This window comes from Cupressus sempervirens, chromosome 9, assembly GCF_028749045.1.
Source record: "Cupressus sempervirens isolate cs-2001-9-10 chromosome 9, ASM2874904v1, whole genome shotgun sequence".
NCBI lineage: Eukaryota > Viridiplantae > Streptophyta > Pinopsida > Cupressales > Cupressaceae > Cupressus > Cupressus sempervirens.
Window position 1 is genome coordinate 723,966,809 of NC_143126.1, and position 72,089 is coordinate 724,038,897.

At 33.3% G+C, this 72,089-nt stretch overlaps 1 protein-coding gene across 4 annotated transcripts; it reads left to right on the forward strand.

Moving 5' to 3' along the window:
• The first annotated feature begins 36,938 nt into the window (after window positions 1–36,938).
• Window positions 36,939–43,209, forward strand: LOC149540757 (coniferin beta-glucosidase-like). 4 transcript variants are annotated; one of them, XM_089801851.1, is made up of 14 exons: window positions 36,939–36,960; window positions 37,272–37,345; window positions 37,506–37,572; window positions 37,703–37,761; window positions 38,014–38,089; window positions 38,348–38,419; window positions 38,523–38,610; window positions 38,710–38,962; window positions 40,938–41,053; window positions 41,150–41,370; window positions 41,461–41,492; window positions 41,592–41,694; window positions 41,805–41,913; window positions 42,523–43,209. In XM_089801851.1, the coding sequence occupies exons 5-14, from the start codon at window positions 38,029–38,031 to the stop codon at window positions 42,773–42,775; spliced, it is 1,308 nt and encodes a 435-aa protein (XP_089657977.1). In that variant the 5' UTR covers window positions 36,939–36,960; window positions 37,272–37,345; window positions 37,506–37,572; window positions 37,703–37,761; window positions 38,014–38,028; the 3' UTR covers window positions 42,776–43,209. The 4 variants fall into 4 exon arrangements, with proteins under 4 accessions (XP_089657977.1, XP_089657974.1, XP_089657975.1 ...); XM_089801848.1 differs by lacking the exon at window positions 36,939–36,960 and having other exon boundaries at window positions 37,113–37,345; window positions 41,589–41,694; XM_089801849.1 differs by lacking the exon at window positions 36,939–36,960 and having other exon boundaries at window positions 37,114–37,345.
• Window positions 43,210–72,089: the final 28,880 nt, after the last annotated feature.

Genomic DNA, 72,089 nt, shown 5'->3' on the forward strand with positions numbered 1-72,089 from the left:
TTCAACTTGGTTATCTTTTCTACTTGAGTAGTTGTGTTACCCTTGAGGTAGAATTCCCATCAGGATTCCTTGCCTAGGATTGATTTTATGCTTTGATATTGGTATATGGATCATACATTATATTCCCTACATGATGGGAGTGGAAGCCTGACTAGGTGAACCTTCCATTGGGAGGTAGTGTCTTCTTACCATTTGGGTCTCCCTCAAATTTGTAGATGTTGGATGTTCACAAAAGTAGTTATATCATTATCATTCTTGTTCTTGTCTTATAGACTTCTATTCACATGTTGTATCTATGTATTTATGTACCTTCTATTTTGAGATCCTATGGGTTGGTGTTTTTATTTGATGTACTTGTATTTATTATTACATACCCTACAATATGTGCAGTGAATGTTGTTATCTAGATGTTCTTTATCATATCAATTGTATTTATGTATTTGTTATTCATTTATGATTGTAGACATTGTTATTAAGATCAAAACTAATAAATTAAAATATTCTTAAACGTGACACAATGTGAAGGAACCCTTGAAGAATGAAATATGTATTGTATTAGTTTATGTGTACTTGATGTGTTTTTGTATATTGCTTCTGCATGGTTACTTTAATATTGTTTAAACTTAAAATAACAAAGATCAGTAAATGTTGTAACATGTTAGGTTAATTTATCTTGGGTTCCCAAGAGGAGTGTTACACACCTAACCATCATAGTGTCAAGAGGAAAAAGGTGTACGACAAAGGAGACATAGATAGAAGTTGTGCAAACAACTACGAAGGTATTAGATACACAATCAACAATTACTACAAGGTCACCTCTTGAAACACTTTTCACAGGTTTTCCATGGGATGTTACCAAGATGTTTGATGGTAACATGGACATACATAAATACATTTAGTTAACAAAAATTTCTATTGGAAAGATAGAAGAGGAGACTGAAAGAAAGAGAAAAAATGATTTAGACACACTTGTAAAGATGACAAAGAAAATGAAGGCCACCATTTAAATGCATATCAATGAGTCTGATATAGAAAAGAGAGAAGAGAAAACTATGGAAGAATTTGATAATAAGTTCTCTACATTAGTGGAATTTGCAATAATGAAAGCACAAACACTCATGATGCAAAATTATTTAGCATTGAATGGAACAACATCACCAATAATTTATTATTTCTAAGTAGATGCTTGGAAGAAGGAAAGGATCTATAAGGGAAATGTGCTCTATCATTTTTTTTCACAAAAGGGATTCAAAAGGAAATTCAAGACAAGGAGACTGAATTAAAAAGCATTGTGGATGAATTGAAAAATGCAAATACATAGATTATGGACTTGAAACAAAAAATAAGAAATGCTCATGATGAGCTAAGACTGCTAGAGTTACAAAAGGTGATAATGATGAAGAAATTTTCATTGTTAAGGGATCACCTAACACTAAAAATTGATCAAGTCCATAGGGAGCTAAGAGAATACATGAATGCAAAATAATCTTATGGAATATTAGTTTACTCTGATCTTCATGTAGTTGAAGTTGCATCATATGGATTATGTGCATTGAACAATGTATCAGAGCTAAGAGAATATATGAATGCAAAAGAATCTTATGGAATATTAGTTTACTCTAATCTTAATGTAGTTGAAGTTGCATCATATGGATTATGTGCATTGAATAGTGTATCAGAGGTAGTTAAGGACACATGGGAGAAAGAATTCACCAATCTTAACTAGAAGTTTGGAGAGTGCATGTCACTTATTAATATGCAACAAGCTTGAAGAAATGAATGTGAAATTTTTTTGACATGTATATAGATTTTGACTCACCATTGCCATTGATGTCAAAGGGGGAGAGAATTGGATAGGAAAAGTGTTATGTGCAAGGAGTTATAAGAGGGATAAAGTATAGTATAAGATGGTATACATTTTTGAAGATGGTCCACAGTTTTTAAATTTTCACAAGGCTACAATTTTAAAGTTTTTGTAACTTGGCCAATTTTCCCATATGTTGTCACCAATGTCAAAGGAAGAGATTTTTGGAGATTTGGCTAAGAGGATGTATGAACATGATATAGAGTTTTCATTTATGGAAACATATGCCCACTATGAAGAAGGAAAAACTTGCTATAATGTTTTAGATACCTGCTTAGAAAATTGTCTAAGGGTTATTCTAGAAAACTATAAACAGATGAGGTTTTTTCTTTAGCATGGTTTACTGGAAGCACTTGTTACTATTCACAATTTAACAAAGGTAGTACATGATGTTTAGCACACATGGATAAAAACACTCAAGAAGATTTGATGTAGGAACAAAGATATGGGCATTTTTCCAAGTATAAATCATGACAAGCATAATAGAACAGATGACAAAATGTAACACCCCGTTAAGGGATCCAAAAGAATTAACCTAAATTTTCACTAAGTTTTCCAAAAAAAAAAATTGTAAACATGAAAGATAACTCACTCACATCCAACACATAGTAGCGGAAGTAATAACATGCAATCAACTATAAGCATATGAACAAATTACATTCCTTAAGGATCCCAAGATATTGAGTCACATTTAATCTAATCAATACTAAGTCTAACAATTACCAGATCCATATGAAAGAATAATTTTAAAATTCCAATGTCCATATTATACATTTGTTCCAAATTCCTCTTGGCAATTAAATTTGAAATGCTCAATCATCCATAGTACATATCACAGGGTATGAAAAGCTAAAAAGATTAAACATATGTAAAGATAAAGATACATCATCCTCATTGAATCTATGATACAAGTGCAATAAAATAAATGAAACCATATACCATACATGATACATCCATCCATCATAAAGATAAAAACATCCATCGTAAAGTATAACCATACATCACAAACACAACTAACTAAGTGCATTGTTCCTCCCAACCGTCAATAGCATCATTAGACCATCATGGGCCCTAGCCATCCTTCCATGTGTAACATCCCAAGTCACTGAAGAGATCATCGGTATTATCATAGTAGGAATGTCACTCCTAAACATACTACATCATATGCAAAAAGAAATCTAACATGCTACAACGTATGCATAAGAAATCTAATCATGCAAAATAAAGCATAAGATAAGTAAATAACATCATCTAACATATTCTAATCATCAATATAAGGATAAGTGTCCATCATCATAATCTAAGAACAGAATGAAGATAAGCGCCAAAAAAGAATGCTTTAGCCACGGTGTCTCAAACGGATCCCAAATGGTAAGAGTGAAAAAACACTACCACCCGACCATGTGGAACCTAAATGGCCCACTCCCACCGCACTGAGGAGATAGTCTCAAGTCCCAAACAAGATATCCAACCACATAACACAAATACTTTCTAAGTCCAGGAATCCTAAAAGTATGCTAACTCAAAGGTTCTAATACATAGATCGACATCTAGACCCAGAGGCACAACAATGACATGTAGGAAACCTACTATGTAAGTGGGAAAGTGTCATCACATGAATCATGCTAGAATTACCCTAGTAGTCTCTCAACAGACCCCAACCCCCTTGTGATCCCTATGCAGCCACTAGTATCCTCTCATACTAACGAGGCATACTACAGAATGCAAGGTCACAACCAAGCATTCTCTCTACTCCCATCCTAGTCTGTACTAACACTTGAGGCATGGGTGAGAACATACAATTATCTTATTAGGTTCATTTTAATCCCCATTTAGTGTAAATGTTTTCACTTATTAAATAACTTACAATGAGTTACCCTGGCAGCCACTTAGGGCCTCGGCCCCCTTTGCAAGCCACTTCTCGACACTGCAAGTAGATAACCTACCCTAGGCTCATGGAATCATAAATCACAAAATCACCTCAGTCCTCTACAAGTGACTGAAAAAATACCAAAAGATAATCCACAATAAGAACATCAAATATCCACAATATCAAAGATAATCACAATATCCATCGGTCCTCATCAAGCAACCGTATAAATCTCAATATCCATATCAATGATAAATCACCATATCCATTGGTTCTCAATGAGCAACCAAAAAGGCATCTCAAAGAAAATAATACTGATCGAAGACTCCAAAATGGTCGAGTCAAAACATGTCACAACATGACAACGTCAAGAAATAAATCAACACTTTAGTCCCATCATGGCGACTAGAAAGTAGTCCAAGGATAACTGATCGATGACTCAAAAATGGTTAATTCAAGTATCTCAAATACATACACCTCAACTTCACACAAGAAGACTGAAAAACATCAACAAATGATAAATACAAACATCTCATAGAGCATACCATCACATTACCATGGTTGGGTTTAGAAAGATCGAGACCAAATAACATCAACATGCCATCACATTAACATAACTCCCAAGCCTCTGGTAGACATCCTAACTGGTCAACACTCTAGGACCACCCAAACCCCAAACATGGATAGCATAAAGAACAAGATACAAACACATATTTTAGTTTGCTTTCGCAATCACATGGTTAAGCCAAATATTAGGTTTCAATTTTCGTTTTCAAGTGCATTTCAAGTGTATAAGATTCTTCATTTAATCTACAACTCAACCCATTTATTTTTTGAATAAAACAGAGAATTATCCCTCCATTATTTTAAAACAATTCTCTAAAATAATCATAAGATAACTATTTACTTATTTAAATCATTGAACTAGTTCCCATTGAATTTTAGATAAAATCATTCACATTATTCAAAACATTAGAATAATACTTATCAACTTTCGAATAATTAGTTTACAATTTCCTTTAAACACTTCAAGGACAATCATTTATTTAAGATAATCCTCATTGATTTTAAGTAAAATCAATCTCATTAATAATTCAATTATTTAAATTCCACTTATTAATATCTCTTTTCTTTTAATTTTTTCTCATTTAAAAATCCATTTACTTAAATTGACTAATAATTAATTACATGTCTTCTACTATTAACTAGTGCAGGAGCACTAGGGCTAAGGACAAAAGGCCTAGAGGAACTAGGGTCACTAAATAGATCCTAGAGGGATCAAAGGATGAACATGACCTTGAAGGGTCATTTGATTGTAATAAGTCCACAATGGTCACTTAATAATATTTTGTTTATGTTTTAAATGTTTTGATTGATCACTTTGTAAAAGGATCAATGATGTAGCCTTAATGGCATGTTGGGAGTTAGTGTACCTAAGGTTCACTTCAGGATTCTAAGGTAGATGAGTTATTTAAAGACCTTCAAAGGTCCAATTTATTTTAATATGGAAAGTAGAGCCATTATATGGTGTCAAATGTACTTGAAGTGCCTAAAAATGTAAATTGCCAAAAATTGGCAAAATGAAGCCTAGAAGGCTCGTAGAGGGTTTATGGGGTTTAAGAATGGTTTGAGGATTTAAAGTTGGGATAAAACTCTTGAAAATATTTTGGAATATTAATAAAATTCATAATGATTTAAGTCTATCAAAGTTGACAACCATGTTGTCAACTACGCAACAAAACATTCAACTAATTGTAAACAGTCATAACTGACTGTAACCGGTTTGAGGAAGTTGCAACTAGTTTGAAATGTATTATTAGCATTGATGAGCATGAGTTTTAGGAGGGGAGGAATGGTAGGGATTTTTTAGGGTGTTTTTGGTCAAAATGATGCAATGTAACAAAGTTTCATACAATACCAAATTAAATTCTCTGCAAAGTCCTAGCTTGCTGCTGTAAGGGCATAGTCTGCTTTTTGTATTGAAAAGACTTCTCATTTAGATAAAATCTTGAGTATAAATGTCTTATATCTATGTTGGTTTAGTTTTTAATTCATTCCATGCTTTGATAGATTATTTTTTTGAAGTTTAAGCACAAAGAACTCATGGTTATGGAAGAATGACTGTCATTGAATAAAACAGTCCCAATGCGGGGGCCATATCTCCCTAATGAATAGTTAGATCGGGCCAAATTTGAAATATGTTGGAGAGGGCCAAGTTGCACCAAATTTGACCAGAGAGATAGAATAAATTTGGTCATGGTAAAAAGTTATGAATGTTTGAGTTTGGGTCTATGTAAGGGACAGTGACAAGGGAGTTTGTGATGAATTTCCTTCATAAATAAAACTAGGGTTTCCTAATGTTTTCTTCACAACCAAATAAAAATTAACATACATATCTAGATTCCAATTTCAAGATTGAAAATTCATTCATGGACTATATTTAGACACATATAATAGACACAATGAAGACAAGAGAAAGAGTGCAAATGGAATATGTGAAAATCACGAGTGCACCTGGATACTGATGCTAATTTGCTATGCCTCAGAAGTCCATAGAAAAATCCCTTCCTTCTCCAACATTCACCATTCCTCCAAAAATCAAACCAACCAAAACCCCTAAGTGACTAGAAGTGCTTGTAGAATCATATGAGCATGTAGAAGCATATGAGCTTCTCGAATGCATTTAAGCTTGTCCATACACACTAGGAGAGCCTCTATATAAAGGCCTCTAAGATGCATCTAGAATGTGTCTAGAAAGAACTAGGAGATAAGCATGACAACTAAGCATGTAACTTCCACGACAAGAAGATAGACATGATGAGGTCTCTAGAATGTTGTAGACACCATGTGCTCAAATAATGTGCTAACTCCTAAGTGTAGACAACACGTGCATAATTAGAGTGCAAACTCTTGTGTTGTCAATATGACAACTCCCAAGAACTCGCATACTCCTATGTGAATACATATTAAAATAATGCACATTAATTTATTTAATATTCGCTTTATTTATTTTTATTAATTTATTAATTTTAAATCTCATGCACTCGTCATGTGGTCATGAAATTTTAATAAATTAATTTCTTTTCCATTTATAAATTTATTTTTGAAACTTAATTGATAAAATATATATTAATATTATTTAGCATTTATTAAAAATGAACTCTAAATATATTATTATTAAAATAAATATTGTCACGTTCCAAATTTAAACTTATAACTTTCATCTCCAAATTTAATTCTTTTATTTAATTAATTTCCCAATTAATTAAATAAAATAAATATTAAAATATCATATTAATTTTCCATTAAATTAAACCATTAATTAAATCTTTTAATTAGGCTTAATTAATAGAAAATACACTAAAGACTCAAAGTAAAATACAAAAACCCACCATAGCAAAACACATACAAAATCAAACCAAAAGGGTTAATATCACGAATTACGTCATTCAACGTATTCGAAGGGTACTCGACTTAGATAGTTGATCTAATTTTCAATTAGGACAAATGGTTTAAAGGGTTGGGATTTGGACTTGAGAATTTTATCTCCCCTCTCTTACCATTGAGATAATGTGATAGGGTATGCTCATCCTGGCAATTCAAGAAAGTTGATACTCGGTACCTGCAACCTACATAAAATCCATGCATGTACAAGCACAATATATATACTAAGCTAAACAGGCAATGGCAAGAAGTGGCGCATCATGTAGATCCTGACTACTAGGTGACTATGACTCCCTTCCTTAACCACATCAAAAATGCCATATAGAAAGAAAACAAACACGCACACCATACACATGCAAGTATGGGGTAAGTATCCATAAGAAAACACACACAAAATAAACCATCTATCTAATTATCATTAATAACTGAAATCACTTGAATAATCATCATGCATACATGAACTATAAAGTACCAGGTAATCTCATCATATAATAAATTGAATCCGAAACAATATCTAACAATCTCAAAATAATGTTACTAATAATCATCAACATAAAACTAGCCCTAAAAGAGTTCGACAATGATAACAAAAATGCGACCTAGGGGTAGGCACTACACAAAATAAAGCCATTTTGGTTAAGAGATTGTTTTGGTTTACCAAAACAATGACTTAGCAAGGTTAGGATGACATCCTAGATGTTAACCCTCACTTAGCAAAAACAAAATTCAAGTTTTCGAAAATGTTCAAGATATTGAAGGTCGACTAGTTACACAATTTGGTTTAAAAGAAGACATATTTTATTTTTTACAAGTGCAACATTATATTGTAATGATATAATGTTTGAATGGACACTTTGTATTATTAGTATTGATGGGAAATTGATGGCAGTACAATACAATGTGAATGTATAATCAATTTTGAGGACACAGCTATAAGGACATGTCAAATATTGAAGATATCAACACTGTGCAAAAGGTTTTTGTATCTACACCTTTTGTATATAGATTGTACTATTGTATATGCATATTTGGAGAGTGGTCTTTTCTTGATATGTCTATATTGTAATACCAACTCCCAATAGGTTTGAGGCTTTTAACAAAGCCTAGTCCTCTAACTAGGACATATACACTATATAGATGTAATAAAATTCTAACAAGGTCAATAAATTTCACAAGATACTTTTGATTAGTGGATCATTGTGTGGGTACCATCTCCACCAAGGTTTTCCTTTGGCAAGAGTTTTCCTAGTTGAAAAATAATGGTGTTATGTGTTGCATTGTGTTATGGTTATGTTTACTTTTTAGTTTGATCGTATATGCATGTATAAAGATTGTTAATGATATCCATAGTTGGGAAAACATTTTTGGGATAGTAATTCAACCGCTCTCTTAGTATTCCTTAATTCTAATAAAGGTATCTATGTTACTAAGGAGGTCCCAAAAATTACTCACCAATAATTTGCATATGATACACAATTATTGTGATGTGGATCCTAATAAGACTAAGAGGTTAATCTTTTAGTGATATTGAGTTGTAAGGGGTTGTTGATTGTAATCACTAGATAATAAGAATATTGGACTTGTTGGTTGGTGGACATAGCCCAAGGATTGGGTAAACCATGTTAAATCTTTGTGTCTTGTGCTCTCTTTTGTAGAATTTATTATTTTTTGATATTGGCTATATTTACATGTAATTTTTTTGTATGTCTTGTTAATCCTAACAAGTGGTATCAAAGTAAGGTTGTTCCTAGTTATACTCTAAAAGAAGGTCTCATAATGGAGTGAGAGTCTCATAGTTGAGTGAGAGTCTCATGGTTGAGTGGGAGAAATGGTAGAAAAGTGTAAGTTGAAGGTTAAGAATTTTAATGGGCAGAACTTTTAGTTATAGAAAATACAAATGGATGATTATCCTTATAAGAAGGATTTATAATAGGCATTACAAAGAAAACCCAAGAAACTAACTGTTATGATAGATGAGGATTGGGATATTTGGGACCAAAAAATAGTTGGAAGTATTTTTTTGTGCATGGCACAATTGGTGGCATTTAATATTACAAAAACTAAGATGATGAAAGATTTGATGCAAACCCAAGAAAAGTTGTATGAAAAGCCCCCCTCTTCAAACAAGATATTTCTCATGAAGCATTTATTTAATATGAAGATGATAGAAGGTGGATCAATGGTTGATCATTTAAACGAGTTTAACATAGTTACCATTCAATTATCTTCTATAAATGTTAATTTTGATGAAGGAATTAGTGCTCTCTTGATTTTTTATTCTTTGCCTAAAATTTGAAATGGATTGGTAAATTTCTAGATCTAATACCCTAAAATTTGATGATGTGATTGATTTAATTGCAAGTGAGGAAACTTGTAGGAAATGATCAAGTGGATATACATTAGGAAGTGTTTTAAATGCATAAATAAGAAGAAGATCAAATGAGAGAGGAAACAATACTTGAAATCACGAAAAATTAAGGGGAAAATCAAAAGGGAAGAAATTTCAATATAGAGGACCAAGAGATTGTCGGTATTGCAAGATACTGGGGAATAAGAAGAAAGATTGTTGGACTTGAAAGAATAGTCAAGGAGACAAACAAGAAGAGAGCAAGGAGGAAAATGTGGTAAATAACAAATCCAAATAGGATTACTTTCTTCTTTCTTTTAGAAATTGTTGATGATTCATGGGTTTTAGATTCAAAGGACTTATTTAATGTTAATCACCATAGAGGTAATTGTATTGATTATGTCCAAGGGGATTTTGGGCTTGTTTATTAGGGAGATAATAAACCCTAGTACATTTTTGGAAAGGAAAAAATTAAGATTAAGTTGCAGAATGGGAATCATTGGCTACTATAAGAGGTAAGACATGTTCTAAGTCTAAGTAGGAATTCAATGTTGGTAGGGAAGCTAGGTGATTAGGGTTGCACAATTACTTTTAATGATAAAAATTGTAAGGTTTCAAAAGGTTCCTTACTAGTAGAAAAAAGTGTGAAATTACACACCTTATATTTGTGTGCAGGTCATATTGTTCCTCTACTTTAATTGTTTCAAAGAAAAGTGAATGTTCAGAAATAGCTAATGTAGATGAGAAGGGGGAACAAATAGTTGATGTAGTTATGAATCAACACTATGGAACAACAGACTTGGGTACATGGGTGAGAAGGTGTGAAATTACTTCATTCAAAGAATTTTTTATCAGGTTTGAAATGTGTCAATATGGATTTCTATGAAAATTGTGTGTGTAGAAAATAAAAGAGAGTTAGTTTTGTAATGAGAAGGAAGGAAAACAAAAATAAGAAACTAGAGCTTGTGCATATAGATATATAGGGACCAACTCAAGTAAGACCCTTGGTGGATCTCATTATCATGTTATATTTATTGATGATGCAACTAAAAAAATATGAGTTTATTTCCTTAGATATAAATCTAATGTATTTTAAACTTTTAAGAAATGGAAATGCTTGGTTGAGAATGAGATTAGTACAAGATTAAAATGTCTTATATCTGATGATGGTGGTAAGTATTGCAACAATGCATTTGAAGATTATTGTTCCACTAATGGTATTCGTAGGAAAAAAAATTGTTCCAAGGACTCCACATGACAATAGAGTGGTCAAACACATGAACAAGACAATAATGGAGTGTGCAAGGAGCATGTGGCTACATGTTAGGCTTCCCTTAAACATGTGGATGAAGGCCATCAATACTATTCTATATTTGATCAAAAGAGGTCCCTCTACTCCTTTGGGCTTTTGTATTCCAGAGGAAGCATGGACTAATAAGAAGGTGAGTTGTTCTTTTCTCAGAACCTTTGGTTGTGAAACATTATATATATATATAGATTTTGAAAATAGAACTAACTTGAAAGCTAAGTCAAAAAAATGTGTATTTTTTGGATATGACATTGATGAATTTGGTTATAGGCTTTGGTATTTTGAAAATCATAAAATTGTAAGGAGGAGGGATGTCATATTCCATGAGAAAGTATTGTAGAAAGTTCTATTGTGATAGCATGAGAAGAAAGAAAATGATAATGTAGTATTGGATGATACTCCAAAAGATGATGTTTCAGTATTTCCTTATGCTCTAAAATAACAAAAAAAACAAAAAAAATGCTACAAATCCCAGTGCACATTAGACAAACAACAAGGCTAAGTAGACCTCCAAAAATATTTTCTCCCTCTTTGTATTTTATTTTATTAACAGATGTTATTGAGTGTGAATGTTATGATGAAGTTGTGTGGGTGGATACAAAGCTTTACTAGGAGTCTGCAAGGACAAAAGAAATGGAATCTTTGTTGAAAAATTAGATTCAGGATTTATGTAAGTTACCTGAAGGTAAAAGGGCTTTATAGATAAATGGGTTTACAAGTTGAAAGAAGAGGATGGAGGTCAGAAAAGATTTAAATCTAGGAAAGTTGTAAAAGGGTTTGCACACAAAAAGACATTGATTTTGAAGAGATATTTTATCTTGGTGTTAAAATGACTTCTATTTGCATTGTTTTAAGTATTGTAGCTACTGAAGATTTTCATTTGGAGTAGTTTGATGTTAAAACAACTTTTCTTCATGATGATTTGGATGAAGAAATATGGCACAACCAAATGGATTTGAGGTCAAAGGTAATGGGAATTTAGTCTACAAATTGAAGAAAATTATATATAGCTTGAAGCAAACACCTTGACAATGGTCTCTTAAATTCAACAGTTTTATGTATGAGTGTGGGTACACTAGGTTCCAATTAGATCATTGTGTTTATTTTTTAGAGGTTGTATAATGATAGCTACATTATTTTATGCTTATATGTTGATGATATACTTGTAACTAGGTCTAACATGGATCACATTAAGGAGTTTTAAAAATAATTAGTACATTCATTTGTTATGAAGGATTTGGGGTCAAAAAAAAAAAATCCTTGGTATGAAAAATTGTAGAGATAGGAAGAACAAAAAATTGGCATTATCTTAGGCTAATTATATTGATAAGGTATTGCAATGTTTCTCTATGAAGAATGTCAAAGTTGTCTATACACCTTAGCTCAGTGATTTATAAAAGACTAAGAAGATGAGTCCAAAGACACATGAAGAGGAGGATAAAATGTCCAAGGTACCTTACGCTCCAGCTATAGGAAGTTTAATGTATGCTATGGTATGTACTAGGCCATATATTACACGTGCAGTGGGAAGTTTTAGTAGGTATATGTTTCATCCTAGGATTGAGCATTGGAATGTAGTCAAATACATTTTTAGATATTTGAGAGGAACATCCAGTAAGTGCTTACATTTTGGGGGCTCAACTATTGATTTACAAGGTTGTGTTGACTCAGATTTGGCAAGGGATCTTGATACTGGGCAAAGTACTAAAGGTTATGTATTTCCTACTCTAGTCGGGCAACAGTAAGTTGGATTTCTCAGTTACAGAAGGTGAATTCTTTATTCATTGCATAGGTAGAGTATGCTTCTTCTACAGAGGCAACCAAGAAGATGATATGGCTTCATTTATTCATGGAAGAATTGGGAAACCCAAAGAGGGATAATTATTTATTTATAGACATCCAAAATGCCATCCATCTTGTAATAAATTATGCTCTACATTCAAAGAAAAAGCACTATAATTATGATATCATTTCATTCGATCAGTTTTGGATGATGAAGAGTTAAATTTGGATAAGATACATACAAATGATAATATAGCAGATATATTTACAAAGGTAGTGATAAGGGAGAACTTGAAATCCTCTTCATCTTTGGTTGGTCTTCTAGAGTAAATAAAATAAAAGAACAACTAAGTTTGGGGTGGTTTAATATTCTACTATGAGCTATAGGTTTATTGGTGCCATGACTAGTCTCTAAGTGGGAAGTTATTATTGTGGAGTCTGATCAATCTCCAAGTGGGAGATTGTTGTGATGTGGAATCTAATTAGACTCAGAGGTTAACTTTTCTCCACTTTATTCAGTGTGGTTTACCCCCACTTTTTCCTATGGGGTTTTGCTAGGGGTCAAGGGGAAACACCCCTTATGGGTTCCTAAGGCATCACCCTAGGTAGGGTCAAGGGGAAATGCTCCTTGCAAGGTCTTGGGATCAACAACTCTAGTCTCACTTCGTAATATAGGGCAGGGTCAAACAACAACACCCCAAAGCCAAAAATAAATTTATTATCATAAAAAGTGTTGAGAATTATATTTTTCTCTATTGGTCAGTTTATTCTAGCCCTAATTTTGTAGGCAAAAAAAAAGTTTGTATCAAATGGCTTAGGGTTAGGGATTTCATAATGTGTGATGAGATTGTAGCTTCTTGTGGCAATATTGAGATGTAAGAGATTTTTGATTATAATCATTGGATGATAAGAATATTAGACTCATTGTTTGGTGGGTGTAGCCTGTGTATTAGGAAAATCACGTTCAATTTGTGTCTTGTGTTCTCTTTTGTGTCATTTATTATTTTTTGATATTGGTTATATTTGCATGTAATTGTTATTTTCGTCTTGTTAATCCTAACAAATCTTATTAGGTGAGAGTATAGTGGAAGAAGCTAGAGATTTAAATAAATTATATAAACTTATATGGAAGCATCGAGACAAAGGGTCAATACAAATAAATCAAAGATCTTCATCAATTCATTAATGTCACAATAGAGAGAAAAATCTATGCGGTATTAGAAAGGGTTTGTCCCATGTAAATACCTTAGTATCCAACAAGGAAAAGGCATCAAAGAACATAAAAACTAGATTAAAAATAGAAATATGGAAAGGAAAATGGTTAACAAAATCAAATAGAGAAATATGATCAAAGCAGTATTATTAGTGATTCCAAATTATCACATGTCTTGCCTTCCACTACCCAATGGAGTTAAAAGGAAACTAGATAGTAAGCTTTAAAATGTTTTTGGTAAGGTACAACAGAAAAGAAGAAACAAGCTTTAATTAAATGGGATAAAATGTGCAGACCTAAAGAATATGGAGATCTAGGGATAAAGAACTAGAGTTGGCAAAATGCGTCTCTAAGAGCTAAACTCATATGGAGAACATATAAAGAACATAATAGTAATTGGGCCAACATTTTATATCACAAATACTTGAATAATATTAACTTGATATCTTTTTTTCAAACTTAAAAACCACCAAAAGGATCCATGATTTGGAACATTATGATGAGATGTCACCCTTTAATATGAAATGATCTTAGTTGGGATATTGGCCTGGGACATGATACTTTATTTTAGAAAGATTCATGGGATGGGATTCCTGCACCTAACAAGTCAAATCTTCTAAAAAACATTTTTAAAAACTATAAAAATCCTTTGGGGACAACTTGTTAGTGATTATAAAACTAAAATTAATGACAACCAGAATGGGGGTTGGCAATGGAAATCTCTCAAAAATACCACATTGTCAACTTAGGAAAAACATACATTTAATATATTCTTAAATAAAAGATGGGTCAATCACGAAGATAGACATGAAAAATTAATATGGGGAGACTCTAAGGATGGTAACTATAAGGTGAAAACATGATATGCAAAAACTATTAATTCCCAACAATGGGAAAAGATTGATATTCCCCTCAGTTTGTGTTGGGATCCAACATGACTACACAAGGCATAAATATTCCTTTGGGAAGCCTCTCAAAATAGAATTCTTATTGTAGATATAATTACTAGGATGATCTATCTATATGTACATTTTGTGAAAATGACTTAGAAATAGTTGATCATCAGTTATTTAATTACCCATATTCTAATGATAGTTGGTATTGGTAATGTCAACAAATTAATTGGGAAATGACTTTCACTAATATCATTTTGGGCTTCTTCAAAAGATGGCATAAACAGGGGAATTCAAAGGTCTACAATAATTTATGGAGAATATCTCCATCCATTCTTCTTTGGGAATTATGGAAGGAAAGGAATATAAGGATCTTCCATGATGAAAGGATGGATCTTAATACTTTCAAAAACAAGTTGGAGGCTAGTATCATAGAGGTGGTAACTAAAAACCTTAAGAATTCATATAAGGAAGAAAGCTTCTTGTGAGATTGGAATGCAAAAATTTGAAAGAACCAGTTCAATTTAATCAACACACCAATGATATACTTGAAGTCAAACAAACATGCAAGGGTAGAATGTAAATGGGAATCTCCCCCACTAGGACGTGCCCAAGCTAAAATTTGGTAGGGCTTTCAGGGGCAACCTAAGACCAATAGGTCTAGGATGTATCTTACACTCTGATAAAGGCTTATGCCTATTAAAATGTACTAAGCATCTTTGGATGATGTCTAACAACTTAGTAGGGCTAGAGCCATTGATTGAAGGATTACACCTTAGAAGAATAATGGACATTAGAAAATTAATAATTGAAGGTGATTCCCAAATTATCTTTATCACACTAATATAAAGGAAAATACCTAACTGGATTCTAAATTGCAAGGTTGAATATGCATTAGCTTTAGTGGACAAATTTGAAGAGATAAGAATTAAACATATATAATATAAGGAAATAAAGAAGTTGATAATCTTGCTAAAAATGGTATTGATGGGTAAGATATCTTATTAAGAAGCTACCTAATTAATAATTTCAATCTAAATGATCTAAGTATTTATAAAAATATACATGAAAAAGGTAAATCTAAGCATGTATGCATCCCAAAAAAGAATTAATCACACCCTCTTCTAATTTAGATAATTTTATGATGGTTTGGGTCAAGATTAATCACAATAAGGCTTCTAAGATAAATAAATCATGAAATATCAAATCTTAATCTATAATTACATGCCACTGTTTGAATATGCTTTACATTAAAATTTTAGTAAAGAAACAAAGTAAACAACCTATTCAATAATGAATTGGGATAAAATGATACAAAAAGGTAATTTTAATATTATTGTGTAAGTAGTGAATTGAACATCATCCCGAAACTATGATGTTAGAATGGGTTTGAACCAGTATCTTGGTTGAGGCTATGGTAAGGTGTATAGGAAAATACATTAAAACAAACACAAATTAAAACAAAACAACCAAGATATATCTATAGCTATACTAAACAACATAAAAATAAGATAACAAACTACACTCTATGATAACTACAACAATTAACATCGAATGGGTCATGAGTTTTAAGATATTACAAATTCCTCTTTAAAATAAGACCCATTAGAAAACAATAAAACAATTCAATAAAGTTGATCTAGGAAGTGCAAAAATAACAAATTATAAGGCATAAACAAAATGTATGACAATGAATGCTAAAGCTTAATTATATACCATTTGGTTTTTTCATAAAAAACTATACTTCTACTAGAAAATATTTGCAAGTTTGTAGATTTGATTGAAAAAACATGAGCTTATTAACTCAAAGGACAATTGAAAACTCAAGGAGACTATATAAACATGATTAAATATGTGAAGCAATGGGTCAAGAAGAAGATCAACCTTTAGAATCAAGGATATAAAATTATAATGTAACCACAAGAGCTTCAAAGCTGTAGTAAATAATGATATTGATTATTCCTAGACAATGGTGAATATCAAATAAAATCTTGATGATGGATCACAAATTGTGATCCAAAATGTTGATAAAAACTCACACAATCGAATCCATAAATAAATTTGTGATGCAAAATAAAGCAGTGGTTTGTAAAAGAAGGTATGCCTATTAAAGACCCCATGAATTTGAGGGGCACATGTACATTCTAACATGAGACTACGGTCCTAGGCTCCATAAAGGGTTTTCTTCCTTATTCATTTTCCCTGATGCCTACACTTTGAATAGGGAAAAAATAAATTGTGACTTATTCTTAAAATAATATAATAAGGGCTACTTCCTTTTATCGATTAAAAAAAAGATCCGCTAATTTTTGTATGACTACTTAATTTTTTTGGAATAAATCAAATTTCCAAATGGAAATCATTTTTAAAGGAATTTAAAGACCATTTAAAGTCTTGCTTGACACTTGAAAAGATTAATAATGACAACTTTGCAAGAATGTGGAGATTTAACAACTATTTACTATTTCTTGATGAGAATTTAACTAGATCAAGCATTTAATTAGAATTGGAATAGTTATAGTTAAATATATGGATAACACATGGTTCTTGAACTCTGGGACAAAACTAGAAAAAAAATGTCAAAGAGTCTTTTATTATCCTTGCAAAATGGGGAGTGGGGATTGACACAAAATATTTTTCTACCATCTCAAAGGTCCTAGTAAAGAATGCACTAGGAAAAATGAGCTTGGTTTGGCTAAGAACAACCAAGTGAAAAATATTGAGCCTACTCTACCACAAGTCTAGAGGGTATTGAAGAATCCATTTGTGATTTTATTTAGATACTATGTGAACATGCATAGAAATTTAGACATATTCCTTGTGAAGTCTAAAGTTGTAAAATGGTATGTTTGTCCAATTTGTCCATTGAGGTTTGATGTAATATAAACCTACTTCATGCAACTTACCTTAAGCACAATTCACATTTTAATTTGGTTTTAGGCTAAGAGAGAATATTTGTAGTAGTCTTGATGAAAAGATCAAGTAGAGTTGTGCTATGAATCAATAGAACATTACAAAAAATGATCTTGACCAAAAAGAACAGAATATCATATAATCAATATATTCATCAATACATAATTCCTTGAAAACTCATCATCATCATTACCATTTTACACAAACCAAAATTTGATGCAAGTACTTGTAGTAGCAAAGTTTCCTTTAAGGCAAGATCCCATAACACAACGTTAACTTGTAAACCTCTCATCTTAGAAATCTTGAATTCAAGTCTACTCAAACATAACACATAATAATATTTAATCTTAGTTCAAATAATAATTATAATTAATCTTAGTTCAAATAATAATTATAATTAATCTAGACTTTCGCCCATTATAATGAAGGGTACTCCCCTTAATACTATAAACACATAACAAAAACAAAAAATAACAACACTTTTCAAGAAAAAATGTGCTTCTTAATATCACCGCAAATGAGGAATTATAGAATTCAGAATTACAATATACTAAGACACATGAGCACCTTCATTACAATAATCTACAAGACAAAGCTACGAACTATTACCTAGAGTTGTCCTAGAAAATGTCCGGGCATTTACTAAATAGGCAATTTTATGTCACATGGGAAGGTTCTAGACACTCAAACTTAATAGCTAGGGCCGGTAGACCCTAACAATACATACACAATTAGCCAAATACATTTTTGACATTTATTTTGGAAGTTTCAGACCAACTTTGGAAGGCCATAACTCTTAAATTATTGCTATGATTGGTTATTATAACCACTTTCCGAAAACCTCAACTTCTTATCTATAGGTTTGGATTCGTGCAAGCACCCATCCTTCAAGGTTTTGGGCCTTACCTAGGCATATTTAGGCCTTCAACAATGAGCCTACACTTTTTATACCAAAATTGCACATAAAAAATCTATGATAAATCTATGAATATGCATGATATTTCACTGAGCCTCAATTGATAGGCTGCTATATCCAAGATGAATATCCACCTACAAAATTAAGACATTCCAAGCTCATATGAATGACTTACTAAGTAGCAAGCCTCCACAAAAAATAACTCTGCATTAAGACAACCCTTATTCAAACAACTAAAATGAAGTATTTTTGGTTAATGCAAAATTGCTCTTACTCCTAGGATGCTCTTGCATCAGACACCCAGGGTAATTTGAGAAGTGACCCCATCACATCTTAGGTATTTAGAGGAAAACCAAGAAGGTTAACCTCCTCCCTTGTTAGCCATGATGAATCATCTGCTAGCCTCCATTTCCATTTGACCAGGTATTCTTCATAAGTTTTGTTCCTTGTACTTGTTCCAACACAACTATCCAATATCTCCTCAATCTCCTTTGTACTCGAACTAGCTGTTGGAATGTTCCACTATGCTTCTGCAACTTCATCTACATCACCTCCTTCATAATAATCTATCAAATTTGAAATGTTAAATACTTGGTGAAATATTAAATCCAACAAGCAACTCCACTTCATAGGAATTTCCAGAATCATGTCTTTTCACTATCTTGCATGGTCCAAACTTCTTCATTTTCGGCTTATTATATGTACCCACTAGAAAATGCCTCTTTCTCAAATGAATGATGACTTCATCTCAAATTTTGAACTCCTAATACCTCCTTTTCACATCTTCCTTAGCCTTGTACTCTATTCATCTTTATAATTTTCTTCCTCACCTCTTCATGGATGTTCTTCAAATGTTCAACAAATTCTCCTACTTTAACACTACTTATCTATCCTTTATCCAACTTCCTTAATTCATAATAATTTATGGGACTACACCATATACAATCTAGAATGGTAATTTACCAGTACTCTCGTTGACAAAATTATTATATGTAATTTTTTCTTGTGGTAGAATCGTATCTCATCCTTTTGGATTATTGTCACCCCATCTTAGAAAATTCCCCAAACTCCTATTTAGCACCTCTATTTTTCCATTAGTGTGTGGATGATGTGATGAAGTAAACCTCAAAATTTTCTTCAATTTCTTCCACAATGTATGCTAGAAATGCCCAACAAATTGGTATCTTGATCTAAAACTATACTCTTTGTTTGGTAGATTATGTAGTCTCACCACTTCTCTAGAACACAACTTTTCCACATGAACAACATCACTAGTATTCTTGTAGGGAATGGAATGTGCCATCTTTGAAAACCTATCAACCACTATAAAAATAGAATAATGCCCTTGTTAAGAATGAAATCTATAATGACATCCTCTCGTAGATTTTTTGTTATGGTAAATGGATGATACAAGCCCATATTTTGTTCCACTCCTTTTGCCATCTGACATACTCTACAACTTTACACAAACTCTTCACATCTTACTACAATTGTGGCCAATAATAACTTTCAGCAACCAAAGAAATGGTCTATCTCTCCCAAAGTGTCCAACCAATCCTCTACTATGCTTCTCCTTGTTGAGATTTTCCCTCATAGAACTTCTGGGAATGCACAATTGACTTCCTTTAAATGTCATATCATCATGGATAATGAAATCCAACCACTTTTTCCTATCAAGTATAATAGGTTTTGTACAAGCCTTCCAAGCCTCACCAAAATTAGGACCCTCTGGATACAAATTCTTGAGTTCCTTGAACCCAACTACCTCAATCTACATCTATGTTTGAAAAAGTTGTCTTCTACTAAGAGCCTATGCAACTCTATTAGACTTCCCACTCATTTGTTTTAGAAAAAATGTATAACTTTGCAAAAACTCAACCCACTTCAAATTATTTTGATTCAATTTTTCTTGACTATTTAAATATTGAAAATCTTGATGATCAATATGCAAAAAGAAACTCCTTAGGAAGAAGATAATGTCTCCACTTCTTCAATGATTGAACTATAACATAAAACTCTTGATCATAAACATAATATTTTATTTTGGCATCATTCAATTTCTCACTAAAATAAGCAACAGGTCTACCTTCTTGACTCAAAACAACTCCTATTGTAGTACCACTAGCATCACAATCTACTTGAAACACATTGTTAAAATCTGGAAGTGCTAAAACATGTTGCTTTGTAAATTTTTGTTTCAATCGATTAAAACTCTTATCTGCTCTTACAGTCCACTTAAATTATTTTCTACCTCCTTTCACTATTTCAATCAAGGGTCCACAAATACTGCTAAAGCCTCTTATGAACTTTCTATAAAAACTAGCCAATCAATGAAAATAACTTACCTCTATAGCACTCTTTGGAGTAGGCCATTCAAGGATAGACTTCACTTTCTTCAAGTCTATTTTCATACCTTTTGCTAAGACTATGAATCCCAGGTACACCAACCCCTTTTTCACAAAATTGCATTTCTTTAGGTTTATCAACAACTTTTCTTCCCTCAACTTATCAAACGCCTTTTGAATATGCATCAAATGCTCCTCCAATGTCTTACTAAAGATTAATATATCATCTAGGTAAACAATGAAAAACTTACCCAGAAACTCCTTCAGTACCTCATTCATTAGCCTCATGAAAGTGATCAATGCATTGGTTAGCCCAAAAGGCATGACTAATCACTCGTACAATCCTTCACTTGTCTTGAAAGTAGTCTTCCACTCGTCACCTTCTCTGATGTGAATCTGATGGTACTCAATCTTTAGATCTATCTTAGTGAAATACACAACTCCACTCAAATAGTCCATAATATCAAATTTGTACTTGATTGTGATCTTGTTGATAGCCTGTGAATTTGTGGACATCATCCATTCTTCTTTGGTGTTAATAGTGTTGGTACATCACATATACTCATACTCTCTCCAATGAACCCCTTTTACAATAACTCATGAACTTGTTGTTAGAGAAAAAGGCTAATTTAATTTCATTAATTAAATTACCTTTTCTCCCTTCTTAAGATTTTTTTTTATGCACCTTTTGATTTTTCCATTTAATAATTAATCAGTAATTATTAAATAGCTTTTACCTTTTAGGTTACCCTTTGTAACTTTTTATGTTACCCTTTCAGGTTTCGATCTCCTTTTATAAGGATTGATCTTTTTTAATAATTAACATATTTTCTTTATCTAAGAATACATTTGCCTATTTTTCAGAGCAAACCCTCACCTCCTCTTATCTTTTTCTTCTTTGTGACAGGTTTTCTACATGCAGGTATTCGACGACTTCATGGACTTTTTTTGCATATTTGCTCAAATCCTTCATGGTATTAGAGGCAGATCTACTGTAGCTTGTTTAGTATTTGGAGAAAAAGGAGAACAAGGGTTTGAAAGATCAAATCTAGAATTTTTTTAGGTATTTCTTGTGAAAATAGGGGGGTCTCTAAAATTCATAGCACTTTGAGGCCAAATAGACCTCACTGTTGGATTCAAAAAGCGTCTAAACCCCTATTTCCACATAAGGTTCATCTATTTTGGACAACATTGATCTGGGAGGAAAAAAAATTTTGTCCAAAAGGTCTTATGACCCTCTGCATGCACTATGAGGTGATTCCAAAAAAAATAAAATCAAAAAACTGGTCGTAGGCCATTTTTTGGCCTGCAGACTTGTTTTTAGTGCTGAAAAAGGGACATTTAGCCCACGGAGTCATTTTTCAACAACCACTGATAGGCATCTCCAACAAAGATTCTGATGCTTCCATAGTTTTTGTGTTGTCCTCCAACTTCGACAAAGATTCTATTGATGTCGCCACAAACTTTGTTGATAAAAATGACTGCTTGAACTCCCAGCCTTGCCAACTTCTTTTACTACTCCACCCAACCACCACTCCACTGACCTCTAGCACCTCTGCCTCTACTTTGCCTCCACTACCCATGTGGCACTTGTGGAACCTACTACATGTCAAGTGCCAAGTCATCTTTTTTTGGACCCATTGCTATGTGGATGCCATGTGGTAGTTTTTTTTGTTGGGATTGCTGGCAGGTTGTCAATTTTAAAGTAGTAAAATGCTAATGTCAGCATGACATCAGCACTGCATCCTCCCTCTTGCTTGCCCTTTAGGTCCTCTTTTGAAATATTATTTGTTTTTTGGCCATATCTTGAGCATATAGAGGCATTTTTTCTATCCAAAAGAAGCATCAAATAGTTGGTTCCAAGACGGAGACAATGGTGTAGGAGTTTTTGGGTTTTGATGCAATTTGGTTTCTTGTTTGAATAGTCAAAGTTGGATATTTTATTTTTCACTCTGAAGAGAATATCTTGAGCATCCCAGCTCTATTTTTCAAAAATGTTATATTTTTGGAAAGCTAGTTCAATACTCTTTCCAAAAATGTTGGTTTGTCTTTTAGATTCTACTCCAATCTCTTTCTGTTTTAATTTTTGCTTTATTGCACTACGATCGATATCTTGGGTGTTTCAGGTCTAGGGATCATTTTCGTGGCATGGGATTTCTTATTTTGGGTTGTAATATCTATCATTATAGATCTTTTCCATTTATGATAATTTTTGATATCATTTGTATGCATTCTTATAAACACACTGAGATAAAGTGTCATATTGCATTTGTATTTTCATTTCAATAATTTTGCCTTGTTTTATCTTCCGATTCAAGCAGTGTCATCTGAGGACACTCGTGTAGATTATTGTATTCTTGGGATTCACCATATCTTGTGCCTTATTGTACATGCACTACTCATGATTAAAGTTACATGGGGGTTGATGTGTTGCCTTTGTTTGCCATCTTCCTTTGTCTAGTTGGAGGCTTCTACAGTCCTTCACTAGGTTTTTAGCTATCTCTTTTTGGAGTAGAGTTTTTCCCACAGGTTTTCTCTATTTCTCCTTTTTATAGAGATTTGGTTGTGATTGGGTACCTCATTAGGCCTTGTTGTCATGACCCAAGTTTGCTTTCAACATTGCATTGTAGTTTCCTTGCTCTTTCTACATTGTTTGTAACTACATTGTTGCTCGTCTGTAGGGGGTTGTTAGAGAAAAATGTTAATTTAATTTTCTTAATTAAATTATCTTTTGTCCCTTCTTAATATTTTTCTTTATGCAACTTTTTCTTTTTCTATTTAATAATTAATTGGTAATTATTAAATAGCTTTTACCTTTTAGGTTTCCCCTTGTAACTTTTTAGGTTACCCTTTTGGGTTTCGATCTCCTGTTATAACCTAATTGATCTTTTGTAATAATTAACATCTTTTCTTCATCTAAGAATACATTTGCATATTTTTCAGAGCAAACTCTTGCCTCCTCTTATCATTTTCTTTGTCATGACAAGTTTTCTACATGTAGGTATTCAAGGGCTTTGTGGATTTGTTTTGCGTATTTGCTCAAATCCTTCACTTGTCTGTTCAACTCTTCACTTTCTATTGGTGCCATTTTGTGTGCTACCTTGTTTGGAAAACTGGCTCTTGGAATCATATCCATCTGGAGATTGATCTTCCTCATTGGGAGTAATCCATTAGGTACATTATCTGACACAATATTAGGAAACTCTCCCAACAAATCTACAATTTCTACAAGTACCTCCTCTACTTCTTTACCATCTTTTGGGATTACAAAAAAACACATATGCTCATGCTTCATACCTTGGAGAAACTCCTTTCCATTAACAAAACATATTGTGGCAGCACTACATACATTTTCTTGTTTCTCCTTCAATGGCTTCAACTTATGTTTCACTCCATCCTTTGTCAGAGCGAAGGTATTTTCTCACCTATCATGTACAACATGTTTGTCAAACCATCAGGACCTACCCAACAACATATGAGATATATCCATAGGTATGATATCACATAGAACCTCATTTTCATTGCTTTCAATCTTGAACTTCACTAACCATTGCTTACTGAACATGACCTTGTGGTTGTCTTGCACCTAGGCAATACTATATGGACATGGGTGTTTCTGCCTCTTAAGCTTCAACTTTGTGACCATCTTTTCTAACACCATATTTTTAGTACCATCAATGATCACATTACAACACTTATCTTCACATTTTCACTTAGTTTGAAACAAACTCCTCATTTGATTAGGTTCATTCTCACCACTTAGAAAGACTCTCCTATTAACTAAAACTTCTCTTGTAGTATCTTCAAAATGAGATGATTTGACATCTTTATCAACATGCACAACTGACATGACCTTTGGTTCTCCAATCTATCCTTCCTTGGCACTGAGAAAAATCAAATGCTCTATTCTCTTCTTCTTTGTAGTGAAAACATTTCCATGAAAACCTCCACTTCTAGATCCTCTTCCTCTTCCTCTTTGATCTCTATTGTTTTGATCATGGAAATGATTGGAATTGTTTCCCCTCTAATTTTGACTACTACTACTTGCCTCATCATTGTTCTTTTGATTATCACTTTGACCTCCATAAAGTCATCTGCCATATCTTCCACTGCAATCTCTACAACTATTTTTTTAATCAAACTTCTTTCTCAGCTTCTCCACTCCTCTTAGGAAAAACTGATATGCCTTCTCAATACTGGTCATTAGTGTCAGCTATGGGGGAGCATTGAAAAACATTGTTATGATGTATTTATAGCTATAATTGATGACAACATAGTAATGTTTTTGTAAAAGAATGATAGAGCAGTAGAATGTGCTTCTTGTATTAAGGGTGATTTATCACTTATTTGCTTATGTGTAGTAACTAGCACATACTATAGTATGTGGGCAAGTGCGCTAAACTTGAATGGACAGTGTACGAAAGATATGATTGATCTACAAAGAACTGCATGGAAATAGAGTATTAGGAAATCACTTCCTATTGTGTGATTGCTATAGCTCATTAGATTTGTAATGAATGGTTGCATAGTTAATTGGAGATAGTATACTAACTGTTGATGGCATCAGAGAGTGTGCATGTATAGAAGTTTCCTGTGTGAAAGTTTGTGTATAACTGTGAGCTGATAACATTAATTAAATGTGTATTTCATTTAATTAATGTATGCTAATCAAGTGTGAAGCCAAATCAAGAATTTATTTATTGAGTATGGTATAAAGGAGAGATGTTTTCCATGTTTTAGATATGTAGAGTAGAAGAGACTTGTGAATTACTAAGCAGTGAAGTAGAGTGACTTACTAATGCGTGTAAGTGACCTTAAGGGTTCCTATTACTAAATACAGAGTTCCAAATTTGATTGCATGATCTAAAGATGAAGGAGTCTGATGTACTAGATAGAGGAAGTAGTAAAAGCTTGTTACATATCTATTATTCTTAAAGGAATAGTACCAAGATCAATTGCACAATGGGTTCATTGGTCTAATCTTGAAGCTATTTGGACAGTGGATTCAACTACCTTCCACAACTTTTAATAGGGTTGAAATCTCCTTACAAGGATTCAAAGTCTCCTAACAGGGACTCTTTGTACTAAGTGTTGTAATAAGACTCCTAATGGAGTCCATCCTCTAACAAGGAATATTCATATTAGTACATCATTTTGTGGGCATCATTCCCACTGGGGTTTTTCCTCTAATCAAGGGTTTCCCTAGTCAACATATCTGGTGGAATTGTGTATGTGTATCTCTTTATGGTTTACTTTGGTTGAATGGTCAAGATTGTTTAAAAGGATAAATATTTTAAATTGTCATATAACTGATTCACACCCCCCCCCCCCCCCCCCTGACTCAGTTGTACTAGTGAACTATTATTTCTAACAATTGGTATCAGAGCATTAGGTCCTTGAAGGAAAAGTTTAACAACTCTAGGAGATCCATGGCAAATCTATTTAGAAAGGAAAGTCCAAAATTTGATGGCATAAATTATGACAGCTAGAAGGATAAAATGAAGACTCATCTTTTGTGCATGGGTCCAAGATATTGGCTTGTAACCAAGGCATCTAAAAATATTGGAGAAGAAGACAATCTTGAAACCTATACTGAGGAGCAAAGAGAAGTATTTATGTGCAACATAAGGGCAAGAAAAGAAATATTGTCAGCTCTACCTAAAAGTGCATACAATCAAGTAAAACAACTCAAAAGATCTCATAAAATTTGGAAAACTTTAGAAGCTAATTATGAGGTTGACACATGCAAAAAGGGTTAGATTACAAAATTTGCGTTGCACATTCCAAGATGTTAGAATGATGGAAGATGAATCTATAAGAAGCTATATTGGCAGAATATCTGAGATTGTTTCAGGAATCACATCTCTTGATGGAATGAAATATGATGATGAAGTGATATGGAAGATCTTGAAAAGTCTAACACCACCCTTCAAAGCAGTAACATAGATGATTCAACTGATGATACCCTATACTACTAATTTCACCAAAGAAACATTTCTTGGTAGCTTGGAAGCTACAGAATTTGACCTAAAACAATTTGGAGAATTAACAAAAGTTGAGACAACATTTAGTGCACTAAATATTAAACCTAGTTTAGCAAGGAACACAAAAGTGCAAGAAGACATTTCTAGTAATAGTAAGTCTGTTGAGAAAAAGATCCAGGAAGGAGTGGCTCTTCTTGTGGAAAGAGAAAAATATTGTAAGAATATCTTTAAATGTTGGACATGTAATGAATATGGTCATTATGCATCTAAGTGAACTAAAAGAGAAAGGAAGTATAAGGGAAGATTCAAATCTAGAAGACTTAGAAATTGTTTATATGCTAATGAAGAAGAAGAGGAAGAAGAATCTGATCAAAACAAAAGTGAACATGAATTAGGATTTGTTGGTGCAAATAAGTATTTACTATTTACACTTACTTAATTTTACGTAGGTTAATGCATATTTTTATTATTTATTTATTAGTCACCTAGGAGTATACGTACTCTTATGAGTTGTCATGTTGACAACACAGGAGTTCACACCTCTTTTATCCACATGGTGTCTACAAAATAGCAATTAGCACACTAATTAAGCACATTGTGTCTACAACATCTCCACTTGAGATACACCTTGTCATTCTTATCTTCTCATCTAGAATGATGGATAAGATGTGTGGTTAGTTGTATGCTTATCTTATCTCCTAGTTCTTTCTAGAGAAATTCTAGGTTCTTCCTAAGAGGCCTTTATATACAGACACTCCTAGTGTGTTTGTACATACAATACAGAGCAATGTATGAAGACATACTCTAATATATTAATCATACTCTTTTTTGGTCTACAGTTGTGCTTGTGTTTGAGTTCTACAATCTCAGGAGAATCTTGCCCTAAGAAAAATTCTTACATGGTACTAGAGCTCTTGGAGAATCTCTCTTCACAAAGTCATTCAAGACCATCTTCTTGCTTCAGCACCGTAGCTCGAATATGGAGTATCACTATTATTGGGAGTGTCTAGAGCTAGATTTGACCTTGCCATTGTGTCCAAAATGTCAATTGAGTAAAAATCAGCTATAAATTTGCCTACCCTAGGCCAAAGTTAATTGTGAGGACAAAATTTTTTGCAAACTGGCACCCAAAGGCCGATTTGCAATTTTGGTATGGTCATTTTAGATTTGTACAGTTAATTTTCAAATCTACATTTTGTTTATTTGCATCTTTGCTATTTTTTTATAGAAATTTTTTGGCCATAAGAGAGATTTTTTGCAGGTGAAGATTGGTGCTTGCTGGTGGAAATTAGATATTTGCATCAGATTTAGAAGGTCAAAAAACCCCCAAATTGACTTTTGTTTCATTAAAATTGGGCATTTGAGGTGAAATCTAGAGTTATTTGATTTTTGGAGGCACAACGACGATTCAGGAAAAATAATAACACAGACGATTTTCAAATAGCAATATCTCCCTCATACAGACTCATTTTTTCGAGCAATTTTTTTATTTGGGGGTAGAATTTCATGATCTACACATTGGTGCAGGTATCTTTGTTCCTAAATTTTTCTGCAACTTGAAAATCCTAAATGCTTAGTACGGGCTCATCTAGACACATAATCAAATTTTTTTTTTTTTGAAAGTGCATTTTTTTTTGTCTACTTTCAAGATCTGCAATCAGATTATAGGTTCTGTGGACAGAAATACTACTTTCAGAAATAGGCCTTAAATTGGCAAGTGGCTATCAAGTGCCCAAATCATACATTAGGGGGAGTTCTTTGATTCTTTGGAGGTTACATTGATTAGTCCATCATGGAAGAGGAAGATTTAATTTATTTGACACCAGACAACTATCAAGAATGGCGTCAATTGATTATCCCATATCTCAATCAGCACAATGCACTGCCATATGTGAGAGGACTTCAATATAACACTAACACAATTTCCCTCATTTGGCATACTCTATTTCTATTTATGGATGACGACGTTATGGATTTAATTAAGGACATTAAGTCATTTGATCCATATGTTTATTAGATTCATCTTTAGGAGACGTATAGAGATCTACATATTCCTCCATTCCCAAAGGATCTTATACCTCTAATTGTAGCTACATCCTCTCTAGATGAGATCACACCTCCAGATAGTCATGTTGATCCTATTGATCCTGTTCCAACCACAAATGCATCAGATTCAATGCAGTAGGACCCTTCATGTCTTCTTACTTTACCTTCATGCAATGACTTCCTTCCCACCCTTGTAGGCCTATTTATGGAGTCTCACATTGAAGATGTGGGAGATATCCTAGATGATATTCATCTTCTTTTTTAGGTGAATTCTTCATCTATTGCCACAGTGACAAATTCATGTACTTCAGCACATCAGGGTACACTTTGTCTTCTAGTTCTAGCCTTAGGTGATGACTTCTTGACTAACATTTTAGGTTTCTTCATAGAGTCAGACACAATAGATTTGGAAGACTTTTTTGATGATCTACCACTTCTCTTTGCTGAGGATGATCCTTCTGCAGTTGTTATGAGGGCTCACTTTGGACCTCATGTCCATACTCTACACGATCAATCTTCACAGGTTGATATGATTATGGATCCTTAGGTACAACAATTGTCGGAGTTCTCTTTCACATTTGAGAAGATTGTTGGTTCTTTAAGACAGGTTCTACATGGATCCTTGCTCGATATACACATGTTCTTTTCAGCAATCTTGGATGGAGCAACCATTGGTATTGACACAGGAACACTTGAACAGGTTTCAGAGATACCTTACATCATCGAGATTCTTTCTCCATACAGGGGACATATTTCATAGGTACCCTTGCCATTATTTCTTCCAAATGGGAGGAACATCATTCAATGGTCATGGATCAACTTCTACATTGGAGCATTTCTCATTGATTGACACGCTACCTTTAGGGGGGGACTACCTCGTCTCCTTCTTCTCCTTTTTGGGGGGGACTTTTTCTTCTTAGGGGTTTTGTCCTTCTCCTTTTACTCTCTTGTATATACTGGATGCATGTCATAATGGGGGGGGTCTTGATTACTCCATCCATCCATGCATCCCTTTTCATCTCTCTCTCTCTCTTTTTCTTTTTTTTTGTGGGGGGGGGTTCCCATGAGGTTTTCCCTCTTTCTCCGCTTTATGAGAGATAGCATCTCATTATTTACATGGGTACCTAACATGGCCTAGTAGTTGGGACCCATCATGCATTTCATCCTAGTTCTTGTGAACTTAAGTGCATTCCCCTAAGTTGCACTTAAGGGGGGGTGTTGGTATAAATAAGTATTTACTATTTACACTTACTTAAGTTTACTTAGGTTAATGCATATTTTTATTATTTATTTATTAGTCACCTAGGAGTATGCATACTCTTGTGAGTTGTCATGTTGACAACATAGGAGTTTGCACCTCTTTTATGCACATGGTGTCTATAACATAGGAGTTAGCACACTAATTAAGCACATGGTGTCTACAAAATCTATACTTGAGATACACCTTGTCATTCTTATCCTCTCATCTAGAATGATGGATAAGACATGTACTTAGTTGTCATGCTTATCTTATCTCCTGGTTCTTTCTAGAGACATTCTAGGTGCTTCGTAAGAGGCCTTTATATACAAGAACTCCTAGTGTGTTTGTACACACAATACAGATCAATGTATGAGGACATACTTTGATATATTGATCATACTCTTCTTTGGTCTACAGTTGTGCTTGTGTTCAAGTTCTACGATCTTGGGAGAATCTTGCCCTAAGAAAAATTCTTACAGGATTCGTAGCTATAAAGGAGGATGATCTTGATAGAGATCAGAGAAGAAAGTTCGTTGATCACACAAGTTGAAAAGAAAGATTGGATCATTGATAGTGGTTGTTCACATCACATTACTAGTGGTATGAGAAAATTTTTCAAAATTAAAAGCCATGATGGAGGAATTCTTAGAGTAGGGAACAATGCAGCCTATCACATTACAAGAATTGGGTCTATCACACTAGATGGTAAAACAAATACTGATGATGTTTATTTTTTTGATTTCTAAGAGATAACTTGTTAAGTGTTGGATAGCTTATGGACAAAGGTTACCAATTATATTTTGGTAATGACACATGCATCATCAAGGACAAGGAAGGAAAACTACTTAGTACTAGCACAAGAACTAGAGATAATGTATTTCAACTGAACCTAATGAAAGAAGAAAGTCTTGCATATGACAAAAGAAAATTCGACAGACAAGCTATGGAAATTATTGGTGAGTTATCAGATTTTTTTAAAGAACATAATATTGAGTTTATAGATCTAGAATCCTTCTACTACATATAAGGAAATTGCAACACAAGCAAAGATAGATTTAGAACAGAAGATGTTACAAAGATAAAAGAAGGTATCAATTTTCTTACAAGGAGAGAACCTAAAGGTATGAAGTTTCTTGTTTGTTGGACATGTAAAGATTTTGGTCATTTTTCAAGTAAATGTCCTAAGAGATTGAGAAAAGAAAGAAAGAGTTTTCTTTCTAATAAAGATGAAGAATTCCTAAGCGATTGTGATAAGATTAAGAAAAATAGAGTAGTAGAAGAGATAACTTTGGTAACTATTGATGATCTAGAGGCTAAGCATGAAGATATGAAAACCATCACTAACAATGACTTGTAAAATAATGTGCAAACTGAAGAACTAAGAGTAGAGCAGAGTGTATTGCTTGAAATAAGAGTTGAAGCAGCAACTCCTACCCCAAATAAGAATATGATAAGAAATCATCCTGTTGATCATATAATAGGAAGCAAAAAGAAAAGAGTAATGACAAGAAGCAGAATCAATGAAGAACTATGTTTAATATCTCAAGTGGAACCAAAGAGCACAAATGAAGCAATCAAGAATGATCATTGGATAAAAGCAATGGAGGAAGAACTTAGCAGATAATAAAAAATGACACATGGGAATTAGTTCCTAAACCCAAGGACAAAAATGTGATTGGCACAAAGTGGGTATTCAGAAATAAAATGAAAGAACAAGGAGAAGTAATAAGAAACAAAGCAAGACTAGTATGGAAAGGCTACTCTTAGCAAGAAGGAATTGACTATGAGGAAACATATATACTTGTGGCAAGAATGGAAGCAGTCAGAATGTTCCTGGCATATGCAGCAAATGAATTTTTTAAAGTATATCAGATGGATGTTAAGTCAACATTCTTGAATGGAGAACTTGAATAAGAAGTTTATATTGAGCAACCATAAGGTTTTCATTTAACAAAAGAGAAGGATATGGTTTGTAGATTAAAGAAAGTCTTATATGGATTAAAACAAGCACCTAGAACTTGGTATGCAAGATTGGGTAAATACCTAGCAAAACTTGAATTTGCTAAAGGAACAATAGATAGAAACTTGTACTTGAAAGAAATAGAAAATGGTATGTTAATAATCATTGTATTTGTTGATGATATCATTTTTGGAGGAAATGATGAAGCTAGTAACAAATTCTCAGAAGACATGAAGAATGAATTTCAAATGAGCATGATAGGAGAAATGAAAATTTTTTTTGGATTGCAAATTGTTCAAAACAAAGAAGGTATCTTTATTTCTCAAACCAAGCATTTGAAAGATTTGCTGAAAAGGTTTGGACTAGAAAATTGTAAACGCATTGCAACCCCTATATTAGCTGGTCACAAGTTATCAAGCAAGGACTAGACACCTACTATTGAACAAAAGAAGTACAGATCTATGATTAGAGGATTGTATTATCTGACTCATAGTAGACTAGATGTAGCTAACGTAGTTGGAATTGTGGCAAGATTTCAGGCTGATCCCAAAGAATATCACTATGCAGCTCTAAAAAGGATATTTAGATATCTGAAAGGGACATGATCTGATTATGGCATTTGGTATGATAGAAGTAATGATTTCACTCTTTGTGCCTATACTATTGTTGATTGGGCTTGAGATATGGATGACAGAAAAAGCACCCGTGAAGGAGCATTCTTTCTCAGAGGAAGACTAGTTCCTTGGCTCAACAAAAAGAAAGATTGCACCTCACAAAGTACTACAGAAGAAAAATATGTTGGAGCAACAAACAACTGTAATCAAGTCATATGGAAGAAGCAAATGATGAAGGATATTGAAATTACATTCAAAAAACCTATTACCATTTACTATGATAACACAAGTATGGTTAACATGTCTAAGAATCCTATTTTTCATTCTAAGACTAAGCACATCGCTATAAAGTATCATGTGTTGAGAGAGAAAGTTTCAGAGAAAGAAATCAGACTGGAATATATTTACACTAAGGAAAAAATTGCAACCATTTCCACGAAGGCCCTACCAAAGGATACATTTGAGTACCTAAGAGGTATGCTTGGGGTTATGCCCCTGCCTAATTTAGAATAGAAGATGCATAAGTGCATTAGTTTAGGGTACATAGCACCATTGTTATACTGGAATCAATACTAATGCTTCCTTAATGGGGGAGTATCTGTAATGAACAAAGTCAACAAAGGACTCTTGATAATTGGTATACAATAGTGTATTTAGACACTTGAGTTGTTTATAGAGTTATATGCAAAAAAATGTAAAGCAATAGATGGACTTGTGGTCGTGCTGATAAATTACTGTATGTTCAAGAAATTGAACCATTTGTGTATTATCTTTGACATTGATGTCAATGGGGGAGAGAGTGACATGAAAAACATTCAATTGGGAAGAAAGCAAAACATGATTTGGTATTCTTGGAACTTAGATGTTTTTCATCTATGTTGCCATCAATGCTAAAGGGAAAGATTGTTAGCATGAATGTTGATGCTATGGGGAGCATTGCAAAACATTGTTATGATGTATTTATAACTATGTTTTTCATTGATGACAACATAGTAATGAGTTTGTAAAAGACTGATAGAGCAACATACTTTGTTTCTTGTATTAAGGGTGATTTATCACTTATTTGCTTACGTGCAATTACCAACACATACTACAGTATGTATTTGTTACTTGGGCGAGTGCATAGAACTTGAATCGATAGTGTACAGAAGATATGATTGATCTATAGAGAACTACATGGAAATAGAGTATTAGAAAAGTAGTTACCATTGTGTGATTGCTACAGCTCATTACATTTGTAATAAAGGGTTGCACAGTTAACTAGAGATAGTATACTGACCACTAATGATGTCAGAGAGTGCACATGTACGAAAGTCGCATGTGTGAAAGTTTTTGTATAACTGTGAGTCAACAACATTAATTAAATGTGTATTTTATTTAATTTTAATGTATGATAATGAAGTGCAAATCCAACTCAAGGATTTATTTATTGAGTATGGTATAAAGGAAAGATGTTTTTCGTGTTTTAGATATATAGAGTAGAAGAGACTTGTGAATTACTAAGCAGCGAAGCAGAGTGACTTACTAATGTGTGTAAATGACCTTAATGATTGTATTGCTATTGAATACAGAGTTTCATATCTGATTGCATGATTTGAAGGTGAAGGAATCCGACATACTAGATAGAGGAAGTAGTAAAAGCTTGTTACACATCTATTATTCTGAAAGGAATAATACCGAGATCAATTGGACAGTGGGTTTGTTGATATGATCTTGAATCCGTTTGGATAGTGGGTTCAACTACCTTCCACAACTCCTAATAGGGTTAGAATCTCCTAATAAGGATTCAAAGTCTCCTAATAGGGACTCTTTCTACTAAGTGTTGTAATAAGACTCCTAACAGGGTCCATCCTCTAACAAGGAATATTCATACTAGTACATCATTTTGTGGGCATCATTCTCACTGGGGTTTTCCCTCTGATCAAGGGTTTCCCTAGTCAACATATATGGTGTAATTGTGTATGTGCATCTCTTTATGGTTTACTTTGGTTGAATAGTCAAGATTGTTTAAAAAGATAAATGTTTTAAATTTTCATATAACTAATTCAACCCCACTCTTAGTTATATTGGTGAACTATTATTTCTAACAATTTGAACTATATCCAACTCCTCCTAAATTCTTGGCCTTAACCCATTAAGATAATGAACAACTTTCTCCTTATCAGCTTCTGCATGGCCCATTCTATGAGAACTCGGTAGAACTCTTTGGTATACTCTTGAATAGATCTACCCGCTTGCTTCAACCCTTTTATTTTCTTAAGCAAATCTAGCTCATAATCCACAAGAATGAATTGTCTCTTCAATTTATCTATCATTCGGTCCCATTTGGTGATTCTGTCCTTTCCTCTTCTATTTCACTCTAATTGAATCTCCTGCCACCAGATCTTCACATGTGCCTTTAGTTTCACCTTTGCGAATTTGACCCTATCAGGATCCTTAATATCTTCATGCTTAAAGTATTCCTCCAATTCATTGATCAAATCAATCAACTCCTCTATGTTAAGGTTTCCTAAAATTGGGGGAACCTCAAACTTAGGTATTTTTCTAGTCTTGGAGATGGCCTTAAAAAGTCTCAATTCCTCTAGGTTTAGAATTGACTCTACTTCAACATTTTCTTCTTCTTTATCCTCATCGTCACTTTCATTTCTTATGATAATATTTATTCCCATGCACATTTATTCTTCCAATGCTTGCATCTATCTTTGGAAGGCTCTAAAAACCTTAGGTGTAACAACTACAACTCTTCCACCACGCTGTCTTCGTGGAGGTATTTTAGCGATTCCACCAAAATCCTAGTGCAAACTGCCTCACAATTGGTGATATGTCTACATGCTCAACCCAAACTATGGTCCTAGTGTAATAACCTCAGAGTCGATGATCTGTTTACACACTCAGGAAATCCAACTCTGATACCACTTAATGAAGGGTACTCCCATTAATATCATAAACACATAACATAAACAAAGAAATAAGAACTCTTTGCGAAAACAAAATATGGGCTTCTTATTATCACCGCAAATGCGGAACTATAGAATTTAGAATAACAATATGTTAACCCACATGGACACCTTCATTGCAATAATCTACAAAACAAAGCTGTAAACTACTACCTAGAGTTGTCCTAGATAATGTTTAGTCATATATTAAATAGACAATTTTATGCCACCCGAGAAGGTTCTTGACACTCAAACTTAATACCTAGGGTTGACGAAGCCTAACAATACATGTATAGTCAACCAAATATATTTTTGACATTTATTTTGGAAGTTTTGGTCAGCCCAAATTCTGAAGGCCATAACTCTCAAACTATTGCTTTGATTGGCTATTATAACCACTTTTTAGAAACCCCAACTTCTAATCTTTAAGCCCAACTAGTGCAAGCACACATCCGATGAGTTTTCAAGCATCATCTAGGCACATTTAGGCCTTCAACAATGAGCCATAAGTTTTTATACCAAAATTGCACACCAAAAATCTGCAATAAATCCATGAATATGCATGATATAGCATTGCACCTCAATTCGTTGACTGATATGTCCAAGATGAATATCCACCTTTGAAATTAGGATGTTCTGAGCTCATATGACTGACTTACTAAGTAGCAAGCCTCCACAAACAACAACTATGCACTAAGACAACCCTTATTCAAACAACTAAATAAAATGTTTTGAGTTGACACAAGATTGCTCTTACACCTAGGATGCTCCTGCATCATATTGCCTCAAAAAAGAAAAGAAAAAATCCCTTTAATCTTAATAAATTTCTTTGTTATAATGGACATATGAAAACCTAAGACATTCCAATAATGATTAAACTTGTCTGTAAGAAATAGAGATCTAAAATGTTCAAGTCACATATAAGGAGCTTACATTATCGACTTATATTATTGACACATATTTTTTCTTTTTGAATTTCAAACCAATGTGAAAATAGTGAGCCTACATTATTGACATATCTTCCTATTTTGATGAAGAATTTTTACTAATACTTCATTCTTTATAATGTAGGAACTTGCACTTGCAATACTTTACAATACTTTATCCATGATAGAATAATTTGGTATGGTTCACCTTCACCAATAATACCTACAACCCATTATCACATATATTAATAAACAAACATTTTTAAAAATGATTATGAACGCTAAAAAATTTGTAGCATCAATCTCCTGGATTATTTTGAGTGGTAACTTTGATTCTGAGATGAGGATTTTTCGCAGGGTAAGTTCCGTCTGCTGTTAATTTCTCTGTCGCCTAGCAGCAGAATAATATCACCCACTCGCGGCTCAAATTCATTTTGAGAATTAGGGCATTGAAAGAAGACACCACCTTTCTGTTCAAAACATATCCACTGATTTTACGGCTGGTAGAAGCCTATCTTGTTAAGTGATAGATACAGATCACTAATTTTTTTGTTATATAATCTCTTTAAAACAAACCCGATGAATTTTATGAGATTCCAGTTACAATGGGTATTGAAAAAATCATATATGGTCTACTGTTGATTTCTTGTTCCTTTTATGCCACGGCAGAGGATGGCGGAGAATTTAGTAGAAAAGCTTTTCCATTAAATTTTATATTCGGAGTCGGTTCGTCTGCCTACCAGGTATTGAGCTTCCACTTCATTGGACACGATTATTACTTTTAGGGTTTGTCTGATATAGTGAAAATAAATAATTTGTAACACTTTTTAATAGATTGTTTTTCATTCCTTTAAGCGGGGGTCTGATTGAACTATCAACTGATAAAATAACAATGATGTTTAGTATGAGGGGGGTTATGCTGAAGATGGGAAGGGCCTCAGCAATTGGGATGTGTTTGTCCATGTCCCTGGTAAGAAATTATACTTTTGTAGTTTTCTTCACATTTAGAATGCTTGAAATGGAAGTAACATTAACATTTAAGAATTTGGTGTCTGGTATGCCAATAGCCTAAAAAGGGTAGTTTTGCCTTAATATTGCAGGGAAAATTGCAGATGGAAAGAATGGTGACATTGCCGTGGATGAATATCACCGCTATAAAGTATAAGCAGAAACCATTCCTTTATTTAGTTCTTCAAGTTGGTTTGTAAGCAGAGAAATGAATGTTGGTCTTCAACTTTTAAATATCCAGTACTATACGTAAAGGTCCTTAACAATATCATCCATTTTACAGAGTTTTTATATGCCATTTTAAACTAGCCTACCCTTTGAGGCACTGTCCAGCCATTGGGGTCTGTCAGACAGCCGGTGGTCTACAATTAGCTTGATGGGAATTGTTTGTTAAATTTTGCAGGAAGATGTGGAAATAATGTGGAAAATGGGAGTGGAGATGTACAGGTTCTCCATTGCTTGGTCTCGTATTTTTCCTAGTAAGTAAATTAATAATGCATTCCCTTAAACAAATTGTCTGAAGGAGAACTATAATGGGGATGGTACCGATGATATCTTCTGTTATTGGTATCAAGATTAGAAATAAGCTTCGAAGGTTTTGGGAGCCCTCATTTCAAGATTTAAAATAAAATAAAATTTTGGAGCAGGATCAGAAAAGGAATTACATCAAACCTGCAGAAGATATAATTAATTGCTTTTTATGATTGTTTAAGTTAGCTGAACTTGTCTATATGCAGAAGGTGATGGAAAAATCAATCCTCTTGGAGTCAAATACTACAATAATCTGATCAATGAGCTTCTCAGCAAAGGCATTCATCTTTCCACTTTCTCTTGCTTTCGAGCCTTTACTTGGCCTTACTATTTATGGTGTAGAAGAGGACTTCCCAAGGGTTTGGATCTTATCTGTGACAGGGATCCAGCCATTTGTGACACTTTGTCACTACGACATTCCGCAGGCCTTGGAAGACCAATATGGGAGTTGGCTAAATCCACGCTTTATGTAATATCCCTTTCTATTGCTCTGTTTCACTTTTGTCTAGTGCAATGGCTTTTAGCTCCATTACAATGAAGAGATTTGAGACCTTTTTGGCTTCTGCAGAGATGATTTCGTACATTATTCAGAAACCTGTTTCAGAATGTTTGGTGACAGAGTAAAGTACTGGACCACTTTTAATGAGCCCAATGTCTTCATTTTCAAGGAGTATGATACAGGGGACTATCCTCCAAACAGGTGCTCGCATCCATTTGGGAGTTGCAGTGCAGGAAACTCTTCAACAGAGCCTTACATTGCCATGCACAATGTGCTGCGTGCCCATGCTGCTGCTGTGGATATCTACAGAAGAGAATATCAGGTACCGTGCAATTAGAAATATGTATTATGTAGGATATACAGGTAGGAAACCTGCAGAAAAGGTTTTCTTGATGGCCTAAATGTCATTTACAGTATTTCTGGTGCCACTTCAATCAAATCCATATCTATAAGATATATGGAAACCATCAAAATATTTTTTTTTTTTGGGGGGGGGGGGGGGTGGGGAGGGGGGCGGTGTGGAATTCTTATCTCCTAAAACACCTGTAACGATGGTAACATGGAGATGCATCCCTCCCCCTTTTGTCCCATGTCTCGGAGATGGGGACGCACATGAGATTTGGGGACTTCATTCTTTGTTTTCAGCGGTGCCACTAGATTCCATCACCTCCATCAAGGATGGGGGGACATCCTAGTGTTGACTATTTACTGATTTGACTATTAATGTTCAATGTTCAAGTATTTACTCTTTTACATCTTTATATCTTATATTGCGATACATCTTTTCATAACTAGCATTTTAAGTACCATATGCATATTATATGCAACTCCCTTGTCCCCGCCACTATCCCCATCTGTCCCTAAATTAAAGCCCCTCTGTTCCCTGTTCTGAAAACTTGTCCCCTCGTTCTGCCACCCTCCCATCCCCGGGCAGTGTAACTATGCTTGTAACCCATCTAGCCAATTGTGTAGCCATTTTATGTTTCATTTACTTAATACAAAATTCTATGGGCAATGCTTATTCACATTTAGACATCTTCAAATTTTCTCATCTTGCATAGCAAGAGTAATCATTGATTAGTATTTTTCAAGGTTGCATGGGTACTCGTACCCACACCCCCAGTACTCATACCCACGTACCCAAGTACCGGGTACACATATCCCACCTACCGGGTACTCGATGGAGAGCATCATAGCTAAGGACCTTGATTAAGATTCTGAATTTTTATTTTTGATTTTTTATTTTTGTATTAGCTGCTTGTTTATCAAACTTAATTCAATACCAAATCAGTCTGAAACTTTGATACTCATTAACAGTAAACTTTATCACTGTTCAAGTCATAAGTTTATCATTTGCAATATGTCATTGTCATATGATTTATGATCTTCTTGTTCATGTTTAAAGTCTGCCTTCTTTGTTATGCATCTAAACATTTATCATGTATTCTTATTTCAAACATATAGCAAATCTGAAACTGAAAACAATACATTACATTTGCAAACTTTATCACTGTTCTTGTTTTGAAAAACCATTGTCATGACTCATAATTTCAGATTTTTTATAAATATAAAAGTATAATTTTTAAATAAGTTTGAGATACCCAAGTACCTTTGTCCCCTATTATGAAAAATATTTTAAACATTAAACATTCAACAATAGCATATATATATACTTATGGCTCATATTTTCAAATTTTTTGTTTTGAATGCTCAATGTCATGACTCATGACATATATTTTGATTTTTATATTTTCTATAAAATATTAATTATATAGAAAAAATTAGGCATACACACGTACCCACGTACCCGTGCAACCTTGCTATTTTTCCATTCCCCTACAAGATTATGCAAAGATAATTGATGCAACATTGAACATATCTTTTTATGTTTGATATCTTCTCTTACATAGGTACATGATCATTAAATAGATCTTCAAATTTTCTCTTTTTACAAAGCAAGAGTAATCATTAATCAGTATTTAGGGATTAATCTGAAAGATTCTGAAAAGATAACTATGCAAGTTGCAACATTTGAACATGTTTTATGTCGATAATCTCTCTTAAACGGGTTCATGTTACTAAATCTAGTTTTCTTAGCATTTTTAAAAAAAAGTGGTTATGCCTCTCATTTCCAATCTTCTGATAAAGTAAATTCTTCAACTTTATCATTTTTCTTTTACAAGATTACCTTCAATAAAACTACCCTTGCAAACCTAATTTTGTCCAATTTGGATAAACCGAGGAATTAAAGAGTTTACATTCTGTCATTGCAACTAATTTATTAAGGAACAGTGCAGACTCATCAAGGAGGGTTCATTGGAATTGTTATCTCAGCTGCATGGTTTGAACCGCTGAGAAACATTCCACAAGACCTTGAAGCTGCTGAAAGAATTATTACATTTCATAATGGATGGTACCTAATGCTACCTATGTGACTTGATAGAATTTTTTTACCATAAATTGTATTCTGGGTTGCATGCATATAGAGTTAAGTTGATGCCTTTTGCAGGTGTTTGGATCCATTAGCATTTGGAGAATATCCAGCCATTATGCGTAAGCTGGTGGGCAAACGACTGCCTCTTATCACAGAGGACTTACACAAGCAACTGCGGGGCTCATTTGATTTCATTGGTCTAAATTACTACGGCTCACGCTATGCCATCGATGCTTCGGAACTTATAAATTCACCCAATCGTGATTTCTATCAGGATACTTTGACCAATGCCACCAGTTATAACCTAAGAGCCTGATTATAGTTTTTGGTTTCTTGATTTTAACTAGCATAAGACTACTAATTCTTGCCTTCAACTCTAATGACAGATGTGAAAAATGGCATCCCTATTGGTCCACAGGTTTGTGTATGATCAATTTCTAATTTATCTCTCTGCAACTGTGTTTGATGCCCTTAAAATTGATATAACATGAATGACTGAGAATTTGCAATTTAGCAGATGTACCCACCAGATATGTATGGTGTGCCTTTCGGAATTGAGAAGATAGTGGATTATATCAAGACCCGTTATTCCAACCCTCCTATATTCATAACAGAAAATGGTACAGTAAATAGTAATGTTTGTTAAAACTAGAACTCTAGCTCTTTTCCTTCGTTAATTAGCCATGTAATGCTCGAACTTAACTTGCCAGTTCTGTTTTCTTCCTGGCAGGCTTCGGTGACCAAAGGAATGACAACCTCACTTTCATGCAAATGCTGAATGATACATTTCGAGTAGATTACATTGAAGACACACTCAAGCACTTAGCAAAAGCAGTGAGGTTTGTAATCTATTCTCCTGAAACCTTTTGCTCAAGCTATAAGGAAATGGTTATCTAATTGCTTTTAGGGGAATGTTTATCGAGTTTCTAGGATGTATCAATGCATAAGTTACTTCCATACATCATAATTTATGCATTATCTATCATAACTGATATCATTGAAATGTTGTGATATTGTTATTAGGATTTAATCATGTAGTTTTAAAATTGAATTCATTGATCTATGTTTTATGAGTAGTGGTATAGACAAACCTATCTTTCATGAGAATGAATGCAACACTTTGAATCTAGGTGATGCTCACAGAGGTGAAACACCTCCAGCTTGAACTTGCTTAACTACTGAGTTTCCTCCATGGTTAAACCCACTCTACTCACACAACTCCATTTACAAAATCTTCTGCAAGTGTTTCGTCTTATGAACCATTCATTAGAAAGCTCTTTAAACTCATCAATTGATAAGAAGAAAAGTATTCCGCATCAAATTAAATTGTAATATTGCTATAAAAAATAGTGTAGTTTTTTTGAATCAAATTCATTGATCCATGTTTGATCATAAAATGTTACTCACCCATTTTATACTTGGTTTGAATGTGAATAAAATGCCGTCAGGAAAGGAGCTGACGTGCGTGGATACCTTGTTTGGTCACTGCTAGATAATTTTGAATGGATTTATGGATACACTTCCAAATTTGGTATGTACCATGTGAATTACACAAATGGGCTGCAACGATATCCAAAGTTCTCAGCACATTGGTATGGAGAATTTTTGAAAGGAAAAAGCACTCTGCGCAAAGAGGAAGTTTCAAGAGAGTTTATGGGAAGTTACGCTGGTAAAGCTATCTCTACCATAGAAAAAGTATAAGGACTGAAAAGAAAAAGCATTAGAAACATACAGTTTTCATATCTCGCTATGCCTCAAATAACAGGGCTATGTTTGGTATTGCTCTACCCCAGATAATGCACTTCGCGGGTTCCAAGAAGTAACTTCATATAGGTTTTCAAATGGTAGGGCTATATTTAGTATACGCTAATAAATTTCAGTGTTGAGATGATGGATTAAGGTACGTTTCAAAGTTTCATTAACATCTGCTCTGTATCCATTATATCAATCATGTTAACTACTTTAGACGGAGTAGTATCTTACTGTTCCATATCTATGGTAACATCAATACTTTCATCACTCGTAGTTTTGCATGGTAGCCATGGGACTGGTAATGAGTATAATGGATTCATCCTTGTGATACTCAATTCTAGGTATCATTTTTATTAGCGACCGAAGGAAGGTCTTCCCATCAAGTTATTTGAGTAATTATCAGAATTAACCCCTCTTTGTTTCATAAATCCAACCTAAGCAAGGCTGTAAAGTAGCTAAGTTTCTACTATTAAATTTTCTTTCTAAACAAATTTAATAGAATACAATAGAAAGTAATAGAATTGATTTTCGAGTTATTATTTATTTTGCAATAATGATAGTTTATAGAATAATTTCTCACGAATCAAAAGTATTTTTTAACAAATAAGTGATTGAAACTTTAAGATGATTAAAGCATTAAATGCCACTTCAAAAATAACATTTCTCACTTCACTAATCTCCTATTTAGATTTATGTATTTTTGGGTTCAAATTTTTCAATAAATTTGAATTTGATTATATATTAGATTTGTTTGTAGTTGAAGTATTCAACACTAACTTATTAATTAAAGTTAGTTGATATTTTTATTTCTTATATTCCATTATCTTACATCTCTTAGTTTATAGCTCTTTAATGTATATTGGACACAATTTTTTGATGTGTTGTCATGTTAGATTATTCTAACTTTACAATAATTAAAAAATTTACTAATATAATACAAATTACTTAATTTTTAGTGATTTCTTTCAATTATATTTACTAGCTTATATATATACTTATATATAATATGTGGAGAGTAATCCTTTTTGAGGTGCCTTATAATTCTAACTTACAAAAAAAAAAACTTAGGATTTGATGAAAATAGGTGTCTTGATTTATGTAACTAGACATAAGCTAGTAGCAGTCTTGCACACCATGAAAGACATTTTTGAAGAAATCTGGTTGATAATAATTTTTTAATTTTTAATTTAAAAAAAAAAAACTTTGTCATGGATATGGTTTCAGTTAGACTTAGGGTTTGGATTGCAATTATTAGTTCTATTTTTGTATGGTTAGCATCAAATTGTTCTTTTACTTATTTAAAAAAATATTGTATATGTAGTGCTTTTGTTGCATAATTTAAACACATGATTGGTTTAGTATAATGCTAGTAATTTATTTAACCTTGAATTATGTAACCATTAATTTATATTTAATATACATAACCAAGTTTCTAAAATATAATTCTTGCCTCCTCCTCTCTCCTATAAATTCCTAATCCATCTAAACATACCCTCTAATCACTCCCCCTCCCTGCCTTCTATCTCTCTCCCTTCCCTCACCTCACCATCATATCCCTCTACCTACCCATTGAAAACATCTCTCTCTCTCTCTCTCTCTCTCTCTCTCTCTCTCTACACACACACACACACACACGTCCAATGATTACACTCTCACTCTCTCCCCTCTCCTTTTTCTCTCTCAATGTTAATTAAACATGAATTGTAATATATAATGTATTAGATAAATAATAGGCAAGAGTCTACAACACATTGGTAAATTGCGAGCCTCTCATCGAAGAGGTCATGGGTTCGAATCTTCTTGAGATTAACACATAATAATAACTAATCTTAACAAGAATAATAAATAATCTAGGCTTCGACCGATTATCTATCAAAAAAAAATAAAAAAGATAAATAATGATTTATGTTTAATTAGATTTAGGGTCATAATTCAATTTGGGTTTCAACTTTATTTAGTATTAGTGTAAGTCTCAATTTTGTTGAATAAGTTATAATTTATTTAGGGTAATATTGTGATTTAAAACATGAACATTTATCGTTAGAAACATTAATTAAGTGTGAAGTTGTGATTTGAAACATTAATTTAAAAAATACTATAATTATATTTTAAAATCAATTAAAATAATTATATATAATAGATTATAAATTAACATTTTCAAAATTGTTTATTTAATTTTCCCCTAAAAGTGATTGTTCATGGTATTCATAATGCTTGCAAAGAACTCACACAGTATATGTATATATACTAACAAAGAATTCATAAAATATTATTAATAATAAAAAGCAATAAATATTTTATAGTAAATTTTAAAATAAAGCAATTAAAAACATCTATTTTTTAAAATATATTTTTGTAATTAAGTTATGTAAGAAATATTTTATAGAATTTTCTAAAATAAGATATTTATAAATATCAATTTTGTTACAATATTATATTCAAAAATATTAAAAGCTATTTTTTTAATATTCTCATCAATAAGATATTTCTAATTGCTTTAAAATAAAAAAAACTAGTAGTTTGAAGCTTTTGTGCTTGTAATGACGAGTTGATAAGTGTTTATTAATATTTTTTAAAACTATAATTTAATGTACATAAATTAAATTAAACTTAATTTTTAATCTAAGTAAATAAATTTTTAGTATAATAAATAAATATTATTTATTTATTTAATTTATCATTTTCTAATAAATTATCATCAAATAGGTAATATTTAATATTCCAAGTACCATCTATAAGGAAATATAGTAAAATCTTAAAAAAATAGTGAACTACTCTATCTTATGGTCGAAAAATGCAAACTTCACTACTTTAAGAAGGGAAAATGTGAATGATCTAAAGGCTATGAAACCCAAGGCTAAGGAAGGCCATATCATGAAGCATAACTTATCCTACGAATCCTAAATTCATCTCATGAAAGTCAAACTCGAATGGTCATATCACTAAGTAATCTCCAACCAGTCTACCATTGTTTATGGCAAGAAACTTAGAAACTCAAATCAAGGAAGGCAAATACCCCCATAAGAAAGTGCTTCCAATCATTTGGCAAAGGCCAAAAAACTAACATATTTTTTCATACCATGCTCAAATAGTTTTTCAGCCCTAGCCAATCTCCATGAAATCAGAGGGAAAGAAATAGCCAAAGCTTAAACAACTAGGGATTTTATGGTTAAAGGCCTTAAGGTAAAGATTTGGAACAACCAATGAATCCAAGGGAAAGCCAACTCACACATAGACATCGGCAATAAAATCCATGCCCACAAAGTGCTAGAATCCTAGGAAGTAGATTGCATGGAGAAGAAAAAAACTCACTTCACCAATACACAATACGCTCAACAAGGAAAAGGTAAAGAGATATCCTTTCAAACCAAACCTAAGCCACTAGAAACTCTTAAAAACCCTAGCCCTAGTAAGCACCTACCTAAATTTCATTTTGCAACCAATAGTATACCTATTAGATTTGGTAATCCTTTGATCAAAATGCTCAACAATCCTAAAAGGAGAACAAGAACAACCTTGAAAATAAAAAAGTAGGGATCTATGTTCTGCATCATGGGGAAAATAGTGCTTTAGTACCCCATCTTATTAGGTTAGATGTCAATGTACAACAATCTATTTTCACCCCTAGCTTGGAATCCCCCAATTCAGATACCAAACTCAAAGAAGAAAGTTATAAATCTAGACAATAGTTTAGTAGAACAAAATAGAGAATCATATCATTTGAGATACAAACATTTCAATTCAAAAGATGTCTAAATTATCAGTGACATATTTAGTGAGAACAAATGGATGACATGTAAAGATCTAGGATTGTATGCTTATTGGAACGACCCCAAATTTAAATTCCTCCATATGGTAAGATGATGCAGAGATAAACTCAACGGAAGCAAAAACAAAGGAACCAACACTAGAAAGAGATAGATAATAATAATATTCTTCTAATTGATTCATCAAATGAACAATACATACACTTGCTCTCTTACAAATTTCTTCTCCCCGTAACTTCATATCCAAAAACTTTTTTTCTAAACCTAAACCTAAAAACTCTATTTATACTTGATAGGATAGTCTACAGAACATTCTAGATTATTACAAAATAGGAAAACCAACCCAAAGAGATCTCTTGCCAAAACGGCTTACAAAATGTTCTAGATCTTGCCAAAATGGCTTACAGAATGTTCTAGATCATTACAGAATAGGAAAATTGACCCCAAAATGGTCTGGTCACATCCCAAGAAAAGATCTTTATGTGGGTGCTCCTGCACCATACACTTGAGGACAATAGAATCCAAGTCCCTTGGATTGTCCTTCCTCTTTCTTGTCTTCCAATTCCTTGGTATTGGAAACCTATATCTGATTGTAATCTTATTAATGGCTCTAGAATCAATGCACAACCTCTAGGTTCCTTCCTTCTTGGGTGCCAAAACAATAGGTACAACACATGGGCTCAAGCTTTTGCAATCAAGATAGAATCGAGTAACTCCTTTACTTGTCTAGCAATCTCCTCATTTTGTTGAGGTGTCATCTTGTATGCAGCCTTATTGGGTAAAGTAGCTCTAGGAATGAAATCAATACAATGACTAATGTCTCATATAGGTGGTAAAGACTTTGGCATACCTTCTGAAATCAAACATTCATACTTATCCAAAAGTTCTTTCACTTCGTTAGGAATTGCCTTCTTTGTTTTAGCCTCCTTTCTATCATTTCCAATAGATTCTTGTGGTTGTGGGTTAGGCATCAAAAGAAAACAAGGCTTAGGTTCATCCTTCATGTCTTGTAAAAATTCCTTTTTATCAACCATCATAATTTTGGCTTCCCTCTCTTTATTTTCTTCCACTTCTTCATGATCAACAAATGGAATCAATCTAATCACCTTTCCATCCTTCTTAATGGTGTATATATTGAGTTTTCCATCATGTTGTGCCTGCAAATCATACTGCTAGGGCCTACCAAATAATAGGTGGCATGCATCCATGTCAACTATATCACATAAAATTTCGTCCTTATACTTTCCAATCTAAAAATCAACTCATGCTTGCTCATTTACAAGAGTTTATTGACCCTTTGTTAGCCATGAAACCTTATAAGGAAAAGGATAAGGTATTCTCTTAAGTTTTAACTTCTAAACCATCACAAGAGAAACTAAATTCTCCGTAGATCCCGAGTCAATAATTACTTTACATACCTTACCTCTAGATTTGCAAGCAGTCCTAAAGATAGTTTTCCTTTGTGGTGGTTCCATGGCAGTAGGCACTTTCAAAAGTGTTATTTTCATCATTAAATTTTCTCCTCTTTCAAGTACACTATCTGAGTCAACTATCTCCTTCTCTTGGTATTCATCATCTTGTACCAAATGTGTTCTTCTTTCACCTTGTGAACTTGAACTAGATCTATCCAAACACCTAGATGCATAATGTCCCTCCTTATTGCAATTGAAACAAATGATCAAACTTGCCCTTTTACTACCAAATCCACCTCTTGAATTTACTCTTCTACCTCTAAAATTACCTTTGAAATTTCCTTCGCTTTGACTAGTTTCTTGCTTTATCTCCTTATGATCTTTATGGTTTTGTCCTCTTCCTTGGAAATTTTCTCTTCCCCTTTGATTTCTTCCTCTTCCTTTGCTATTTTGTTCTTGTCTTCTTTTCAATTTGGCTTCCACCTTCAATGCTAGTGGATAAAATTTCTATACTGTACTAGGACACAATAAATTAAGTTCTTGAATGTTCAACCTCAATCCATTGAGATATCTAGCAACTTTTACACTTTCACATTCACTCTGCTTTTCCCTTAGGCTTAATTTTTGGAATTCTTTAGTATAGGCTGCCACATCTAGCTCCTTTTGTCTTAAACTTTGTCTCCTTTGATGAAGTTGGATTTCATAATCCTTAGGTAAGTATGTTTCTCTCACCTTGGCACACATCCTTTCCCATGAAGTTATCATGTTCTTACCTTCTTTGAACCTTTCTCCTTGAATGAAATTCCACCAAGTGAGGGCTGGTCCTTTCAACTTTGACTTGGCAATTTTTACCTTGTCCTTTTATGCTATATTTTTACATTCAAAATGGTTGTTCAAGGCTTCTATCCAATCCACAACAACATCAACATCCATCTTTCCTAAGAAGATGGGTAGATCACCTTTGGCATCCTTCTTGCCAACTCTTTCAAGGGCTTCTATGAAGTATCTATAGTCTATAGGTAAGTTAACCACCTCCTACTCAGGGGTATCCTCTTCTTCCCCTTCTTCCTCTTGCTCTAAGGAAACCTTTGCTCTCTTTTCCATCCGGTCCTTCAGCTTTTCAAATTCATCCAATAACCACTTATTGGTTTTCTCATGTTCTTACATCTTCTTTACTAGTTCAACATTGGTGATCATGTTTGATGTTTCAGCTTCTAACTCTGATCTAGACATAAAATCCAATTGCCTTAGGAGCTTTCCCCAAGCTCTAATACCAAAAATGATGCAGAGATAAACTCAACGGAAGCAAAAACAAAGGAACCAACACTAGAAAGAGATAGATAATAATAATATTCTTCTAATTGATTCATCAAATGAACAATATATACACTTGCTCTCCTACATATTTCTTCTCCCCATAACTTCATATCCAAAATATTTTTCTTTCTAAACCTAAACTTAAAAACTCTATTTATACTTGTTAAGATGGTCTATAAAACATTCTAGATTATTACAAAATAGGAAAACTGACCCAAAGAGATCTCTTGCCAAAACAACTTACAGAATGTTCTAGATCTTAGCAAAATAGCTTATAGAATGTTCTAGATCATTAAAAAATAGGAAAACTAACCCCACAATGGTCTGGGCACATCCCAAGAAAAGATCTTTATGTGGGTGCTCCTACACCATAAGATGGCTTCAGGACTTCTGCAGGGAACATGTAAGTATCTCTACCTTTTTGAAACGTCTAATTTACTTGCACTACCATAAAAACTTATATTAGTAATGAATTTTTTCAACATCTTATTGTTTTTTATAAAGGTTATCCGTTGAAATTTCTAAAATGGGAACCTAACTTTAATGAACAAATGGTGGACAAACACTCCTCTCCTATTTAGCTAGTATGCAAAACCCTCCCTCCTGAACTCAACCAAATTCAAATCCTTAATAAAATTAGAAATGATCTAGGCAATTTTATAGGTATTGATTCATATTTTAGCAAATCTAGCAACATTAAGTTCCCCCTCAACCTTGAAATAGGTAAAAAGGAATTCTCCACAAAAAAGATAATAACTAACACATCTATATATAGATTATCCTTCTTAAAGTACGAAAGGAAAATCAAAGATATCATAAACATAGACTCAAATAGAACACTTTATTGTATCCACAAAACTTCAAAACTTAAAGATATGTTTTGGACAATTCATTTTAAAGAAAATGACCAAGTTCAAAGGAAACCCATAGAAATTCCTGAAGCATATGACAACTATAATGGTGTCAACAAAAACTTGGGGAACATTGAAGAAACTATTGAGCATGGAGAATTCAAAAACTCAAAAATGGTTAACAATACCACATCTCAATCTAATTACCAATAGAAGATTAGAGAAGAAGATCATGAGAACTTAGAAGGAGAAGATCAAGGTATGGGCTTAAATAGATACATTCATCAAAAGTTAACTAGATTGCAACAATGCATATAATTCCAAAAAGATAACCTTTTCTTTGAGGAAATAAGTAGCAACATTAAATCACATAAAAGGTTGACGCATGATTTTTTTTTGATACAAAATGATATGCATGATCAAATAATCTTGGGGGAGAAAACACATGAGGAATTTCATAGAAACCCTACCCAAGCACAGACAACAGAAAAGGAAAATGAGCAAGAAATTGAAAAGACAGAAATAAGAGAGACAGAGAGGTCACATTTGGATAAAAAACTAGAATAGAAATAAAGGAAGGAAACAAGGAAGCTAATTCAACTCATAAAGGAAATAATCTAGGACTAAGATCTCTAGTCTGCATCAAAAAGAAGATTTGTAGGGATCAAGAGATTTCAATCAAACAAAATCCCATAGAAAGTAAATTCATAAAAAATATAAATACTAAGATCTAGACAAGGACAAAGAACCACAAGAACACCAGCAAGAAAGTGAATGAGTAGGAGATAGGGACCAAGAAGGTAGAAACAAAACAAAGAACAAAACATATTTTAGGAAGGGAAAAATGGGACAGATGGTATGAATGGACAAAACCTAGATCAAGGGAAGATGTCAAATATATTTTCTAAACTAAACAATAGACAAGTTGATAGAGAAATAGCATAATCAGGCCAACAAACAATTATCCAAGCTCAGACAACTATTATTCCTTCAACATCATCTAATCATTGAGGGAATGTCACTATCAGGAAAAGACCAAAAAGGAAATCACACAAATTTTGGAAAATCCCCTTGTTGGCCTAGTTTTTCACCATTTAACTTTTTTTTCATATTACAGTGAATATTCAGTTGCTTATTCGAAATTAGGGTAATGTGTTTCAAGATTTGTTTTCCCTAAATAAAATACCCTTAATTTCATGTTACCCTAATTTTTTTTGTGCTCAATGTTTCCAAAGGTAGGGTTTCATTTGTTAGAATTGAAAAATTCCTGAGAAAGTTTTTAGAGCCTTAAATACCTTAGAAAGCCTTATTTTATATTAATTTTCGTGTAAGGTCTTTTAATTTCTTTTTCCTAACCATTTTTTCCATAGCTACCTTTTTCTAACCGTGGCTTCTAATCATGAGTCAACTTGGCTTAGTTTTCTTTAACCTCCCATAGTTTAAGTGACAACTGTTGATCATCTGAAGATCAATGAGTGTCACTTTTTTGCATTTTGAACCTGCTCAAACTTTAAAGAATGTGGGAATGTGCCCGTGTGACACATAGCACATGTGATGTCATTTCCTTTATAGGTCACAAATGGATAGACTTATCAGAGCATCTCAAAGTTGTCAAACTATTGTTAGGGCACATTAGAAATTCCAAGCTATTTCATTGGATGAATTTGGTAACTGGGACTATCTTAAAAGGATTTGTTGCATCGTTGATCTTCTGAAGATCGACTGTGAGTGCTTTCCCACAATATGAAGATGAGTGAAATTTAAAGAATGTGGGGAAGTGCCTAGATGACACCTGTGATTGCTGAGGTCACTTCTCTTGTGGGTTGCCGAGTTGGAAAGGTGTTAGAACAATTGAAAAAGTGTCAGAACACTTGGTAGGTTACCTAAATTTTATTGGATAAGGTTGATGACTATTTTCAAATAAAGTGAATCTTGTGGAACCGTTGATCATTTGAAGATAAACGATGGGTGCTTTCCTAATTTATAAAGATGCATGAGTTTTAGAGAAAGCGGGGAAGCGACTTCATGACACGTGGAAAGTCAACTAGTTTTTGACCTAGGTTAGCAGATACATTTGATATAAAAATGTAGGAATAGGGCATGGTTCTGTGTGGCGCCAAATAAGAATGAGTGAATAATTTGATTTGCACATGCAGTCTTTGAGTAAGGATCAAATTTTTTAGTTGAGCAGGGATATGGTGGAAAATCATATAAAATCAGATTCTGAATGAACACCAAAGAAAAAGTAAATATCTCAAAGGCAATTGTAGAGCCAGTTGAGAATTTCATGATCATATGGAGATGAAGATAAAGAGAATTAAATTAAAGACTCTTGCTTATCTGATATTTTCCAATAAAGTAGTTTTTCTCATCACTACGAGGAGATATTTTGCAAAATAGTTATTTGGTTGTGATGAGATTTGATTCTCAGCCACCAAGAAAGAAGAGATACATTTCAACAATAGTAGCAGGAAGAGTTTCAAGTGGACACATGGCATCATCAAATCTGATCTGAAAAATTTTTCTTGTCTATATATTCTCTCCTCCTCTCATTTGTAAGGGTCCAAATTTTAGAAATTTTCTCGCTATTGAGAGATCGATAAAAGGGTTCTAGTCATTACTACTGTGATCAAAAGGATGAATCCAGTTTTATTGCTATGATACTACCCACTCTTAGCATAGTTCTCTGCTATGAACAATAGTACTATAGTTCCCATGAAGAAAATAGTTTATATAACCATTTTTTGTGTATATTCTGAGTTTTGGCATACATTTGATGTATTGGTTTCAAGGAGATTAATAAAGAGTTTCATTTTCTTAGTTTCATTCTGATTCTCATCTCTATCCTCTATTGTTTGCAATGTTTTGTGTTTAATAACAAAGAGCTTAAACTCATTTGCAAACCCTTAAGGTTGTATGTCTAGATAGGTTTTCTATTGGAACAAAGAGCCATGTAAATGCTTATTTACCTTTACAGGGTTGCAGGTTTCACCTGGAGGATATTACATTATGTATGAGAGTTTATATGAAGATTGATGTCTATTTACAAGGTGAATGGATAGATCAAATATTTGAATATATGAGTATATCTTAGGTATCCATGTGTATGTTTTGACTTAACTTATGCCCAATGGATAAGGGACTACTTAGCTAGGAGATTGCATGTGTTTGATGTTACATACTTGGGTCATGCTGATTTTCAACATCATTAATCAAAATATTTTCCCTTTCATGTTGAAGAGCTTAAAAGTGTTGCCCTTACTCATTTTGTGGATTTCATAGAATTTGGAATTTGCTACTGCACATCTTTGTAATTGCATGAGTATAGGAGATATAAGGGCTTAATCTTCTTTGTTTAGATTTAGTATATGCTTTGAATACTGGTACCATATGAAGAATCTATAGGTCCACCCACCTAGTTTTAGCAGGGCCTAAAGTAGAAGAAGGGTCTAGCCTTATATTTGGCCCATTGTCTAAAAGGATATGTTGTAGATGAGAAGTAGCTGCCCCTAGATGTATTCTATTCTCATTAGGGTAATTTGAAATCGTAACGTTTCAAAACACCAACACCCCTCAAATGGGAAAAACCCATTCAAGAAGATAGATAGAATTCCAAGTGCAAAAACCAATGGTAACCCAGAAAGAAACAAGGGATCTCTTATTCCAAAAGAGGTAGAGACATTTATGAGCAGGAATATGGCAACAAGCCCAATAGATAAATAAATTAATAAAGACAAAGGGGAAAAAAGAGAAAATGAGACAGAGGAAATACATTCATGGGAAGAATTTAGGGTTTTAGATGATATGGAACAGAGTAGAGAGAGAAAAAAGAAAAAAAGCACAGAGTTCCAAAATGAATTAGAAAAGGATATAGAAAATGAAGAAATAGATATAGGGGATCAAATATTGCAAGAGCTAGAAAAGGATGAAGAGGCCATAGAAGATGACATGATATCCTCCAACATCAATAATGCTAGTGATCACATAGATAATTTGGGCATTTTAGTCAACCAAGATGGTATTGAGGCTCTGAGATGTAGAAAACAAAAAATGAAGCAAGGAAGAAAGACCCTCATTAAATTAAGATCAACCATTTGAAAAGAAAAGAACCTAAATAAGATTGTCAACATTTTGAATGCAGGGAAGGGGAAGTTTCTTCCCTTTAAGCAGTAAAGATAACAACATGGAATGGCAGGGGACTAAACACCCCTAGTAAGAAGCACATATTAAAGTGCAATTTATCCGGCCTTGTTTGATTTTGAAGTAATATTAATTCAAGAAGCCAAACTAAATAAAGAAGAAAATAAATTAAACAATGAAAGAAATTTGGTAATTGGAAGATAGAACTAATAGAATCTAATGGAGTGTTAGGAGGAATTGGTATTAAATGGAATCCATGGAAAATAAACTTTAATATTTAATTGACCTTCATTAATGTATATGGTCCCATTCAAACTACAAAACTAGAAAGAGATATGGAATGAAATTAGTGCATTTATGGAAATTAATCACACAAATAACTTCTACATTGGATGAGATTTCAATGCAATTCTCAACCTGGAAGAAAAGTATGGCGGATCACAAACAATAACACAAGTCATAGAATATTTCAGAGAGTGGTTTGAAAGGAATAGTCTAATGGATGTCCCACCAAGAAATGATATTTATATTTGGAACAATAGAAGAGTAGGCTTTTGTCACATTGCATAAAGGATAGATAGATTCATTTTCAAAGGGGATCCAAGATCTTTGAATGCAACATCCCACTCAACAATATTGCGAAACACCATATCAAGACACTTTCCAGTCAGAATAAAATTTGAAGAAGCATAAAAATTGACTAGAAACCCATTGAAATGTGAAAATGTGGTTTTTGGATAACATTTTTATGAGAAACATCAAAAAATGGTGGCAAGAGAGTTCTTTTGAAGGGTCCAAAATGTACTACTTTGTGTCCAAATTAAAATTGCTTAAGAAAAACATACTCAAATGGAATAAAGAATATTTCAATAATATATTTAAAGAAAACTTAGACAATTAAGAAGAAATAAATAAACTTAAAGAAAATGTAATTAAAGAAGGATTGGATGATGAAAAATATACAAAAGAAAAGAAATTATTAGCTAAATAGGAAAATATACTAGCCAAGGAAGAAATTTTTTGGAAACAAAAATTGAGAGAGACTTGGTTAGCTGAAGGGGATCATAACATAAAGTTTTTCCATAACACCACTATTAGTAACAAATTTATTAATAATTACTAAAAAAATAAGAAAAAGAAAGGAAATTTGGAAAAAGAACAAACAAAAATATCTAAGGTACTCGTAGATTATTATAAGAATATCCTAAACAACTATGAAAGCTCCAATCTTAGTACACATAAAAACATGGTAAGTGCTATTTTGAAACTAATTACAACTGAGGATAAAAAATTACTAAGAAAACCCTTCACAATGGAGAAAAAAATTTAAAAACTTTTTAAAGCCTTAATCTAGATAAATCTCTTGGTCTGGATGGCTTTCAAGGCATCTTTTTCCAAAAGTGTTGGGATATACTAGGCTTTGACCTTTGGAAAGCTATAGAAGCATCAAGAAACACATGAGTACTTCTAACTAAAATTAATCATACCTTTCTAACATTAATTCCAAAAAAAAACTACCCATGAGGAACCTGGGTACTTTTGATCATTTGCACTTTCCAACACAATATACAAAATATTATCAAAAGCACCAGCTATTAGACAAATTTTTTTTCCCAAAACTTATATCAAAAGAGAAAACATGTTTCATTCTGGGTAAATCTATCCTAGATGGGATTATTATTATCCAGGAAATAATTCACTCATCACAAAACAATAAGGAAATTAGATATACAAAAAACATATGATAAGGTAGAGTGGCAGTTCTTGTGCAAGACATTAGAAGCTTTCAACTTCTCTCGATAATGGATAAACCTTATCTTCACCTGTATTGCTACTCCTAAAATTTATCTTCTCATAAATAGCTCCCCGAAAGGATTCTTTAGCATATCTAGAGGAATTGGACAAGGAGATCCCATCCCATCTTTTCAGTTCATCATTATGGCTAAAGCTTTCAACGAAGCAATTAAAAGGTACAAGAAGAAAATTAAAGGAATAACTATAACTAAAAAAATCCCCAATGTAATGCATCAACAATTCATAGATGAAAGGCTTGAGGAGAAAAAATGATTTGGATGGCAGAGCACTGGAGGACAGGAACCCAGAGAGGGTTTACAATGAACAATAGGAATTCTGAGTGGTTGGGGAGGTCTGGAAAGGGATGGGAACCATTTAGGAGACATGAAGGAAGGTTTTATTGGGGGAATATGAATGGGAGATGACAAAATGGGACTAGAAACTTTAGGGAAAGTTTTCAGTGGAAAAAGGTGAGACACAATAATAGGGACAAATGGAAAAATGGTAAAGCAAGACATAATGAAAGTGGCTAGAGAACACATCCGATGCAAAGATTTACATTGGTGAATCTAGGTAGGAAATTGGTTTTTGAAATTATAGCAAAAAAATTGAGAAAACCACAAGCAGTTGAAAACTAGGAGAAGCAAATGGTTGAGGATCAGTAGTGGACTCGATGCACGGTGGAAAAAGTGGTGCTAAATAGTATTTTGGTAAAAGGGAGAAGTCACTTCTTGGAGAAAAATGCTTTATTTGTAAAATGGGGAGGGCCAAAGTTTGCAATAGAGAAGATCAAAATGTGGTGTGATGAGAAATGGGGGGAAGTGAAATATTTTAAAACCCTTGAAAATGGTTTTTATATGGTGACAGTCGATATAGCACAAGATAGGGATTGGATCTTGAATAGTGGTCCTTATTTTATGGATGAATAAGAGTTTTATTTTAAGAAATGAACCATATATTTTGATCCAACAAAGGAGGTAATAAAGGAATTCCCTATATGGATAGGGCTGAGAAATTTGCCTCAGGAATATTGGTAGGAGTAGTGTTATAGAGTGATTGGAAACAAATTAGGAACATTTATAAAGGCAATAGAAATGGTGGACAAAGAAACTCTGTAAATGTTCCCAAGAATATGCATAATGTGGAATGACTACCATCCAATCCTAGAAATGATTGAGATCTTTATTGATGGGGTTGTGTGGAGACAACTGGTGTCTATGGAGGAAGGGTTAAAGGTTTGTGAGTTCTGTCTATGTGAGGAACATGATTCTGAAGAATGCAAAAAAGTAGGACGTAATAAAGAAAAAGAAGAGGAAAGGCTTCTCCATAGGGTGATAGAGATAGCTAGGATAAATAAATTTGAGAAAGCAAAGAGTGAAAAATGGTGGAAAAGGGAAAATACAGAAATAAAGAATGTTATGATAGCAAAAACTAGAGCAAACAACTGTCAACAAAGAGCACACAGAGAAAGTGAGTTTATGGAAGAGGGCCAGGATTTAGTTGATGTGGAAAGTGGGGAAGGAGTCATAAACTTATAGCATAATAAACAAAAGGGAGACACAAACAAGCAATGGATGAAAGGATCAGAGACTTGTGAAATAGGGATGAGCTTAGGGACAAGGAAAGAGTGAGAGGAAAGGATGACAATAAAAAATGTAGAAGAAACATAAATAAGGATTAGCAATGAAGGAGAGAGAACTCATGAACTTCAAGGGGATGATTGCTAGTTAGAATTAGTGTTAGAAAGACCAGAAGAAGCACATAGAAAATGGAAGGAGAATGAAGAGTATATTACTGGGCAAGATGGAGATATGGAGGGGGGAACTGATGATGATTTTATGGATATTGAAATTCCCCCAATCAGAATCCTAAAAGGAAAAGTAGGGAAATCAAGTTCAGAGGAGAGTCTAAATGGGGAGGAAGTTGGTAGTGAAGCAAAAGAAGATGAAGATTTTTTTGGGATGGAGGAAAATATGATCCTTAAAGAAAATATAACCATTGAGAAATCTAAAAGTAAAATAAATAAGGTAATGATTGGGGGGAGTCAGAAAAGGGGTAGAAGAACAATCAATGCATTGATTCAAATAATAGGAAGTGCCAGAGGTCAAAGTAACTTGAAAAGGGGAAGGGGTAAGAACCCCTCTTGAAAAGGATGAAGATCCTCTCATGGAATGGTAGGGGCAGTAATGCCTCTGACAAAATTTGCTTGATCAGGAGAGGCCTAGATCAAGCAAAATCAGATATAGTGTTCATGCAAGAAACTAATTTAAAGAAGAATGATGTGGAGGGAATGAGAAGAAAGTTATGTAGATGGTAAAGTGTATGGGTAGATGCTGAGGGAGCTTGTGGAGGGTTATGTGCCTTTTGTAACAAGGAGATAATAAAGGGAATTGTAATGTAGTCTGAAAGGAATTGGCAATGGTTGAAGGTCTCCTCATAAAAATTGGGATATGATTTCAATGTCCTTAATGTATATGGTCGAACTCAAAGAAGAGAGAAAAGAGAATTGTGGAAAACACTTATAGAATTGTTGGAAATCTTACAAGATCAAATCACCATAGTAGGGGGGGATTTCAATGCTATATTATACCCAGAAGAAAAAAAAGGAGGCAAGGGCTAGAGGTCTACCTCACAGGAGGACTTCTCATCCTTTGTTATGGATAATGGACTTATCAATATTCTCTTCAAACATGGGGATTTTGCATGGAACAATAGGAGGCAAGGGTTTGTGAATATTGCTGAAAAATTGGATAAGTTCCTTTTAGGGGGGGGGGATTGGACTAAAGTTGATTGGTCTATGGATGCTGAGATTTTGCCTATTCATGGGTCTGACCACTTCCCTATTAGTCTAATATTACAGAAGGAACTCACCCCAGATCGATACCCTTCCAAATTTGAAGCTATGTGGCTGAGGGTGGATGGCTTCAAGGAAATGGTTGAAAATTGGTGGTGGGAAGCACCAAAGAGGGAAGGAAACATGGCTTTTAAAATATTTAAGAAGCTTTATTATATAAAAGGAAAATTGAAGGTGTGGAATAGAGAAGCTTTTCAAAACATCTTTAAAAGAAAAGAAGACTTGGAAGCATAATTTAAAATCTTGAATGATAAAATAATTTAGGAAGGAATGAATGAGGATGATTTTAATAATGAAAAGAGGCTTAAAAAAGAGTATGATGAGACCCTATTAAGAGAAGAAGTGTTTTGGAGGTAGAAATCTAGGGAAACTTGGCTGGTTGAAAGAAGGGGATAGGAGCACAAAGTTTTCCCATAATTCAGTGAAAATAAGAAGAGCCCACAATAAAATCTTTTCAATTAAGAATGGAGAAGGTGTGGTGATAAATGACTCAGTCATGATAAAGAATGTTGCAATTGATTTCTTCAAGGATAGAGGTAGAATTGAGGTTGGGGGGAGGATTTAGATGAGGAGGTTCTAGAATGCATTCAGAAATGCATTACAGATGAGAAAAATGCAAGGTTAAATATTGTAGTATCTAAAGAGCAATTGAAAAAAGCACTATGGGGCTTGGGGAAAGACAAGAGTCCAGGGCCTGATGGATTCATAGGAAGTTTTTTTAGACTCATCTGGGAATGTATAGAAGATGAAATTTGAGAGATGGTGGAGGAGTCAAGAAGAGGTGGGTTTGTTCTAAAAGATTTAAATAACACTTTTAGCCCTTGTTCCAAAAAAGGAGGATTGTAACTCCTTTGACGATTAGACCTATCTCTTTATGTAATATTGTGTATAAAATCATATCAAAGGTAGTGGCTAATAGGCTAAAAGAGGTACTAAATGATGTAATTTCAGAGGAACAAAGTGGATTTGCTCCAGGAAGATCAAATTTTGAAGGGGTGATTATAGTGCACGAAATGATCCACTCGGTTAGAACAAAAAAACTTTACAAATGATGTTTAAGTTGGATATAAAAAGAGCTTATGATAAGGTAAATAGAGGTTTTTTTGTGTAAAGTTTTGAAAAAAATTGGTTTTAAAGAGGAATGGATTAGTTGGGTAAAGGGTTGTTTAAATTTAGTGAGACTCTCAATGCTAGTTAATGGCACTCCCCAAGGTTTCTTTGAATTAGAAAAAGGGATAAGACAAGGGGATCCTTTGTCTCCTTTCCTATTTATAATTTTGGCTGAAATTTTAGGGAGGATAATTAAAGAAAGAAGGCTTAAAGGCTAGAGGAAAGGGGTTAAGGTGGTAAGGGGAGTGAACCCAATCTCACATTTGCAGTTTGTGGATGGCACCTTCCTTACTGGAGAAGCTTCAGAGTAGGAATTTAGAATAATGAAGAAAAATTTGGAAATTTATGGGAAAGTTTTAGGACAAAAAATAAATTGGGCAAATTCTGAAATTTTCTTTTTTAACACCCGTCTTTATAGAAGAAGAGCTATAGGAAGATTTATGAATATAAGGTAGGGAGTTCTTTCGAGTAAATACTTGGGAATCCCTTTATTCCAAGGACATAATAAACGTGAATTTTGGAAGGGATTAGCTAAGAAATGTCTAAGGAAGATGGAAGGCTGAAAAGGTAAATGGCTAACTTTAGTAGGTAGGATTTTGATGTTAAAATCTGTGGTTTTAGCAATCCCAATTTTCTCAATGATGTGTTTAAAAATCCCAAAGAAGGTGATTAATTTAGTGGAAAGGCAAATGAAGAAATTCTTTTGGAGTGGGGTAGGAGAGCAAAAAAGTGGCCTTTACTTAAATAGGAAAAAATATGTAGGCCTAAGAAGTTTGGCGGGGTAGGTATTCGACACTGGAATACAATGAATACAACTTTAGGGGCTAAGTTGGTGTGGCAGCTGGAAAATGATGCTAAGCATTTGTGGATGAGGATATTGAAGGCTAAATACTTGGATTCTAATGAGAATATAAGGATTTTAAATATTCAAAATCTGATTAGAGGTTTCGCAATATGGAATTTTATTCTATCATGCAGACATGTCATTACTGACCATATCGCTTAGGTCATAGGTAATGGCAATAGGGAAAAGTTTTGGGAGGATTCTTGGAATCAAAACAAATCTTTAGATGAGGAATTAGGAGATGAAGATTTGAAATAGATTTTATGTAATATGTGGGGTTGGAATGTAAGAAATTATATGAAAGAGAGTGAAGGAGTTTTTGGGATAATATGGCAGTGGAAGGATTGGAGAGTGGAAGCCCTTTCAAATAGACAACAACAATCCCTAAGGGAGATCTTCAAGAGTAGAAAGGTTTGCATAATAAATAAGGAAGATAAAATTAGCTAGTGTGTAGCAAGCTTAGATAAATATTTAGTTAAGCTGGGTTATGAAATTTTAGACTCTAGGATGGATGAATGTTTTGAAGTAGGGAACTTATGTTGGAGTAAAAAAATTATCCCAAAAGCTGGCACATTTGCATGGCTAGAAATTCAAGGAAGAATCTTAACAAGGGAGAGAAGACAAAGATTTGGTTTTCAGGGCCCTACAAAATGTGTTATGTGCGGAAAGGATGAGGAGATTATGGATCATTTATTGTTAAACTTTGACATAGCAGCAAAATATTGGAGTTACCTCCAAGGAAAACTGGGCTGGGTAGGACCTTGGAGCCCCTCTCTCAAGAGCTTTTTCATTTCATGGCCGAGGGGAGGAAGAAGAAATTGTTTGGAATGCATTTGGAGAATTTTCCCCTCAATGGTGATATGGGAGTTTTGGAAAGAAAGAAATAGGAGGATATTTTAGGATAGATTGGAGACAACTAATCAACTCTTAAAACAAATAGATCATTCTATTGAAGAAGTGGTGAATGTTGCAGTCTCTAGGAAAAAAAAATCAAATTGTGTGTTCATGAACTTGGATAGGGAAATTCAGAATAAATGGCCATGGATTAAATTTGGAAAGGTAGGAGATATAGGAAAGGAAAATTCTAAAGCTGAGAAAAGGGAGGATGCAAAGTGGTAAGCTCTTGAAATAGGCTGGTTAAAAGTAAATTTTGATGGAGCCTCTAAAGGAAACCCAGGGAATTTAGGTGCAGGATTCATTGTAAAGGACAACTTAGGGGATATTGTGGCTTATGGAGCATTAAGACTGAAGGATGGGACAAATAATGAAGCTAAGTTCCGAGCTGCATTGTTAGCTTTAAAATGTATAAAAAGATGTGGGGGGAAAAAAAATATTTTGGAAGGGGATTCAATGGTGGTGGTGCAGGTGGTGAGTAAAAAGTCAATCCATGCATATCGCTTAGTAAATGTATTAGAGTCTATTATGGAGGAGTTAAATGGCTTTGAAGAGTTAAAAAAATTTCATGTTTTTAGAGAAGCTAACAAAGAGGTGGACACTCTTTCAAAATGGGTGATAGGTTTAATAGATGATGGAAAGCCAATCTTTGAATATTGTATCCATTAGGAAACTTTGAATGTAGTAGAATTTAGCATTAATTAAGAGGTGACTTTTTAAAGACTGTTTGAATGCTTTTTGAGATAGGAAGGAATGATGATTGATTTCACAAAGGACTGTCAGTAAAAAAAGAGGAAGATATTTAAGAAATTGGCAATTATTGCTTTCATTATGACAAAAGGTGGTAATATGCTTGCTTGATATGTGCAGAGGAGTGATGGGATGTTTTCTTCAATGGGAAGGCAACCAAAAAATAATATAAATTAAAGAAAGGAATGTAATTCCAACCATCTGAACATAAATCTAAAAGAAGTGAAAGTGACATATTTGAAAGGTAGATGGAGGTGACCTTTACCTTTCGAACTAGTCAACAATAGAAAGCTCTTTTTGGTCTAGTGCGTGACAAAAGGCTGAAAATACTACTAAAATACCCAACTCCAAGAGTGGTGGAAGCCATGAAAGAGACAATTGGAAATTTGTTTCAAAATTCCACATATCATTGGAAGATTAGTGCAAACATTGCAGCAATCGTAATAGCTTGGGGGCTAGAAATTGCAAGCCCGGTGGATGAGGTGGAGTGGGTAATGAAAAACTTGTTCCCAACTAAGTTAATTTTGGGAATGGAATCACTTTTAGAATGGGCATGGCCATGGAAAGGCTTTGACTACAATGAGTGCTACAAAAACTATGAAGAATGAATGAGTAAAGGTAGAGGGGGATTCCTGTGGTGGCCAATAGGAGTGGATAAGAAAGTTTATAAATTAAAAGTGAAGTAGGCATGGGAAAAATTGGTGGCAAAAATTGAATGCTTCTTGGAGGAGAGTGGGCAGAGGGTTAGAGGATTTTTCATAAATCACCCAAGGAAGAGGAGAAGTACTAGTGAAAGAAGGATAAGAAGGATTCACAAGGTGAAATTCCTTGTGTGGGTGGAAGAATGATGAAGAAGAAGAGGACATTTAGAAAATTTGTTCCAATTTTTTGTGGGTAATTGTTGACAGATGTATTTAAAGTGACTAAGGAAGGGAGGTTTTGAGGATGGAAAGGAACAAGGTAGCAGAGTAGATCAATTCAAAGAAAAAAAGATAGTTTTGAATGCAAGTTTTGATGACCAAGAAGATGGAGTAGAGGATGGCATGCATGAAAATGGTCAAGTCAAGGCAAGGGCCAAATGATGGCAAGGAAAAGGGAAAGCCGAAAAAGTTTCAGATGAATAGATGACAAACATTTTGTTCTTTTTGGTGTTTTCGATGATAACCAATTACTAATTGTAAAGATGTATTTGGAGGGGTTTATCATGTTAGAGGGTTTAGGGAAAGTGGAAAGATAACTTGCATCAAATAGATGGTTTCTAGTAAAGAAACGTATATGTCAAAAGGAAGGCTATTTTTTAAAGCTTGTATGTAATTCTGTAAAAAAGATATTTGAATAATATATAAAAAATACTTATTAATGACCAAAAAGAAAAAAATCATAGATGACACAATTCTACCTAGGGAAAGCTCTGCATAAGAAGCTATAAACTATAAATCAATAATATAAACTTATATGGAAGCATTAAACAAATGGTCAATAATGAAATTTTAGAAATATTCTTTTTAAATACACTTGCAAATTTGGAAGATGATATCTGTAATATTATGGGCTATAGAAAAGGCTCTATCCCTTGTAAATATCTAGGAATCCAATTAGAATTTTTTTTAAAGGATCCAAAGCTTGGAACTCCATCCTAGAAAGAGTAGATAAACAAATAGAAAGATAGAAAGGTAAATGACTAACCAAGGTAGGAAGAGAAACAAAAGTCAAAGTGGTACTACAAACCATACCTACATATCAAATATCTTGCCTTCCACTACCTTATGGTGTTAAAAAGTAATTAGATAGAAAACTCATAAATTTTTCTTGGAAAGGGATAGAGGAAAAGAAGAAATTAGCCTTGATCAAAAGGGAAAATATTTGTAAACCTAAAGAATCAAGAGGATTAGGAATAAATTATTTTAGCTGAAAAAATGAAGGCTTGGGAGCTAAACTAGTCTAGAGAATGTACCAAGAGAAGGATAGCAAGTGGGAAAAAATCATCTATCATAAATATCTCAATAGTACAGATCCTCTATCTTTCTTCAAATCAAGGAAAGGATCCTAATCATGGAATGTTATGCTTCAATGTCACCCTATTATTAATAACAATCTAACTTGGGACACAGGGAAAGGTGAGTAAGCCCTATTCTAGGAAGATTTGTGGGATGGACTTCCTGCATTGGATAACTATAACCTCTCAGACAGTATTAATAACACACTTGTCAATTTGTGGGGCATACACATGAAAGATGATAATAAAATTACATAAGAAGAGGGTAAAGAATCTTGGACATGGAAGTCAGTAGAATAAACTAATTTAACTAATCTAGAAAAAGAGACCTTAAAAAAATTTCTCATCTTGAGACAAACCAATAAAAAAAAAGAAATGATAAAATAATTTGAGGAGCTTCCAAGAACTGACAATACAGTGTTAAAAAAGGATATGACCTCAAAATCAACTCCCAAAGATGGAAAAAGATAAACATACCTCGTTAGCTATGCTGGGATGCAACATGTCTTCCTAAAGTAGGCATATTTTTATGGGTTCCGATAAAAACAAGAATACCAATAGTGGATAGATTTACTAAAATGGGTTGAGATACCTCCTATGTAAAAATGACTCAGAAAATGTAGAACATTTATTATACCAATTCTCCTTTACAAGAGAATGCTAAAACTAGTTATATAAAAACCTCAATTGGATCACAACTCTTCCCAAAACCTAGAGAGTCATTTAAATAGATGGCCAACTTTAGGAAATAAGAAAGTATATAGTAAACTATGGAACATTACCATTTCTATACTATTATGGGAAATATGGAAGGAAAGGAACATAATATTTTTCAAGCACTTTGAATGACTATCGCTTCCTTTCTCAACAAAGTAAAAGCAAGAATTACATAAGTTATGAATAATAATATTAGAAACACACTAAAAGAAGAAGAATCATTTACAAACTAGGATGCAAATATGCAAAAAGTTTGGAACAACCTAATTAACCCACCAGTGGTTCATCCCCAAAATAATTAGAAAGCTAGAAAATAATGCATATGGGAACCTCCTAAAGTAGGATGAATCAAATTAAACCTTGATGGAGCATCACAAGGAAACCCTAGGAAGGTAGGATTAGGATACATTATTCACTCAGAAACTAGAGACTAGATTACAAAATGTGCCAAACCATTAGGAATAAAATCAAACAATATGGTAGAAATAGAGGCCCTAATGGAGGGACTTAATCTAAGTTTGGAATTGGGTAGAAAAATATAGGAATCATAGGGGACTCCCAAATAATCTTAAATTCAATTAGAAAAGGTAATACCCCTAATTTGATAATCAACTCAAAAAAGTCCTTACTCCCTTAGAGGGAAATAAAGAAGTCAATCAACTAGCAAAAATAGGGGTGAATGGAGAAGAATTCTATCTCAAATTGACCTAGTCTTATCAATTCCCAGAGAATTATTTTCATCTTGCAAAGTATATCTAAATTTAGGCTTCCTTTGCAAAATTCAAATAATGCTTTGAGGATTATGAATTCACTGACCTATGGATGGTCTTTTTCTCCTTTTCTAACTTATTCGATACCTTTTTAACTTTTTTCTATATACTTAATTAATCAATCATGGGAATTTACTTTATTAAGACATGTGAATTGGTTAAGTAGATATCATCAAATTATTAAGTAAGGAAGTTGGGAGAAACATTATAAGTATGGTAAGATAAGACTCAAAGAACATAGGATAATATATTCATATTAAGAATACACATAATACATCAGAATACATGATGGATATAAATAATAGTTAAAAGGAATTCTATCTCAACTTTTAATGATGATTAGTTTTTGATCTAGTAGTTAAGCAGGAGTTGATCATATTGAGTTAAGTAACAAAAATTCTCTTTCAATCATTCAAACTTACTAGCATCGTAACATTACCATTATTTCCTCAACTAGGCAATTGTCCCTTGTAGTCTTAACTATGAATCCTTAGTTTAAATTTTTTTTGCTCTTAGTGATTTTTGGCCTTCTTCTAGACCCTTCTAGACATCTCTCAAAGTTGAGAGAAGCTTCTAGATATTATGTTACTTCAATATAAGATGTTCTTTTTGTAATTTAGGTATCTACACTCTAGTCCCTTGTTATACTACCACCCTTTGTTAGTATTCTGCTTTGGTTTTAGCATAGAATCAACTATTACTTTGTTCCATGCCTTTGAAGATAGAACAATGGCCTGTAGAGGCCCTATTAAAATTAAGAGATGGAACAAATTATTCAACCTTGTAGATGATATGACTAATTTGACAGTTAGTGGGGCTATAGGTGAAAAGTACCTTAGAGCCTTTGGTTTCCATACATAGCTAGAGGTGGATTTTTTTGATTTGGCAAATATAGCAAGCAAAAAACTATGTTTTTCCTTATATTAGGGCTATTGAAATTTGATATAAAGGAGGTGGAATATTACATAATAATCTTTATGAAAGAGGATCTTTGAGATAGATGCTATGGTATACTCTTATGTTAGTTGTATTAGCTTATATATTAGATGTATATTAGGATTAGGGGTTTGCTATTGCAAGTTTAATCTTGTCTCAAGGATTTTTTTCTTTTATGTGTTATGCCATTTTTTTATCATAATAGGCAGTAGGGTAGCATATTTTTGTAGGATTTTTGGTGTTAGGGTGTCCTCTCTAATGCATTGCTAGATAATTTCCTCTTTAGTATTGTAAATCCTTCTGCAAGTTTGCAACACTTTAAGCTTTAGTGAACAGCTCAGACAGAGTGCAAACATTTTGTAACCTGTAATACATTAATTAAATAGAAAAGACTCAACCTATCATGGATTCCTCATGTAATACAAAATTTATAATAGTGGTTTTCATATCTCTTGATAAATTTTGAACAAATGGAATCCACAGCTTTTAAAATGATTGAATGATTTTTTTAAAGCTAAGAATTGGGTTGAAATTTTCTCTTAAAGTGAATAGTTAAAAATGGTACTTTGTAAATTATGATAGATAAGAATATAAAGCAAGATACTAATAGATATAATAATTAATTTTCATTGTATTGTTAAATTGAGTAAAGCCATGCAAATTGGTGAAAATAGAGAAACATAGTAGTTAACTAGGAAGGAAGCTAGGAGTTGCCCATAGTATTTCAAAGGAAATTGTAAATTTGAAACTAAACATATGATGATAGTTGGATTACAATGGTCAATTGCATCTTTGAACTGAGATATAAATTAGAATCTCTAGTATGGAAATCCAATGGATAGGTGCTCCCTTTGACTGGTGTTGACCCCGTAACCCCCTATATCTAAACTAGTAAGCATTATGTTAATTGAAGTAGTGAGATTAGTCTCAATCATATCCAAACTATTGAAAGGAAATATTTCTTCTAAAAAGATTAAGGATAAACATAGAGAGGGGATATAACAAAAGTGAACTCTAGGGAAATAACAGAATTGGAATTTTGAACTTTTGGTCTCCTTCATGATCACCATCACTTCATTTCCTCTCTAAATGAAAGCAGAGGAAGAGCCCTCTATTTGGACCATTCAAAAAAGCCTAGAAACTCATCTTGAGTTTTCTCTTTGCAATTCTTTTCATTTTCCCTTTTCCATTGTATCCTACTATTATTTATTTGTTGGAGTTCTATTTAAGCATGGTTCAGTTTTCTCAACTATCTAAGAGCCCTCAAAATGATTTTGATTATAAAATTGAGGGATCCCTCTCCTCAGATTATTTTTGACGAACTCGTTGCTGATTTGCACGTCTCCTTGATTTTGTAGAACACTCATTTTTTGAGTAAGAGGGAAGTTTATAGAACTCTAGGAAAGGAATTTGTGAACAATATTGATTGGTACAAAGTCTTCGGTGATATTCCTATCATGTTTGTGGTAATGGCTTGTTTACTTGATCCAAACAAACCTAAAATTTCAAGTCTATGTAAATGGATATTCAAAATAATAAATGATATATACATATGTAGAGCATGCCATTATGTTGTTTCCAATGGAAAAAGGCATCTCATTCTATTGTATCCACTTTTTTATCTTTTGATTCTAGTAGATTGGTGAAATGGTTCCTTATAATCAAAAGAAATATGGCCTTTCTGTTTATTTTCTTTCCAAAAAATAGTAGCAATTGGATGAACATATACTTAGCAGAAGATGAGATTGAAGCTTGGGATAATAACTCTATATTGGATGTCAACATGGTGCATCACCAAGCCAAAACGTTGAAGGAGAGCAAGAAGACAATAAAATAACATCGCCCCTAATAATGCGAGATGACTAAATAAAGATATATCATTGTTACAATGTAAAGGCATATTAGAGTTGTTTAGTAAAAATAATGTTCATAGTTGATAGAACCTATCCGAGGAAAACATTCTTAAATTGATTTATAGTAACACTGATAAACAATAACAATCATATCAAATATAAATAATTATTTTACATGATTTTTTGAAAAAGGATAATAAATCCTATTTACTTATCCAGAATTAAGGAAAAATCAAAGTGAATCCAAAGACTCATAATGGATTTTAAAAGCACTAAAGGAAAACTAATAAAGTAAAACTTATATTTAAGTTATTGAAAATTGTTCACATTATATTATATTTGTCATTAGTGACAAAACTTATTCAATTTTGTATGTTTACCAAGCTCATCACTTAGTCTCCAGTGTTTACCAAGCAATCCAGTGATAACCAGGTTTCATAGTTCACACCGAGCATTCTAGAAGCTACCAAGTGAATATAGAAAGTGTGCTGTCTAGCAGTGTTCACCGAGCAGATAATGGTCATTGAGCTCCACAATCTCTATCGAGTCATCAATTTATTTGATGAGAAGCCACTGTCTACTGAGTGATGGATGTGTAGTGTTTACCAAGTGAAAGCAAGGTAAACAAAGGATTTAGTCTCTACCGAGTGACACTATATCTACCGAGTCTCCAATGGGTACTGAGTATGAAGCTACATTGTGTGATTAGTATGGATCGAGCCTCTACTTCTATTGAGTGCATGATGATGTCAAGTAATGCAGTGGACATCGAGTATCAGAAGTTCACCAAGTTAGCTTAAAGAACCCGAGTTTCGTGTAGTGCCTGCCCCTAGGTTGCATTTTTGTTATCATTATCAAACTCTATTAGACTAGATTATGTTGATGATTATTAGTAACATTGTTTTGAGACTATCAGATATTGTGCTATGGATTCAGTTGATATGTGATGAGATTACTTAGACTCTACATTTCATGTATGCATGATGATTATTACATTATTTTTAGTTATTGATTAGTTAGATGGTTTATCATCACATGTTTTTTTCTTATGGATACTTACCCCATACTTGTATGTGTATGGTGTGCGTGTTTTTTTTCTTTCTGTATGGTGTTGCTGATGTGGTTAAGGAAGGGAGTCGTAGTCACCTGCTAGTCAGGATCTACATGATGCACCACTTCTTGCCATTGCCTGTTTAGCTTAGCATATATATATATATATATATATATATATAGTATGTGCATGCATGGTTTTTATGAAGGTTGCAGGTACTGGGTATCGACTTCCCTGAATTGCCAAGATGAGCGCACCCTATCACATTATCTCAATGGTAAGAGAGGGGAGATAAATTCTCAAGTCCAAATCCCAACCCTTTAAGCCATTTGTCCTAATTGGAAATTAGGACAATTATCTGAGTTGAGTACCCTTTGAATGCGTCAGATGACATAATTCGTGATATTAACCCTTTTGGTTTGATTTTGTATGTGTTTTGCTATAGTGGGTTTTTCGTATTTTAATTTATGAGTCTTTGGTGTATTTTCTATTAATTAAGCCTAATTAAAAGATTTAATTAATGGTTTAATTTAATGAAAAAATTAATATGATATTTTAATATTTATTTTATTTAATTAATTGGAAAATTAATTAAATAAAATAATTAAATTTGAAGATAAAGTTATAATTTTAAAGTTGGAATGTGATAATATTTATTTAAGTTAATAAATATTTTAGCAATTAAGTTTCGAAAATGAATTTAAAAGTGGAAAAGATATTAAAATTATTAAAAGATTATAGGTTGCATGATGTGTACATGTGATTAAAATATAAATATATTAAGATAAAACAAGTGGAGTTATTAAAGTGAGTGCATTAGATTTAAAAAATTAAAAAATTAAATTGGAAAGAGTAAAGTGAATATTAAATTAATTAATGTGCATTATTTTAATATTTAGAAGTTTGTGAATTCTCGGGAGTTGTCATGTAGACAACACAGGAGTTAGCGCACAAATTAAGCACATGGTGTCTACAACTTTATGAATCATCTAGAAGGTTGGAAAAGACTCATGCTTAGTTGCCAACACCTTCTGGTTGCTTCTAGAAACATTCTAGGTGCTTCTTGAGAGTTCTTTATAATGAGGCACTCTTAGAAGCTTAGGGAGAGCATTTGGAGCATGGTTGGAGGACCGGGAACGTGGGAGAAGGAAGGAGCTTGCTCTACGGGTTCTGAGGAGAAGGGAATTAGCATCAGTATCCAGGTGCACTCATGATTTTTGCATATTCCTTTTTTGCACGCCTTCTCTTCCTGTCTTCATCGTGTCTGCTAGATGACTGCTTGGATAATTCTTGTGATGAATGTTTAATTCAGATTTGCATGTTGATTCTCTCCTTGTGCGAAGAAATCAATAGAGAGCTCTAGTAGGATAAACACTAGTTCCAATTAGGAAAGAAATTAGTTTTAAATTGGGTTTGGGTTCGAATTGTAATAGAATCGAGGATTTGATTAGACAAGGGTTTGTATTTTAATGAAGAATTCTAAGTTAAAATTTATAGCTAAACCCATTGGAAGAATTATGGATAAATTAGAGAACAATTATTTTATGGGAATTCTTAACCTATAGAATAAAATAGCCCTTTTTATTTAAAAATTATGTTCTCTTTAAAAAACACATACATGTTCAAACTGCATACTTACACACACACACACACACACACAATGCTGTAATACTAAATTGACAATCTGTATAAATATACATATAAGTATATATATACATATACGCATACATACATACATATATATATATATATATATATATATATATATATATATATATATACATATATGCATATATATATACATATGTTATTTAAAAACGTTGCTTTTAAAACAAAAATCGCGACAGTGGATCGCATATGATAAAACATTTTATTAAAAAATGTTTATAATAATAATAAAATTGAATATATTGGGAGGGGCGGGATTACCCACTCCCTACCCTCATCTTATATATATATTTATAGGCCTGTGGCCAGCGGTCGACTGTACCACTGTCGCAAGTACTGCGACTATCGTTGCAAGCCCTGCGACAGGGTACAGGGCCGCACGACTACCCTTTTAAAAAGGGCGACGACACATATGTGGTCGCATGAAATTTTGAAGGCTGCAGTATAAATAAAAATCACTATTGGTTGGAACATTCGGTGCAATTCGATTTTGAAGTTATTAAATATTGATAATTATATATATATAATATTGTGATTTG

Excerpts from the sequence above, each read along its gene's own strand:
- LOC149540757 (XM_089801848.1), top strand. The coding sequence starts at position 37,208 with ATGGGTATTGAAAAAATCATATATGGTCTACTGTTGATTTCTTGTTCC. Across the intron at positions 37,346-37,505 it reads TCGGTTCGTCTGCCTACCAG|TATGAGGGGGGTTATGCTGA; the intron begins GTATTGAGCTTC and ends AATGATGTTTAG. Across the intron at positions 41,371-41,460 it reads TACTTTGACCAATGCCACCA|ATGTGAAAAATGGCATCCCT; the intron begins GTTATAACCTAA and ends CTCTAATGACAG.